Genomic DNA, 58,030 nt, shown 5'->3' on the forward strand with positions numbered 1-58,030 from the left:
AGAACCAAAGAGACACATCCAATACCGTAATTTGGGAATATGGCATTTTAAAACATTGTTGTTAAAATTCCCCATACATAAGGACAGAAATAATAATGCTAGGCTGTGTTTTGTTAGGATCAGTGATGTAATGCAGAGATGGCAAGGGGATACACTGGCAGGATAGTGGACGTTTTTTTTCCTGCATGAGATGACATTCTCACAATTCATCCAGCTCACAACACCTTAGTTGCATAGTTTCAGATCATGCCAGTCCTTAGGGTTTAAAGGAATATTTCAAATTAAAGGTATCGTCATTAGATTAGTGTTGGGGTTAGTCTGGGATATTATTATATATCATTTTATTAATCATTATATGTATATGAGCTTTATTTCAATTTGGGACCGAGCAAGCTCGATGGCAGCTGGCTCCGAGGACATTTAATTGTTTTTAGGACTATTGACCTGACAGATCACCAAGTTCCGGGCCAAGGACTGTTGATCTGAGTTCGCAATGAAGATCTGTGAAGGACTCTTAAATTGCTTTGACTTGGATTCCGGCAGATGGCGATAATCGAAGCAACATCCGAAAATACTCGCATAATGTTTCAAAATACTGCAGCTCGGTTCACCTTGTATGAAAATTATTATGCTTACTTGTACAAATTCTTACGCAGTTGTTTTTGGTTTCCAACCTGATATGCAATTGTTGTGTCAGTTTTTTTTTACCTTAATTGTGTTATTGGGTTAGCTTATGCAATTGTTTGAATCAGATAACCTTAAGTGTTTTGATTATGCGCGACCGTAATTGTGTTATTCGCTTATGCAATTGGATTGAATAGATAACCTTGTAATTGTTTTCATTCGATGTCTTAAATTGGCAGGAGATGAATTCGGTCCTTTAGAATGTCACGGTGGCGAGGACGAGCCAGGACGATTCTCACTTGCAAGTTTAACGCCAGAGATGTACCCGATGCCCACCTTGTTTTGTTTATATTATATTGAAGTATACCTATTAATAAACCTATCAATTAGAATAGATTAGAATTTTATTTCATCATGTATTTGGGAAATTTCCTCGGTTGCAGTAGCAAGACAGACACAGAAGACATTGTAGACCTAGATTAAAAAAATCCACAGTATGGAAGCTGAATGAAAATAATGAATAAATAAATGAACGACTAAAAAGAGGGCTGTTAGGTGGATGAGTGGTTAGTGCATTAGACTAACAGTTCTGTGATCAAGTGTTCAATCCCAGTTTCAGACATTCATGTGTGGAGTTTGGGTTATTGAACTGGTTTGGGACATTATTATTATTGGTGTGAATTGTCTCCGGGTACAGTGGTTTCCTCCCACATCCCAAAAACATTCCTGTTATGTTGGGAGGAAAACAGAATACCCCAAAAAACCCACGGAGGCAAAACACAGTGGTGTGCCGTGGGAAAACATCTGCCAAGAAGTCATCCTTCGGAATATTCCGAGAGAAAAAAATGTAATAATAAGAGATTAACATTTAAATATGTCAAATAACAAGTCCATATGGCAATATTACAAGATTCAAATCATAATATTACAAGATTAAAGTCACTCTGTTGCTTAATTTTATGTATAATTTAAGTTGTTTGGTTTTACGGATATTTTCATGTAACTACAAAACTGATTTTCACGTAAGAGATTGAAGTAATGTTGCGACAAAAAGTTATAAAATTACGAGAATAAAGCCTGTATATTACTACTTATTTTCACATCATGTGAACCGGAAGTTGTTCGGGGTCCTGGGACTTTTGGCGACGTAAGGTTGGTGTGAAAAAGTAGATATTGACTCTTGCGTGTGTTTCTTTGATTATTATTGATAAAACTTTGATGAGAAAGAGTTTACATAGCAAATATAGGTGACATTGTTTTAAATTAGAAAATTATCAGATGATGGTGTGACTTGAGATTTTTGCAAAGCAAAAAGTGTGCTGCAGCTCAAAAATAGTTGGCAAATTCTGCTATTAGGGTTAAAAAAAATAAAAATAAAAGGAGAGTGTGTATAAGATTTTACAAGTCAAATGTCAAATACCTTGACCACACATAACAGATGTTTGGGTCACATGGTTGCATCCAGCTGGCAGGATCAATGGCCGACAAAGCAGCTGGTCAGGCTGAGCTGCTCCAGTAATTAACCTGCAAATGTAGCTGGACTGAGCAGACCTCAGGTTTTTGGGTTTTTTTTATGTTTAGTTTTTTTGACTAGAGAAGGACACAGTTTATTAGGTCTGTTTAAGATATTTCTTTATTATTTTCCTTTCACAAATGAATGGATTTGTGTGTCCACACGTGGTTGAGTTCAAATGTGCAGTTCATTATTTTTGTGACAGTCAATTTTGAAAAGTTTAATCACGATAATCCCAACTGTAATGCACACAGACTACAGTTTGGATTATCGTGAGGTGAATCGAAACATGATTGATCCATTCATTCATTTTCAATAGTGCTTATCCTTTTCAGGGTCGCAGGGTACTGGAGCCGATCTGGCATTGGGGGAAAGGCAGACCATACCCCTGACTAGTGGGAATCGATCCCACACTGCCCATACCCAAGTCAGGGAAATGAACCACTGCACATTCAGTGAACTGAAAATCAATATTAGGGCAAAAGAAATTGTAGAAATGTGTTAAAACCACACAAAAGAAATCATTTAATTAAAAGTAACCAACATTTTGGATATTTTTATTGAAAGAACATAGTTACCTGCTTATGCACAACAGTGAAATTACCAACACCTTGTCTAACCCGCCTCTGCACAGATCATGACAACCTGTCGCAGCAGACTTGGCGAGGAACAAAAATAGAGCTCTTTCTGCATGTACGGGAAAGGTGAAAGAGCTGTGTTGCGGCATTTGTGCTTGTGTGTTTCACAAAGGATTTTTAGTTATTGTTTTGGAACACGTTTCTTGGATCTCCTCCAATTAAATAGCACCTGAGGTGAGGCATTTTTGCTGTTCGATAAAATAGTAATTTGATGCTTAATGAGCTGTTGCAGGATAAAAATGAAAGTTATCATGAATGATAGTCAACGCTCTCATTCATAAGTTAGTTGCCATAACAACATTGTGAGCAGTGGTTATTTTTGACTTGAATTCTGGATGTACAGCATTCTACGCTGGCAACAATTACATGGACACGTTTATTTGAATTATAAGCATCATAATGAAACCGCTTAACACACCCCATAGGAAATATTCTGACCCAATCGAACCCTTTGTAATCAGGATTTTATTCCAATTGAGAGGGATGGTTTATGATGATTTAAAAACACTTCCCAAAATTTTGGAACAATACATCTTTACAGCTCATGTCTATGACTTCAGTATATGCATTTCCATATTTTTGGGAGAATGGGGGAGCAAACCGCAGTACCAGGGGAAAATCCACGCAGAAAACATGCAAACTTCACACAAGTGGACCCACCTGGATTTGAAACCCAGGACGCCAGAGCTGTGAGGCCTGCGTGATAACCACACGAGCCATCGGGCCGCCTAAGATAAAATATGTAAATCAGAAATTCACAACTTTATATAACTCGGTCATTTATTATTTCATTTTCCGTTCCGCTTATCCTCACAAGGATTTCAGAGATTCTAGAGTCCATCCCAGTCAACTTTGGGCAGCAGGCAGGAGACCCCCTGAATTGGTGCCCAGCCAATTACAGGGCAAAAAGAGACAAACAACCATTCACATTCAAACTCATACGAATTAGTGTTTCAGCAGCCTATCATGCATGTTCTTAGGCGTGACCGGACGTTTGGTCGACGGACGTGTGGTCGACGGACGTGTGGTCGATGGACGTGTGGTCGACGGACGTTTGGTCGACGGATGTTTGGTCGACGGACGTGTGGTCGACGGACGTTTGGTCGACGGACGTTTGGTCGACCGGACGTTTCGTCGAACGGACGTTTGGTCGGCAGATTCGCTCGCTCTCAAAATTATAATCATGAGAGAGAGACAGAGAGTTTACTCTTGAAAGCGATCAACCAGGTAATCTCTCGCTCTCAAAATTATAATCAAAAGAGAGACATCCGTCGACCAAACGTCCGTCGACCAAACGTCCGGGTACCGTTTTTAGGATGTAGGAGGAAACCAGAGAATCGGTAGAAAACCGACACTTGGGAGAGCATGCAAACTCCACACAGGAAGGTCAATACCCCCCAGGGATTGAACCGTCGATCTCCGAACTGTGAGGTGGACGTGCTAACCACTTCTACACTAAGCTGCCTCATTTTATATAACTCACCCTGTCAAAAGAGAATGGGTTCTGAAGGGGAGCTCCGGCTAGATTGTGTTTAACTGTTGGTACATCCTCACTCAGAGTTTCTATTCTATTCTGAGTTTCAAACGAGACGCATCAGATAGGAGATGTCTGCCGTAGAGAGCAGGCGGCCCACAGCAGGTCTTCATGTTGGATATGTGGGTGTCGCAGTGTAATGTGCACACTCGCCTACCGACGATAAATCAACTTGACTCATTCTTCACACCGCCTTCTTCTCTTTCAGCATTGTTGAGCAAATGCTTTCTTGACTATCTGAGTCAGCCGATGAGTTTTATTTTTCAAGCCACATTTCCCTCATTTTCAGTGTGTGTGGTTAAGCATTTCAATGATGGCAGCCAATCCCTAATGTGCAAAGTGACTGCACCTGTGTCCACTCAGAGGAATGTGACGCGAAAACATCATGAGTCACCTCACCATCACTCCCGTTAAGAAAATGTCTCATTATCTGATAAGAAGCAGTATTTGTAAGGAGTGTAAAGCACCAAAGACGTGATATTGGCGTTACCTAATCTTTTATGAGCTGCTAATAAAGGTTGTATCCCAAGGAATCAAATAAACTCAAAAAAATATTAAAAAATTTAATTTTTCACATTAACCTAATGTCACCGAAACTTGATGTCTGCGGACCCTGAAAAACTTTTGGTTTGAGTGATGTAGAAATAAGTGAAGTAATGTTTTGAAATCCGATAATTTAATCACTATTGCTCCCAATATTAAGTACTTAAATCTCCTAATATTACATGAAAAGTGTGCCCACACAGACTTTACGTCACCAAAAGCTGATGCTCTTGAAACCGAACAACTTCCAGTTCACAAACGTAAAAACAAGAAAACGACTTAAATCTTGCAGCATTACCACTTTTTTACTTCCGATATTACTTAGATCTTCTAACATTACTCAAAGAGCAGTTTTGTGCTCACACTGACTCAGTGTCAACAAAGTTGAAGCTCGTGAAACCAAACAACTACCGGTTCACGTTACACAAAAATGAGCACCCAAATGACTTTAATCTCAAAATATTACCAATTGAATCTTATAACTGTAGAGCATATGATTTGATGTTTGTCATATTTTGATTTGAATCTTGTAATTGTTCGATCTTAATCTTGTAACATTAACATTTTTCTTTCGGAAGAATTACAATGTATGACTAAATTCCCGCGACACACCTGACGATCGCACAGTGGTTGGCAAACACTGCCTTAGATTGATAGAAGTTGGAGAGGAAAAGGAAGAGTTGACAAGAAATGAGAGTGGGGAAAAAGAGCAAGTGACATTCACTGACTGGCAGGGAGGAAGTTAAGTAGAAAAATTGATGGGAGAGACCCGGTGTCTTACTTGGAGACAAGGTCAAGAGGATGAAGGTCCGCTACTCCACAAATTATTACTCAGCGAGTCGTTGGCGTTAGCTGCTTATTTGCAGCCCAAGGGGCGAAGGAGATCGTTAGTGATTGTAGTGGATATATATGAGAGGGGAAATATATTGCTCTCGATGTTAGTGCCAGCACTATTAAGAGTGCTCGGGGGAGAAAGGGCCAGGGTCAGAGCTATCGTGTGACCGTGGTCGGAAACTATGAAGTGAAGGGTCACTTCACATACATAGCAATGCTGTTGTCCAATAAAAAATACATGATACTGAAATACTTCATATGGATTTTATCTTATAGCTGCATTGCCCATTTATGAATCTGAATGCTCACAAAGCTAGTTGGAGTTCATCTCAACGGTGATTGATGGAGGTTGACATCAGTGCTTTCAACTTCGGACATCAGACCGATTTGTGCATTCTTCTATGGGCCTCCCTTTTTGCACTGGGAATAGTAAGCACCTTCACAAAATTGATTATACTTTAGAAACTTGTGATTGGCCAGCGACCAGTGTTCATTTTACCCCACCTGTCGTGCAAGGTCAGCTGGGATAGGTGCCAGCTTAGCCGTGACCTCATTGAGGACAAGCGCTGGAGAATATGAAGGTTTTGATGGTGCTTGGAAGCAAAATAATCGCCCAGATTTCTTGATAGGATGGATACTTTCAATTCAGAGTCCAACCCAAACCCTGACGGATTAACTCTTCAAATCCTTTAAAATCACTGACCCTTCCCCATGTTAACGAAATCCATTTACTAACCCAATTATTTAAGGTCTTAATATAGTATATATCCCTGACCATATTGAGCATTAAGCCTTTCAGAGATCTCATTAAAGCAGCCTCTTATGCGTAAACAGATAGAACCCTATTTTGCAGACTATAAGTTGTAGTTTTTTATAGCTTGGCTGGATGTGCTACTTATACTCCAGTGCGCATAATGTGTGAAATTATTCACTCATTATTATATCAATTGACATGGTATTTTTACACAGATTGAAAATTTAAACATGGACGTGAATGGATTGTGGCTTATTCCCTCAGGGGTTGCCATTTAAAACCTGTAGAAATGCCTGTAACTTATAAAAAGGGCATTCTCAAAAATGGTAACATAAATAGATAGGTAATAAGTAAGTTAATAAATAAATACATGAATAAATATATAAAAATATTGTAAATATATATATATATATATATATATATATATATATATATACATTCCACTTGTTGCATATATTCCTATTATTTTATTATCATTTTGAATGCCTTTGAGATGACATGATTGTTCTTTGTTTTGGATTTTTTAAAATAAAATTCCAACATTTATCCCAGGAATTACGTTCCTCCCATATTCTTTTGCTTTGGGAGTTCACATTTCTCATTATGCTTTCATTGTGTACTGCTGTTTCATCACCGCAAATACCACCTTCCTACATTGCATGTGTTTATTGTAACAAGTTTTAGTTGTTGTTGAAGACTTACTTGTTCAATAGATTGCACTTGTTTCTGCATTATCATCTCAACAGCATGGACACTTTGACCTCAACACCTTGAAGACTGTATTAAAATATTCAATAAACAAAATGTACTTGGCACTGAGGGTAAATAAATTTCATGGTAAATGAAACATATGTTTAGTAGAAGCTATTTCAGATCACTATCTGCAGTGTTTATGTAATTTAGTGGCACAAGAGAAGTGCCAAATCATAATAAGGCATGTGTGCTATGACTCATTTGTGTTATACAGTAGCTGCTTATGAAACGCATGGTTTCCTTTCCAATGGGCCTTCTCTGCTAGAAGAAACGCAGGAATATACGCATTAGATTCAGTCAAGTTGGAATCAATTTAATCCTCAGTGTTAAGTTATCTGGATGAAATAGAATATCCACATAAATGTGAAAGCATCCATATAGCTGAGACTCAAGAGTCTTGGGATCAAACACGATGAAGTTATTCTTACTATGTTAGTAGTGTTAGGGTTGCTTGGTTTTATGCTTTTTTCCCCCTTGTGTCTTGTCTGAGTGATTGCACATTGTGTTCAGCTGTCGTTTCTCCGCCCCTGGTGTATTCCCTGCCTGCTCCCCCGTGTGTTTCCCAGGTGTTCCTAATTGTCTCGTCAACCAGTATCAGTCTATTTAAACCCCATTGAGTGTTATGTCGTTTGTCAGATCGTCTGCTTTCGTTAGTCCTCGCCACGTTTCCTCGTTACCTCAATCCACGTTTTCTCGTTACCTCAATCCACGTTCCATGTGCGCTTTCCTGTATCTCCCCTTGTTTTGGTTTTGTGATTTGATTTCTAAGTCTTTATTATTTTCTAAGATCCTGCCCAAGTTATTAAAGTTTTGGTTTGAGCATTACTTCCCTCGTCCTCGCCTGCTTCCCTGTGGTTGGGTCCTAATTCCTCGTTACCTCGCCACGACATCTTACCAAAGACGAAACAGGTAGGTTTTTTTCTAATGAAATAACTACCACAAAATTACTAGTCTTCCACTGATACCGTTACCAATGTCACACTGTCATTGGTATCAGTGTGTATTAAGAAATCATTTCCCACTGCTTCACAATAGTGTTCCCTCTACTTACAAAATTCATGACAGAAACACACAAAAATAAGAGCATGATAATGAATAATTATTTATCAATGTATGAAAATGAATAACAAGCATGCAAAAACATTTTGTATTCGTGCAGGTGCACAAATCTAAGGAAGAAGCTAATGTTAGGTACACATAAACCCACATGTAAACTCAACTTGGATCTTGTTTTTGCTTATTTGTGCAGTAATTTGTATATCAAGAGTTTTGTAACCTGAAAATGCTGTTTTAATATGCATTCGTAAATAGAGGTACCACCGTATGTAATTGTTGTCATCTATTTTCCAACTGCTTGTCGACCTTCCCAACATCCCAAGAAGAAGTTAATTGGTAGTAGACGTCCAATCTATTTGAAGTGAGAGGGGTGGCAGCGAATCATTCACTTTCAACCTACCCATTTCAAATGCATTGGACGTCTAGGGCTGTCAATGAGCAATGAATTTAAAAAAAATCTTTTGGTGAAGATGCTCCCTCCCAACACGGTTGGATGTAAATATCCAAATCATTTAAGGCAGAAGGGTAGCAGGAAATGAAAGTTCATTTATTTGGTGACTAACCTCCCACTTTAAATGCATTGGACATTCTGTATGGTCAATGCAGTTTGGAAAGTAATTTTGCATCAGAAAGAAAAATTGTATAAGCGACTTCTCAATGCATCTCTAGGTAATAAATCCTAAAGACTTTTAAAAAAAAAGTTTCAATTCAACATTCTGTTTGGTGTGCTGCATTCTAATGACGTCCAAAATATCTGAAACATTTATGGTCAGAACTCTTTGCTACAGTCAAAAGCAAACAAAAGAATCAGCTAATGGCAGTGCACACAAAGACATTCCCATTCAATGACAACTGAGTGTTTAATGAATCTACCAGCCAAGTCTTTGGAATGTTGAGCAAACTGTTGTACCTAAAGAAAACCTTCTCAGGAATGAGGAGAACATTAGCTCCACACAGTATTATAAAGCCACAAACTCGAAAACATGGGTAGTATTTTTCTTATTTTCTTAATAGAGTCCAGTTATGTACTCTGTATCTGGGTACAAACGGTTTTGCGTGTGTCGGTATTGTATCTCCAACAATCTTAGAGATGCATTAGTCAATGGAGCTGCCACTTACACATTTGCATCACCCTACCAAAATATACATCCATTCATTTTCTGAGCCGCTTTATCCTCATTAGGGTCGCGGGTGGTGCTGGTGCGTATCCCAGCTGATCCCGGGCCAGAGGCGGGGGACACCCATACCTAGGGGCAATTTAGAGTGTCCAATCAGCCTACATACCTGGAGGAAACCCACACAGTAGAACATGCAATCTCCACACAGGTGGACTGACCTGGATTTGAACCCCGGACGCCACTCATCCGCCGGGCCGCTCCCTACCAAAATAAAACACACATGTCCATGCACACAAAGCACAAGCACAGAAAAAAATTATCCTGAGACCAGACATCGGTAGAGCTGACTTCAGCACATTGGCAGTCGCTATTTTGACACGAGTGCTCTCATGCACTGTCACTGCCAGCCTGACTCAGCCCTGTGTTCTCTTTGCCGGACCTGAATACAGTTCACGATAGTATTGCATGTAGATTTCTATGCCCGAAATAAATGTTATTGTTTTGTTTTGTGTTATTTGCCCCTGGAAACCTATTTTACATAGTGATTGTGGTGTCAACAGAGAACACAAACACCACCCTCACTCCTTGCAAATAAGAAGTCTAATTGTCAAATCATTCCTGATTGGATTGGATTGGATAACTTTATTCATCCCGTATTCGGAAAATTTCATTGTGGCAGTAGCAAGAGGGTGATTAGACAGAACAACAAAGCAAAAGCACAAAGTACAAAGCAAATCAAAGAAAATGGGATCATTAAGAATCACCAAATCAAATCATTAAGACAGAAAAGCAGCAAAAACACAAAACGAGCAAGAGTGGACGAAGTTACCGCCGAACCTTCTTTTGTATTTTCACTTCATATTTGTGAGATATGAGCTGTTATTGACCACAATTACTGTTTGACTCTTTAATTTGAAATAATAATTGATATAATGTCTTCTTTTTGCCCTTTATGGCTGGCAGTGGAAATAATTCTTAAAACTAAGGATGTATTATTGATGTTATAAAGTATAGCTGTTAAAAACATTAGTTGTGACTGTAAACAAAGCAAAAATAACTCCATTATTAACTGCTCTATTAATACATTAGTGCAGTATTAACACCAACTTTTACTCTCTTATATAAATTTAACCAGCTCTTCAGAAACAAAGTGAGTCAGTAGTAGAGTAGTGCCTGAATATCACAATCTCATGATATTAAAAGTTAGTGTTATTCAAATGGTAGAACTTTTATATAAAGCTTTTCATCAAGTAACACATAATTACCTTGATGCAAAAGTCAACATTCAATTCCTTACGTAGGTCATCATCCTGATACAAATGTAGCCTCCCCATTGGGAGAGGCTATAACTTAATCTAAAGCCTTAGTTAAGCCGGCCTTCTCTGTCCGAGCCGATATAATCACTGCTAGTATTTAACCCACAGTTGGCCATGTGTACCCAACATCTCCTTCACTTTTCTGACCTTGCTGATCTGCCATCTTGTGTGTTCATCCTCTGGAGACACTGGTCTTGTTTCCCAGTCATCGCATAGGGTCAAATTGCATTGGAACCAAAATTCCAGTCTTTTTGAGGAAAACTTTTAAATTAGTCAAGAAACAATCCTAAACATATGAAGTATATTCTATGCATGGGCATAGAATCATCACTAAAAAACACCTTGATAACAAATTTTCAAAACTAGTACCAGCAAGATGCAAAGCATGGTAAATGCTCTCAAGTGATTTAGTTCCCTTTTCAAATAGAAAATGCTTTCACTCAAGTTGTTCCCAGATCGGTGATTCAGCAAATCAAAGGACAACCTGACTTAAAATACAATAAATGATCGTACATTTGTTGCTGCAATCCAGTATAAAACACCAAAAAATAATACACCGCATATTAAACAGCAAGATAAATGATTGCTTGTATTTCTTCAAAACTTGAACAAAATGGCTCAGCAGCTGTGTTTATCAAGACAAATGTGATGTCGCACACACCCTAAACTTTCCCTAAATTTTGAAAAAAAAAGTAGTCACTTTTGAAAATAAAAATTACGCTGCTGTCATGGAAGAAGGTAAAAGGAGGAAAGTTCAAATTGTTCCCATTTTGGCAACCACTTAAGGAGAGAAAATTGCAGAAGTGGTAGGTTGTGCTCCAAGCAAGCCTCTTCTCCTTCTACTATTTGAAACTAAAAAGGAATATAAAACTCTTTCCATTCATACAATAAAGATGATTCTGTCCAATCAGATGTAACATTGTAACTGGTATAAAAATATATTTTGCAGGTGTATAAATGTTAATGTAAACTGAACAAACCCGAGAAAATTTATAAAACCCTGGTCAGTGTAGAAAGCATCTTATTGTATTTTTTTTTATTCTCAAAACAGCATGAAATAAATTTTAGTATATGCAAAGGTGAATGGATACAATTAGACTGAAAGCTTTAGTAGTACTGAAGATAGACTTTTCTATGGAATACAAACGACAGTGCCACCAAAGTTGGAAATTTCCTCTAGACTAATTGTGAGTTTTAATGTTTAAAGAACATGTGTGCCACTTATAATTATATTTCAGTGTCCAGATGTCTGCTGTTTACTGTTACATACTTTATGCGAGAGCTGATAAAATATTAGATGTGCCATGTTTTTACCTTATGTTCACATTGTCTCCTGCTATGCAGGAGTTACTGCACACTAAACAGCCTTCTGTTAAACGTTGGAAACAAATGAGTTGGGGGATATTTAACAGACCAGTCTATATAACAGTCTTTGCGTGGTGGCAAAATGAGCATATTGACTTGTTTATGATATACACTGGTTTATTTAATGGATTTAATGGAACTCATCCTGGAATTGAAGATGGTACAAGGCCGCTTTGCTCTGCTGATCTCACTTGGACGACTTATTTATTCATTTCTTATTTATTAATTATTTATTTGTCTGTTTGTTGCTGTTATTTTTGCGCTACATGTTGAAAGCTTTAAATCTCGTTTTACTTGTAGAATGACAAAAACATTCAATTCAATTTAATTGAAGGTTTATCTTTCAATTGCTCATTTGCCTCTCCCAGTCAAAAATAGTAATTGGACGTCTTACACGACATGTGTCAAAGTGGCGGCCCGGGGGCCAAATCTGGCCCGCCGCATCATTTTGTGTGGCCCGGGGAAGTAAATCATAAGTGCTGACTTTCTGTTTTAGGATCAAATTAAAATGAAGAGTATAGATGTATATATTAAATTTCCTGATTTTCCCCCTTTTAAATCAATGATTGTAAATTTTTAATCAATTTTTTCTGTGTTTTAGTTCAAAAATAATTTTGTAAAATCTAAAAATATATTTTAAAAAAGCTAAAATAAACATTGTTTTAGATCTATAAAAAACTGAATATTCAGGACTTTTAATCCAGTTCTTTTAATCCATTTATATAAAAAAAAATCTAACTATTATATTTAAAATGGTCCGGCCCACGTGAAATCAAGTTGACGTTAAAGCGGCCCACGAACCAACCCGAGTCTGACACCCCTGTCTTACAGCATCAGTGGCAGCCAATGAGTTAATCAACAGTACCAGGTGGCATAGCAAATGTCCAAAGTTGAGACAGCTTTATGCCCATGCAAAACTCCTCGGTACAAAGAATTCCTTGTCACTTACTTCACAGCCACTTCACTGCAGAAGCATGCATTAACCTTGTCAGCTGCGTTTAGCATGATTGACACAAAGAAGAACCAGCTGTCTGACTCTTGGACATGACATAAAAATACAAAATGATTTCTATCTACTCAAACTTTGGAAGACCACACACTTGTCAAGATTAGAGTTTTTTGATGGTACTTGAGCAAGTAGTCCTCAACACTCTATGTTTAGACAAAACAAGGTTTTCAGGAGCAGAGCTTATACTTCATTGAACGCTATTATGATAATAATAATAATGTGCACATAACTAAAGGTGAGCAAAGCGTTCTTTAATAGCAAGGCCAAACTTATACTTTGTTGCAGGCAAATGTATAATAAAATGAGAATTAAAAACCTGACGCATACGTTACACACAAACAAACACTTCATTATAGAGCACACGTGTCAAAGTGGCGGCCCGGGGTCCAAATCTGGCCCACCCGCATCATTTTGTGTGGCCCGGGAAAGTAAATCATGAGTGCCGACTTTCTGTTTTAGATCAAATTAAAATGAAGAGTTAAATCAATAATTGTAATTTTTTAATCCATTTTTTCTGTGTTTTTAGTTCAAAGATAATTTTATAAAATCTAAATATATATAAAAAAAGCTAAAATAAACATTGTTTTAGATCTATAAAAAACTGAATATTCAGGGCTTTTAATCCAGTTCTTTTAATCAATTTGTTAAAAAAATTCTAAATATTATATCTAAAATGGTCCGGCCCATGTGAAATCAAGTTGACGTTAAAGCGGCCCGCGAACCAACCCGCGTCTGACACCCTTGTTATAAAGGATACACCAGCTACACTAATTACATTTCAGTCATATAGTAAAAGTGTTGGAAAGTTTTAATAGTGACATGCAGAGGAAGACCAACATGGTCTTACTGCATAGCGTGTCAACACAGTATAAAATATATAATATACTATATTATTTTTTTAAATGCAATTGGTGGGCAATAGTGGGCAATCGGAGGGCAATAGTGAGATTGGGGAAATCTGGCTGTGCCTGACCAGACATGAACCTGACCTCAAGTCAGCAGTGCCCATTTTTTATCAAATTGCTCTATATTTCATTAACTTTAGGTGAGTATAGTCATGACTGAAAGTTTTACAATCACTTATTCTTGCTTCTATAGTATTTAAGCCATTACATGCAGAAACACCTTGAACAGAGGCTAAAACTTCCAGAGGGTCACAAAATGCTACGGATCTCCATAAACTGCGTTTTATATACACGTATGTCTGTATATTTATGGATGTAAGGGTAAGTTGAGACACAAATAATGTTTGTGGAGTAATAAAGAAGATTAAAGAGGTACAGAAAGACAGAAATCATGAGGGAAAGAGTGATGCTCTTTGCGCATGATAAATTTCACCGAAATGCAATTATATACAGCGGCTCACTTGAGACTGATTTACTTTGATCAAATTCCACAGGAACATTAATCTTTATGAATAAATCATCATACTTTACAGCACAGACAAGCACTTTTGGCAGGTAGTGCCGAGTCCGGTGCCAAAACAAGTCATCATCAATGGTCCTACTGAAAGACAGGCGCCGTGGCCTGGAGTTGTCAGGGGTCAAAACAGGAAACAATGAGGAAAATCGAAACACTTTGCACTTGTAGGAATGCACCCTTGAAGCCACCTTGTGGTGTAGAGGTTCACTCACCTGACTTGAGTGACAAGGTGCGGGCTCAATTCCTGATGGTGACGGTATGACTGTGAGTGTGGTTTGTCTCTCTGTGTACCCTACGGCTGACTGGTGACCAGTCAAGGGTGTAGTCTGCCTTTCGACCGAAGTCAGCTGGGTTAGGCTCCAGCAACCCCTGGAACCCTTTCGAGGATGCGTGGTATGGAAGATGAATGAATGATGAATATAATGTTTGATTTGCCCCATATTGTCAGGAGTGGCTTGTTTGTCCCTCCTGGCTTGCCGTTGGGTTAGAGCAGCTGCAAATGATCCTTGATTACCTCCTGACATGTGTATTTAAGCATCACGGAAGTGGTTAGTCATTGTCGGATCGTCCGGCGTGACACTGCTTACATCGCCGTAAAGGTACAGTTCTAGTTATTTTGTAAAGCTTTTGAGTCATTAAAGTTACTGTCATGAGCTCAGTTCGTCTCGCTTCCTCCTGCTTCCCCGCTACTGGGTCCAAATCCCACCAATCGCACTACGACGTCTCGGCGCGATCGTAACACATATGCATGGTAATCATTAATTTCAAAGTCATGCTTAACTTCACGGACAAACACTCTGTAATGCCTATTGTAATAAATTAGTGACATTTTGGATAAGGTGCTTTTTTGCCAAGAAGCCTGTTTTTTTATTTTGGTATCAAGCAGTTAAAAAATATTATCTTCGGTTTACACTATACCGCACTTTCGTGACCGGACGTTTGGTCGCCGGACGTTTGGTCGTCGGACGTTTGGTCGCCCGGACCCAAATGTCCGGTGACCAAACGTCCGAGTACCAAGGTAAAACAACACGGTCTACGCGTCAATCAAAGCCAACAATGGCCCTGAGCAGTTTCACTGAGCGGACGTGTGTGTATGTGTATGTACATGAGTTGTCCCCTTAGGAAGGGACGTCAGTCAGGGTCTTAACAAGTTCTCCAACAAAACACAATAAAAGTACGGGAAATTTGGAGCTTTTCTTTAGCCTAATAATTAATAGAGCATTAAGTATGACAAAATAATAATTCGCTGTTTGTATTTAGGGAATTTGAGCAACAATTTTAAATGGTAATTAACAATAACCTTCTGGGCGACCAAACGTCCGGCGACCAAACGTCCGAGTACCCCGCACTTTATTGTACGTAGATTGTATGAGACATGATTTTTATGAATTTTCTGTTGAGTCAGACATCGTGGATCCAAAAATTGTCTACTTCTAGGAAAACCATGACTGGAATGGTGCCAATATGATTAATGTAGTTTATTTGATGAAGTGCCCTGAGCCATTGACAAAGTGATCAAAAGAGTGGAGGGGTGTGATTCAACAGCAGAGCTGTCTTTCATCTCTAATTTTATTAATGCATGAGACACATTCTCATCTATGTTATGTGGCACATTGTGTATACACTATTCCTTGCACAATCAGTTAATGTCTATCTGAAAGCTGTGTTTGGCTTATGTATCAAATCTGGATTGCAAGTTAGTGATGAATCTCAGTTTTGTGAAACAGTATATAGTGCAAGTAAACTCTCAGATGAGAGAAACATGTGTAAAACCTTACCATAATCCAAAAATGAAAAAAGCCAGGAACAACTCTCTAGTAAGGAAAGGCAGGATTTAATTCAGAAATATACCAAGTTTTAGGTTGTTTTTTTTACCCAAGTGTTAAATTTGTGGAGTGGTGCAGACAGATTCATCAATTAAATGTATAATAGCTTTGTAGCATTTAAATCTGTGAGTGTTCATGATTGCAAATAGAGAGCAGACGAGGCCATTTAAAGTGTTAGATTTTAATCTTGTTTTAATTATGTTTTAAATTTTTAAAAATCTGCTACATAAAATAGTTTTAATTGGGCAATTGACTGATTTGAGAGTAGTGTAACACTGTCCGTTGTTGGAAATGAAGCTTCACATTGTTGGTTTTATGGTCAATGATATTGATGCACAGGATTTAAAAAAAAAAGTGGCCTCAGGACTGAGCGCTTAGACTTAGAGCACCATTTGTCTGAGACACAGCGGTATATCTTTCTAGTTGCACTCACTGGGGTTCTTTCTGTTAAATAGCTGTCAATCCGGTAAATTTTCCAGTAACAGACCCATTTCATCTAAGATTTACTTCAGCAGTGTGTGGTCCACAGTAAAAAGCCTTGAAGTCAATTAAAAAGGGATGCACTGTGCAGTTATCAATCAACTTGATAATATCTCTAAGAGTTGCTGTGATTGTTCTGTCTTTTTATAATAAAATAAATTTCGATGAATCCTTTTAGAAATCAGAAAAATGATTCAAGGATTTTAGCTAGGACACACAATTTGGAGATGGGGCTATCGTTCATTAGGCTCCTTTTTTTCTGAACTCAAATCCATCTCACTCTTAGATAACACAAAAAGAAAGCTTAAGACAAATTGCATTTATATTCACCTTCAAATACTGCAAAAAAAGTTTCCAGCCAGGAACCACTGGTGGTACTTTGGAGAGTATTGCACCCATTCATTCATTTTCCAAACCACTTATTATCACAAGGTTCGCGGGAGGTGCTGGAGCCTATCCCAGCTAACTCTGGGCACCAGGCAGGGGACAGCCTAAATGAGTGGCCAGCCAATCCCAGGGCACATGGAGATGAACAACCATTCATGCTCACGCTCATACTTAGGATCAATTTAAAGTGTTCAACCAGCCTACACTGCATGTTTTGGGGATGTGGGAAAACATGCAGAGTACCCGGAGAAAACCCACGCATGCCCCAGGGGAACATGCATGTAAGGGCTGACCTTTGATGGAAGATTTTACTACAAATAACTTGCTTGTAATTTTGGGGGAAATGCTTGGACTAAATTTAAAGCATAGATTAATAATTTATCTCACTTCACAGATATTAACTGAGATTTTTTTTTTCATTTTTTTCATTGATTTCCTGTCGCTACCATTAGTACACGCCCAAGATTTCTACGCCTAATGCGTGTATTTGCATGTTAGTATGTGCACACATAACTGCTTAGTGAGGAAAACAAGAGTTGACAAAAGAAGGATGCTCTTGACCCATCCTCAGGACCTGAAGTCTTTAACGTAGCAGCTTTTATTATGTCTTTGTTTGTGCATCCTTGTATGCAAAATTTATATAATTAATTATGCTCTCAACCATCGTGTAAGCTAAATATTTTATGAATTGTGTTTATGCCAGATCATTTTAGAATGTGCTACTACTTATGGTGGGGTAATACTGAAGCCATGTACTTACCTTTTAATATTGCAGTTGGTAAAGTCATCTAATCTGTAGTTGCCTTGATATAGTAAATACCTAATATGATGGAAAAAGAATATGTTGGGAGTAATGTTACTGGATATACATGTAAAATTATTACAAAATTGGGTTAATGAATCTGTAAACTTTAGATGCAGAGACAGCTTTTGTTAGTTCACTTGTAATGTCACAACAACATTCTTTGCATTTAGATGCATTTTTTTCCCTTACTGATTTGATGAAAGCATCAATCATCATTCATCCGATGAGTGTCTAAGATCATTTGGCAAGGTATTTGTCAAGAAAGTCCGAACAAATTTGATGTAAGTGTTCTATTTATTTTTATTCATTTTAAATTTGTGAAGTGAGTCTGACCCAACACATTTTACTATTATCGTCCTCTTTATGAGTATTTAATGTTACGTAATAATGGGCCAAAAAAATGAGCAGGTGTTAAAAAAGAGAAAACCACTTTATACACTGCTGAGACATTTCTGCTTAAAAGTGGGAGTTCACCTCCCGCAGTCACATTTATTAGTGAGAATCTGGAAGCATTACACAATTATTTGCGGTTGCTTGGCAGGATGTTTGAGGTTTACATAATCTTGTCCTACTGAGCCATGTTTTGCACACATCATGTGCCATGGCAACCTAACTCATCAACTCCTGCTGGGCTTTCAAGCAGTCCAAACCTAGACAGCATGTTCTACAATGAGGAACTGCCGTAAACAGAGAAATTAACAACCTCATGTATACATATGTATATATGTGTATATGTGTATATATATGCGTATATTTCATGCAACACACTTATTTATTTACTTGTGTACAGTGGCGGTCTGTGGATTTCCTAGTGACTCCTTCAGCAAAAACTATTTTATGGCTATAAAACCTCTACTGCAGCTACAGCTGCGACACATAAATAATGATAATCAATAATAACCTCATACAATTGAAATATTATTTAGGAATATAGCCATATTTTACTCACCAAAAATCCCTTTTAACTGTACACAATATCCATCCTCCTTTCTTTCGTCCTTTTCTATCGCCATCGAAAATAATGCTGAAAGTCGAGCCTGTCCTGTCGTATTTCTGGCATACGTTTTTTTCCGATTTAGTGCTGAAAATGTTCGTTCCGGGTTGTGACAGGCTTGCTTGCTTTGGAGTTGTCCGACCTTTCTTAATGATGTCCAGCTTTTTTTTTCTTGAAAAGTCCGTCTTGAAAATGGCTTTGACAGTAAATCTGCAAACAAATCAATTTATTCTCCTCCTTCAGCCATTGCGGGTTGACAAAACTGCTATTTAATCAACACAACAATATATTTGCTTGTGCAGCTTGCTCCAGATACAGTTTGGTAGCTCTGGCTAGTCCACTCTATCACTAGCCAATCATAGTTGGTGAAAGCGGATGGTTAAATGCGTCATTATGAAAACACACATCTGGAAGCAGTGCAACCAGGGGGGAAAGCAATGAAAGGAAACTAACAGACAATTTGGAATTATTTAATAAGTGTTCATGGACAAAATATAATTAACATCAGTCTGTGATTCAGATATTTCTTAGGCCATCTGAGAAGGCCTAGAAGGCTTTAACGGCACATCACTGCTTGTGTATTACCTATTTATTTGTCTAAAATGTCTTCTGTGTCTGTGTTCTCACCCGCTTGCTACTGTGACAGTGACATTTCCCGAATACGGGATAAATAAAGTTAGCTAATCTAATGTAAAACAAAACATAAAAAGGAGTGTCAAGATACAGGAATCTATTTTGTATGTGTGTTTGTGTTACACTGGAGCTCAATCAAAACTTTTGAGAAAAAATAATAAACACTTGACCTTCAGAAAAGGTGTTTAAAACAAGACGTTAAAGAGAAAAAAAATCTAAATCCATTTATTTCGGTAACCACATCCTTGATACTACTACTGCAAACAAAATACTTACACAAAGCGATGAATTCAGTTAATGATTAGATAAAAATGATCTGAAGAAAAAAAGCAAAAGTGGTGTTTTGTTGTTACTTTTTTGTGAAGGGAAATCTGAGTACACATGGAGACAAAAAGTAAATGAAATTTCCAAAGTGCATCCCCACAGTTTAAGTGGCAGGACCACCAAAGCATGATTAGTGCGACAAACAGTGTTGCCAGATTGAGCGGGTTCCCACCCAATTGGCTATTTTCAAAGGTCAGTAAAAAAATGCATTGGGCTATTGGTGAAATTTGGGCTACTTTTGACAAACTCTTAAACAGAAGCTCCTGTAGAGTCTAAGTCAGCTGTTAGCTGAAGTTAATGTGTTTGCCCCATTAGAACGCTTCTAAAGCAATGCACTTTTGCGTTAAGAGTACATCCGATAAGACAATTTTCACTAAAGACAGTTCCGTTACAGCAACGTGATTACAGCAAAGTCATCTGCTGAGTGCTGTCGACACAGCAAACAGTTAGTAATCACATCACGAAGCAATAATGATGCTGCAAGTGCAGCTAACTTGTAGCTCTTCAGACTGTAAGCAGGTTTTGGCAGGGCTCCAAAGGATTGTTTGGAGACCAGTGCACTCCATGGGAGCCGATAAGAATCAATGAATCAAGATGAGTTGTTAACATTTGCCCTACGAAAAGTATCCGCAGACACACACGTTAAAAAAAGAGTCAAAAGAAAAATTAGGCTGTCAAATTGTGCTTTCCTTCTTTGGCAGAGACCCAGATGGCTCTGAAATCATTTGGGAGAGGTGAGAGAGTTTTACAAGTGCACGGAGTGACACTTTCATACACCCAAACACATACCCATCTACACTTTGCGATGCATAAGACTCAGCAAAGATAAACTGTGGATTAAAACAACATGAAAATGGATCTGATCTTGGTAGCAGTTATGTAACTCAGACAAGAACAGCTGGTATTTTTAGTCTGTCTGTAGTGTCTTGACTCTCTACATCTTTCCACATCAAGTTTCATCCAAAGTATAATCACAATGTATAATAAATTACAAACGTAGGCGCATAAAATAATAGACTAACTTTTTCACTGCCACCGATGGGAATACTGTCTAGTCATGTAGCTTTTGTCTTCCCTTCTGCTTTGAATTCAAAGGACTTTATCTCTACCAGATGTCCAATCAATTTGAAGTCGGAGGTTGGTAGTGAATAGTCATTCACAATACTACAATAATTATAATTTATTTGGAGAAATAGGGAAATGTTAAAACAGTTGATTACAATTATAAATAAGTATAATTATAAAGGAATTAGTCTAAATTGCTATGTCAGTAATGGAACTTTTATTCATTCATTCTACTGCTTTTTTGTCATAATGAGCTGATTTGGTGATTCTTAATGATCCCATTTACTTTGATTTGCTTTGTACTTTGTGCTTTTGCTTTGTTGTTCTGTGGCCTTTGCGACTGTACTGTCTAACTTAGAACTATGCCTTTTCTTGCTACTGTCACAATGAAATTTCCCAAATACGGGATGAATAAAGTTATCCAATCCAATCCAATCTTCCATACCACGCATCCTCGAAAGGGTTGCGGGGATTGCTGAAGCATAACCCAGCTGACTTTGAGTGAAAGGCAGACTAAACCCTTGACTGGTTGCCAGTCAGTTGTAGTGCACGCAGAGACACAAACGACCATACGCATTCACAATCATACTGCAACCAGCGGGAATTAAGCCCAAAAAGTACCCTAAGATGGCGCAAAATTAACTCAATGCCTGCTATTGACAATGGTAGATGTCCAATTCACTTAAACTGGCTGTACAGCTCTTCTTTCAGTGCCATTGTTGGGGATTGGTTCTTTCGCCCCTAACAGTCAAAATAGACTGGAACCAAAAAAATAGTCCAGCCTATATGACATCTAGTGGGCGTTAATGTGGCCCGCGAACCAAACTGTGTTTACCACCCCTGATGTAGAGCTCGGAACAGTCCTATTTTATTTAACGTGATAGATCAGGTGAACAGAGAGAGTGCAAAAGACTGCTTTTAATCGGTGTTGAAACTCAATGGATTGATAACAGTTAGCCTATTTGTTTCAAATTTGCAGGCTAGGTGATGTGATGAAAAAAGAAAGGGACAAAGGTCAAATAGATCAGAAATATGGTGACCCTTTGAATTTGGGTGCTTAGGCGGGAGTCGTGCTTAAAGGATTGGCTGTCAGAAATATGGTAAGACTTTGAATTTGGCTGCTTAGGCGGGAATCGTGCTTGAAGAATTGGCTGTAGCCTATTTTAGCTATTCAAAAAAAATACATGAGTTAAATTAAGAGGTGGGAATGAATCACCATCAAGTGGGATGTCATTCGTTTTAACATTAATCATTTAGGGATTAATGTACTGATATGGATTTGATAAAATTCAATTATTTAAACTCCATACTGACGCATTTGCCTGCTTCTTCGTGACTATCAGCCAGCAGTCACGCAAACTCTTTCTATTTCAATTCAAGTCTAAGTGAAACAGCAACTCCTCCATCTCGCCGTTGCAGTCAAAGAAATTCCTGAGTGGTGCATATGCTCCACTTTGCCATCCTACCACCCACGCAGACCTCTACCCCTAAAATACTCTTAAAAAAAAAAAAAAAAAAAAGGAAAGACAGCACAAGATTTTGAACACCTGTATATATATATATTTTTTTTTTTTTCTCCATCAACTAGTGAATAGAGTTTGTTTTGTTTTTGTTTGGGGGGTTTTTGAGTGAGGGAGGGGTAAACAATTAGGTGCCAAAAACCATATAACTCAAAATAATTGCCAATTTATTTTTTACCCAGGTTTATAAAATTGCTAGTAAACATAAAAGTGTCAATACACTTTTTTTTTTACTTTCTCTTCTTCAATTTACAAAGCAATTTCATGTATATTTGTATTCTAATAAGGTTAGACACAACAAGAAGAAGAAATCTGGGGTAAAATCTCAAACCTGTGAAAGCATGTAGATATGTAAGAAGTGACCATAAAATAACTTAAGTCACAATTTAAATGTGCCCATCATTCAGATGCAATAAAACAACTGCTGCTTAAAGTATGGTAAAGCTTCAAAGCCCACTCTTACACATGTAGCTGAGTTATTTTACTTGTAATAACAAAACACATTATCATTGCCACCAGTCATCACACGCATACAAAAGCAAGAAATCAACCACAAATGCACTAAAGCCATACTGATGCAGTTTATCCCCTATTTTGCATTCTTAATTTGTTTACTAGAATTGTCCTCAAGTCCGTCTCGGAGGTTTGTGGGTCACCATCTGGAACGATGCCGTTGCCTTGGCTGTCTTTCCCTCTCTATTTCAGTCTCTCTCTTCCCATCCGTGAGACTTAAGACCCATGCTGGAGCTAATAATTACTCTGGCGCATATGGGTGTTTCAGGCCAACTGGGAAACGTTGACTCAGGTGCAGACTCTTGCCATCTGCTTTGTAAAATGTTAAAATATGTTAACCTTATGGGCCAGTGATGATCACCTGCAAATGTATAACAGGATTTTCCACTGCACAATCTGCTTGCTCAGACACATTAACTCAACAATTGTTATTACTGTGATAGATGTCCAATCCACTTTATTTTTTTGCACTTAAGAGCTTTAACCTATCAGCGAGTGTGTATTTTTTGATCATTTAAAAAAATTGAAGTGTTATGAATTATTACTATTCCTGATGTGAGCATGAATGGTTTTTGGTGTTCTTGTACCCTGCGATTGGCTGACAATTAATCTGTACATATAATGCTACTGATATAAAAGAATGAATGAAAGTGATAAGTGAATTTCATCCGAACATTTGACAAAGTATTTAATGGCTAAAGTCATGTTTCAACTGTACATTTCCTCTTTTATTAACATAGAACTCTCAGTGAACAAATACTGGCACTAATATTGATATAATGCAAATTACTTGAAAATGCTTTTCAGTAGAGTTTAATATAATATAGCTGTGAAAGGCATATTTGAGGAACCTTCCTTTTATTTCACGCTCAATAAACATCTCCGAAAATGAAAAAAATCCATTATGGGGGACCAAATTATCCTACTAAAAACATCCTTTTAAGAATAAAAGCACTAGCTTTTTAACATGTGAGTGATGTTTGATTAAAGCATGCTCTCTTACACGCTCACATTCACATCTAGGGGCAACTTAGAGTGTTCAACCTGCCTACCATGCATGTTTTTGGGATGCGGGAGTAAACCAGAGTACCCAAAAAAACCCACCCAAGCCCAGGGAGAACATGCAAATTCCACACAGGAAGGTTAGAACCATCCAGGGCTTGAAATCATTGTAGGAATTATTTTTAAAATTGCTTTTTTCTTAAATATCCTGTATACCACGTGTCAAAGTGGCGGCCCGGGGACCAAATCTGGCCCGCCGCATCATTTTGTTTCGCCCGGGAAAGTAAATCATGAGTGCCAACTTTCTGTTTTAGGATAAATTAAAATGAAGAGTATAGATGTATATTAAACTTCCTGATTTTTCCCCCTTTTAAATAAATAATTGCAATTTTTTAATCATTTTTTTCTGTGTTTTTAGTTCAAAAATCATTTTGTAAAATCTAAAAATATATTTTAAAAAAGCTAAAATTAACATTGTTTTAGATCTATAAAAACGGATTATTCAGGGCTTTTAATCCAGTTCTTTTAATCCATTTATAAAAAAAATATCTAGATATTATATCTAAAATGATCCGGCCCACATGAAATCGAGTTGACGTTAACGCGGCCCGCGAACCAACCCAAGTCTGACACCCCTGGTGTATACGGTATACTAATACTTCTCAATATATTCATGTAGTTTGTATGAGAGAGATGGCTTAAAAGTAAAGTAGCCTTGGAAAAAATATCTGCTGTTCTTATTTGGTAATCATTGTACCACTTCACCTTTTCACCCCCTTCCATGTGCTCACAGTGCAGGTTCCCACCTGTGCACATAATCCACTGCACTTTCTGTCTGCCGACCTTGTCCTGATTCCACACAATCGCCTCATAGTTTCACCGGCAGGCTGAACTTTAATCACGCATTATCATTGTTTAAGCACGTAACCGAAGCGGTTTTATTAAGCAAAGGTCACATTTTTTGGGTTGATGTAATTTACAGACCATCTATTTGGAAAAACTGCTTCATCATATAACACAGTCTATTGCATTTTTAAAAGTATCACAACCATTCATCATCTCCCTGCGGGTGAACTGTGTTATTCTGAACTCTGCCATCTAACTTAGCATTAAAAACAAACTGTTGTCAGCAGGTTTTGATTTATGTTATTGTATTCACCATTTTTCATATTGTTTCTTCTTCTTTTTTTAATCTCACTAACTTTTCTTGAATCTCCCATGATTCCTGCAGCTGAAGCAAATTATCAGTTAAGTGATAAAGCTCATAAAAGGGTATTGGGTTACTCGTGCAGTACTGAGATTGTATTGATAAAGCCATTTAGTCCTTTGCAAGCACATAGTAAAACAAAACCTTTTAACTCATAGGCTACCATGACAGTGCTTGACGTCCAATCTATTTGAAGTGGGAGAGTTGGCAGCGGATGAAAAATCTTCCACTTCAAGTGATGTCATTGCAAGACAGCGACCTTGTGTAAGTAAACATCACTATCATTTAATGTTCATTATTTTAGATTTTTATCTCTTAAAAGTTTAATTTTAATATTGAGATTTTTCTCTCAGAACATTTCAATGTATGACTTTTAATTACCCGTGGCACAGTGGTTGGGAAACACTGCAGTAGGGTCCCCGCTAATGTAGGAGGACCCTATACAGAAAGGTGGAGACCCTAAATTGAGACACAGCTGATTTAAGGGGAAATAGAACATTTTTCTTCAATTCTTTTTAAAGATGTAGTTTTCAGGATATTGAGAGCAATTGTGATAATAAGCAGAATGCTGCTAATAAATAAAAAAAATACTGAATCTGTCACCAGTGACAGTGACACCAATATTGATTTTTTTTTTAAACAGCTGATGCGCAAATAGCATTGTTTGAAATTCACATTGTGAAATGTTACTTCAAATATTGCCCACACAGTTGATCTTGGTCTTTAATGTCTAAATATTGTCCCAGTTAGTGCACTTGCCGTTGACAGATGTCCAATTGTGGGACTTTTCATCTTTCTGTGTTAATGTCTTTGGTCTTTTTATTTTAGTGATTTGTGTTTTTCAAATTCTTCCTGACATTTTTAGGGAACAAAAAGTTTTAATGCATCCATAACTGAGTAAATGTATTTATAAGACATGAAAGATGCCAACTTGAGGAACCCAACCTTGAGGAACAGAGGTTAAAGTTATTTCAAATAGAGGTTAGATTCGTTTTTTGCGAATTATGAAAGGACTTTTCACAAGGCTGACTCAAAATTTCAAGCGAGGAAAGCCACATTCACATGTGAAAAAAGCATCAAAGCTCAAGGTTGTGTTGAAGTGCAACAACCCTTTAATAGCTGCATTTTCTGACTGTGTGCCTTGAATACATTTTTAGAAAAGGGGAACAAAAGGTAAATAAACCAGAAGGGTATTTGTTTTTGTTAACGCAATGTGACAATCAAGAATCATGTGATGTTTAAAAAAAAAATCTATATACATAATATGCTGTTTTATTTAGTTACACAGCCAATTTATTTGAAAGGGGATTGTGTGTCATTTGGAAAATGACTCCATTGCTTAAGTATTTAATTATTTACAAGGGCATCATAAAGCACATTAGATCGTTCTTAAAACGTCTGAAAAGACGGATAACATCGGAAATAGTTTCCATTACTTTTTATCTAATGACTGCAAAATGGAAATGGGTTTGATTATTTAAAGCAAACTTCACAAAGGGATAGAGGCAAGAGTGAGAGCGAGAAGATAAATAGACAAAAACATTAGAAATATAAATAAACTGCAACCCCTGGGAGTCCAGTACCACAGTGCTGCAGATGTGTATACACCTCAAATGACAGAAAGTATTCTGTTTTTCTTTATTATTTGTGATCAAGGTTTATTTAATTTTTCTTCAGTATTGCCCTTTCACGATCCCCTGTGTGGGTCTAACAGGAACTGAGTCATGGATGTTGACTTTGCCTCCCTCAGAGGTCAGACACCTTCTCTGCTTTTAACATTCATATTTTTCATCGTGCCCGTCTGCCAGAGGCTCTTTGAAAGACATTTGCATTCCGTGTACATTCTGGGAAAAACATATTCTGGAGAACTTGTGCAGTATTACAAACTGACCTTGTTGACAGTTTAAATACAGAAGTCAAAACAGAAGAAACATCCAAACATTGTAATTCCATGTGGTTCTGTATTTGCCTGGCTGACTTTGGTGTTCCCCGCGGACAAGTTCAGAGCAAACTTAAAAACAAGTGCTCCTGTGGTCTTGCTTCGTGCAAGGGTTGAAACCACTTCATCCTAAAAAAGTGGCGAGAGTACACATCACATCTGATGATGCCCTTTGAGCAAATTATTTATTGAGTTCTCCAATGCCTTCAATATTGTCTGGCATGCAGCTCTGAGAGGCAAATGAGACCACGGAAAGCATAGTCCAGCTTTTTAGCAAATTAAATCTTGTCTACCTTGTAGACTGGCTATATTGAGTGAGGTCAGGGAGGTCATTTGTGCTGAAATGATTGTGTACAGTAGAGGAAAGCCAACAGGACAAACATAATTATGTCGTTGCTCATTTTATCAAGGATTCCGATTGATGAAAAAAACGGAGAATAATCTTAAATGGCAACTAGTTGGCAACAGAACCACAAAAAGATGGAAATAGAGACAAAGGTACACCCATAACTTTGGTAAACATAAAGTAAAGGGGGGTTAACAAATTTTTGATAGGACTACAAAAAAGTTCTGTGATAAAAAACATCCTGAAAAGAATTTCTGTCGTAATGGTTTAAATCCATTCAGGCTAGCATTTTTTAAATGAGAAATCGCACCACTTATCCTCACAAAGGTATCGGGGGTCCTGGCCTATTCCAGCCAACTATGGACACCAGGCCTTTCTGAATTGGGTGGCCAGCTGGGCAGAAGGAGACGGTCAACCATTCACGCTCACACTCAAACCTAGGCAAAATTTATAGTAATGAACCAGCCTACCATGCATGTAAGGGAAACCTGAAGACCCCCACTTAGTAGGGATTGATACCACCCTGCCTGTGGTGAAGTAAGGCAAATGTACCAATACACCATCAGCAACTCGCACGTTATTTATTAGAGCAATAATAATAGAATTTTCAAGTTACTACGGTGACCATTTTCAGGGTTTTCTCTCATTAATAGAGGGGTACCAATACATCTCGACACTTGTAATGTATAGTATTGTCAAACTAATTACCGTTTTACTGTCATAAACAATAATGTTACCAACATTTACTCCTTTTTTCATCCTACATTTGCATTTATGCAGCTATAGCACACATTGACTTGACTACAAGCTATTTAGTGATACTATACATGTATTATAAAACGCTGTAGGCTCAACTTGTAACTGTTAACATTCCTATTTAATTCATTCGAGCAGTGAGTACCAACAAGTGCGTTGTGGCACAACTGTGAGAGTTCCAAAGGTGTAAAATTATCAATTTAAACTTAATTGTTCTGTGAATGAGTTATTTGCTGTACAAAATATGTATATTTGTTCCATTATGTAAGCAGCATATACAGTGGTGACAAAAGGAGCAATTTACTCCCCTGCTATATTGCTCTTAATTAGTTTGTTTGTTTTAGTAAACATGAGCTATAAAGATAGTACAATGTGATGAAAAAAAAATCTAAAAAAAATAATTTATTATTTGTCTTAAATAAAAAGCAAGGCGGCGTGAATGGTTGTTCGTCTCCTCCTGCCCCGTGATTGGCTGGCCACCAATTCAGGGTATCCCCCACCTCGTACCTGAAGTCAGATGGGATAGGCTCCATCACCCTCAATGACCCATGTAAGGATTAGCAGTTCAGAAAATGAATGAATTATTTATCACGTGACTGTAGCAATAATTATTGTATTTTATTTATTTCAGAACATCACATAAATGCAGTTTTAGCCTCAGTTTCTTTTTATTCCAAAAATAAATCGAGACATGACCTTATCCAAATTTTGATGCTGTTTTTTTTTCTGGGGTCTCTTTCTGTATACATGCAATGCGAATAAGATGAGGTTAATGAGAGTAACAATCAGGTCAAGACAAGTATTTACCATGTTACTCGAAATCCGTGTCAGAAACCCCAGAGTGCTTCTTATCTTTTTAAAATGTGCACCAGTTTTTCGTTGAATCTTTGACTGTGCTGCTGTCTTCGAGAAAAAGCAGGGATTTTCCATGCAAGTCTCATGCTTTAGCCCCTCCTCTACATGTGAGCAATGTCTGAGGGTGGCATAGAACACCTTATTCTGCGCATTGCAGCTTTCAGCACATGTGATGCACTGTGCCCACTGAATAAAAAAAAGATTTCTACTATAGAATTCCTACAATGTTCTTTAAAAAAACAATAAAATATCTACAAGGATACTGTGGCAAAATATTTACAGTACCAAGCAAAACAAATGAATGGAAAATAGTAAATATTTTACAACAAATCTATAAGGAACGACAGCAATGTACTGTTCCTTTCAAAAACATGCCTTGTCATCTTTTCTAACAATAATACTGCTGGATGCTCTCCCAGCTGTCTTCGGCCCAAAGGTGGGGGACACCCTGAATCGGTGGCCAGCCAATCGCAGGGTAGTTGTAATTCTTACTCTTTTAATTATAACTGGACTCTTGGATCTTAAGACATGCTGCCTTTGGGAAGAAAGACTACTGGTATTATTTGGCAGGAACAAGAGGATAAGCAAGGTTGAAAATAGAGAAGTGATCTAACCAAGTATACGTATATGTATATTTGAAGAACTTACGGTTCAATATAATTCAACACTATAAGAAACAAGTCAAATGAAAACTTTTATTCAGAAGGATTCATTTAAAAAGAGGACATTGTTTCAAATTGATGATGTAATTGGATGTGTGTGTAGATGTATTCTTCAAATTCAGTAGCATTAACCTACATCAGGGGTGGGCAAACTATTCCACAAAGGGCCACAGTGGGTGCAGGTTTTCATTCCAACCTATAAAGAGGTCACCTTTTCACCAATCTGGTGTCCTACAAGTGCAATCTGTGGATTGCAGTCAGGTGCTTCTTGTTTTCTGCAGAAATCTCATTGGTTCAACTGTCTGTGCTATATCGGTTGGAACAAAAACCTGCACCCACAGCGGCCCTCCAGGACCGGTTTGCCCATACCTGACCTACATGGACACTGCAAAGTGGTTACCACAGTACTCTGAAGGGCAGCATTTAAATAAATAATGAAAGGATACCAACCTTAAATAAAGGTAGTGCTCTTGAAGTCCATTATCTTCTTACAAGGAGTAGTACTATTAATCTCTAATAACATGTCCCTGCTAAATGTGAAGTTTAACTGTGAGTGCACCCTGAAGCTGGCACATGGAAATCCTGGAGATATGTGCAGTTGGACATTTTGGCCACCAATGTTCATTTATTTTACTTTTATTCCAACGCAAAAAAAGCACTACATCCTAGTCTATATTTCTTTTAGCCTATTATTTTGACCTATTTTCATTGTCTAAATTGTGAATGGAACTCTAAATATTTCATTTACGTCTGATCATATGAACCCTTTTGAGCAAGAATTGTATTTTTTTAGCCATTGATGTTGCTAGTTGCCCAATCCATTTTGATGAAATAAACGACAAAAATCATTGCTCTTTTGCCTCAAGGAACTTGTATTATATTTGACACACATATTATATTAACCCATAAACATGCACTGTTTGGAAACAAGATTCCTGGAAGTAGAAAACACATTATACACGTGTTTGTACTCTGAGACTGATGGCTCTCGCTACTGTTGAAAAAATAAAGCAGATTTCAACACTTAACATAGATAACCTTTTTAGAGATTAATCCCCTACTCATAAAAAATATTAATGTGTCACCAATGGTCTGAGCTGCCGTGTCTGTCTAGACCACGTGTGTCAAAGTGGCGGCCCGGGGGCCAAATCTGGCCCGCGGCATCATTTTTTGTGGCCCGGGAAAGTAAATCATGAGTGCCGACTTTCTGTTTTAGGGTCAAATTAAAATGAAGTTTATAGATTAAATTTCCTGATTTTCCCCTTTTAAATAAATAATTGTAATTTTTTAATCAATTTTTCCGTGTTTTTAGTTCAAAAATCATTTGGTAAAATCTAAAAATATATTTTTAAAAAGCTAAAATAAACATTGTTTTAGATCTATAAAAAACCGAATATTCAGGGCTTATAATCCAGTTCTATTAATCAATTTATTAAAAAACAAATCTAAATATTATATCTAAAATGGTCCGGCCCACATGAAGTCGAGTTGACGTTAAGATTGTGTATGCATCCTATTGACTGGACGGATGCTTATTTTCTACATTAATATAATGTAATATACACCGCATAATTAAAATGTACAGCATGATTGCATCCTTGTCCTATACTTTTGACTTCCTAAATAAATTTATGTGAGCATTTACACCGTTAGTGCCACTGAAGGGGAGAAATGTGTAATGTTTTCAGAAGCAAACTCTTAGAGTGTAATAGGGAATTAAGTATACCATTATGCTATTAGAGTAATTTGTGGAGCAGTTACATCTTGTCATTTCTGGCCTTTGAACTTTAATTTATGCAACCCCGTTTCCACCAAAAGTTTTTTGGGGCCCCAACCATTTTGTTTGTGCCAGAGGAGTGTATCAGCGTCACACAAGGGCCTTTATTCTTGTCTAAGGCTTTATCAAACTCACAAATTACATTTTTGTGCTTGTGCGTTTATTACTGGAATCCAATATGTCCTCGTATAAATCAGCAATTTAATACACCTCCAGCAATTATTTACATTTGGAAGTTATTGAAGACACACATCTTTTCTCATTTGTTGTTCAAGCTATTGACACTTATTAACCACTGTGAAGCGTGTTCAATAGTCCCGAACGAGGTCTCCAAGCGGTTGTTTTGTGATCAGACTCTGTAATAACAAATAGTCCTATAATTAAAAATTTGAGGCAAGTTGGCAATGACTTGCCATGATGAAATCTTTGCCAATCTTTTGAGATGGAATATTGTTTTCTTGGTGGCAGGAGCCTTTATTGGGCATTCATCAAACGACACAAGAGAGACTTGCAACACTAAAAAAGGAATAATAATTCTAAGACTGTCTTTTTTTTCTTAAATCAGCCTCCAGTCAATGGAGATGGAAAAGAAGAAAAAAGTGTTACTTCAAAATCATGATATTTTCACCAATGTGTGAATAATTGAATCACTGATAGTGTAGTGGTATATTCCCCCGACTTCAGTGCAGTTCCCTGTGACAAAACCTTTCAGGGTTTTTCATTAAATAACATGGAATGCTCTCCGGCACCCCCAAAAACCCTGACCAGTATTAGTGGTATTGAAAGTGGGTGAATTTTAAATTGGTTTGTATATTTGGTAAGCATGAAAACAAGCTTTGTGTGAAGAGTTGTCCGGGTTTGCATGTTCTCCCTGGGCCTGCGTGGGTTTTCTCCGGGTACTCCAGTTTCCTCCCACATTCCAAAGACATGCATGGTAGGCTGATTGGACAGTCTAAATTGCCCCTAGGTAAGAGTCTGAATGTGAATGGTTGTTTGCCTCCTTGTGCCCTGCAATTGGTTGGCCACCAATTCAGGATTTCCCCCCACCTCGTGCCCATCGTCAGCTGGGAAAGGCTTCGCCATGTGAGGTTAAGCAGTTCGGAATAATGAATGAATTAATGAGCAAACTTGTAATACAAATGTATGTTTGAACACATACACATTCATATTTATCTTATTTGTTATCTCAGTGGCACAGATATATCGCTGTGCATGTATATGTGACATGTTAAAATGTTAAGATAGGGAAAAAATTGCAACATCCCCAACATGCGATTGTTAACGGGGTGTAAATCAAACACTCAAAGTGTTTTTTCCCTATTCTGAACATTTTAACATGTCACATATACAAACAGATTCTTCAATCCCTTTCAGCTAATCCTCTCCATTTCCTGTGAATTGTTCAAACATACACTACTGTACAGTCCAACTTGCATATTTATTAAATGCTGTCGCATATTGGATCCATTAATAATTAGTCACTGCAAAGTCATTTGGGTCCTAATTACAGGTAAGGTACATTTCTTCAGTGATCCATCAAATTGACACATACATGTCGCATATGAAATCTAAACAGATGCAGAACATCGTCTGTCATATGTCAATTGGCCTTCTCTTCTTAATGAGATGAGACATTTAAAATGCACATTGTCATCGAGCTGCCTCGTAAATAAAAGTAAAATCTGAATAACAATCAATTATACCTGAATGGTGGTGCTTTCTATGGATATATATTTTAAATTATGAGAAAGTGATCTTAACTAGATATGTCAAATTTCATTACAGTATGTGACATGTTTGTGTTAGAAATCAGCTGTGTGAACAATCCTCATTTAGATGAGTATCAAAATGTAGATCCACAAAAGTCCTGGCTTTTTTGTTACGACCCATGTAATGGTTGCAACTCACAATTTCAGAGAACTTTCTATGTACAATTACTGTTTGTGAGTGATGCTGTTGGGTCATAAAGCAACCTAGATGAGTTTGGTGTGGTGCTGAGCACATAATCATCAGCTGGTCCCTGACTTTTACAGCCTGTCTGAACCTTTGGTACCTCGAGACACTGGTGTTTTATGGTGCCTCTTCTGACATGCAAGGCGGCCAAAACATGATGTTGGTGGGAAAAGCAGTAAAGATTTTGGATTGGATAACTTTTATTCATCCCGTTTTCGGGAAATTTCGTTGTCACAGTAGCACGAGGCTGAGGATGCAGAAATAGGAAAGGCATTTTAGACATAAATGGATAGATAATAAGTAAGTTAATAAATACATTAATAAATATATAAATAAATAAGTGTGTTTCTGAAATATATATATATATATATATATATATATACACACACAAACATATATATATATATACATACATACACATACGTATATAAGCACATATATACATACACATACGTATATAAGCACATATATACATACACATACATATATAAGCACATATATACATACACATACATATATATAAGCACATATATACATAGACATACATATATATAAGCACATATATACATACACATACATATATAAGCACATATATACATACACATACATATATAAGCACATATATACATACACATACATATATAAGCACATATATACATACATACACATACATATATAAGCACATATATACATACATACACACATATATAAGCACATATATACATACATACACATAGGTGTACATGCATGCACACGGTAGGTCTTTACACTCAGCCATTTTTTTTGTTGAAGAGCCTGACAGCTGATAGGAGGAAGGATCTGCGGAAGCGCTCCTTCCTGCAATGAGGGTGCCGCAGTCTATTGCTAAAAGAGCTTCGGAGGGACTCCACAGACTCATGCAAGGGGGGGGAGGTGCTGTTCATGATTTTTTTTGTCATTAGTAATAACAAAATGGTCATTAACATTGGAGAAATCACAAAATTTTTGATTTGGAATTATATGCCAGGAGGAAGGATGGGATTGTGTGGATTCTTTACTGTCCCTATAAATCCAAGAAAAATTTCATGACTTTTAACTTGTGAGTTGGTTGAGTGCATTTGAATCTACAACTTTCGATTTCAGAGAAAAAAAGTTTGGACACTCAGACTGTATGGGGTTGTTGTTACACAGAGAAATTTGAGGCTTCCAATATTCCATTAATGACTGTTTACTGTTTGCTGGAAATTCAGATAGTCTGACCTAGATATAGTGCACACTGATTAAATGTTTTGCCTGAGTTTTTGCTCTAATTCCTGCTCAATTTAGAGCAGTAGCACCAGTTCTAACTCTCTTATTATTTTCATAAAGTGATGAGCGAATGGAGGGCAGCCTCATAACCCAAAATATTACTACATCATGTTCCCGTTGGCAGGTTACAATTTGAAGGATTAGAGGATCATCAGAAATTAAAACGCAGCAGCTGTCTGGACTTTTACATGCCATTAGGCAGAAAATATCCTGTAACTGTGTCAGGCCACCAGAGGCACGCCATTGTCATCATTTTAAAATTCTTCAGTTCATTAGTCCCTTTTTCCCTTAATTTCAGATAGTTACCTGTTGATTTTAGGGCTTTTTAAGGTCAATTCCTGTTGATATAAAGGCATTTCTTTCCATTGGAAATAAATGGGGCCATTGAAAATATAAATGGGGTTTTTGGCCAAATTTTGGGTGATACCGGTAATATGGCATGAGATATTTAAATTTAAAAAATTCAATGTTGTTGTCACTGAAAATTGTTTTTTTGTCGAAAAACCCAGGGTTTTGCTGCTACCTTAAACGTTAGTAGCAGAAGAAATTAGCTTATAAAATGTCACGTTAGGCATTAATTTTCCCTTCCAATGAGGAAAAACAAAAAAATCAGAAGAGGCTTTAAACACTGAACTTGTATCACTTTAACCCTTCCTGGGAGAATGGTCACTACAGTGGACAGTTATTCAAAACTTGGTTATTAACTTAAATATTAGCAATTGTTATTACATTATTTTGTGTTGGATTTGTTCCTCATCATTGTATTTTTTTGTTATTTGCCTTGATCCAAGTGACACCTCAGTACATTTTTTATTGCACTTTGCATGTCATTGATAATGACAGACGTCAAATCCATTTAAAACAGGAAAACTCGTGAATGCCCAGGCTTCAGTGTCATTGGTGATGCTAGTTCATTCATTTGCCCTCTCCCAGTGAAAAAAGATTGGACGTCTAGCACCGTGCAAATTGGCAGACAATGAGAACAATGAGTGCCCTATACGGGTGGAAACATTAATTCATAATTCTTGCATGAAAGGGTTAAAAATCCTTATTTACTTTCATAAAATGCATTTTGAATACGGGAAGACCGGTGGATGAGTGGTAGGTATGAGTGTGAGCGTGAATGGTTGTCCGTCTACCTGTGCCGTGCAATCGGCTGGCCAACAATTCAGGGTGTCAGCTGGGATAGGCTCCAGCACCCCCCGTGACCCTTGTTAGTATAAGCAGTTCAGAAAATGAATGAATGAATACCTCATTGGAAATCAAATACTTCAATCTTGTGTGACAAGTACTTTTATTTCCCTAACATTATAGGCAATGTAAAACTTTGGTGCCGTATCTATGCCTGATCCTCGGTACTCGGACGTTTGGTCGCCGGACTTTTAGTCGCCTGACTTTTGGTTGCCGGACGTTTGGTCGCCCGGAAGTTTATTGATAATTACCATTTAAAATTGTTGCTCAAATTCCCCAAATACAAACTCCTAATTATTATGTAGTCATACTTAATGCCCTATTAATTATTAGGCTAAAGAAAAGCTCCAAATTTCCCACACTTTTATTGTGTTTTGTTGGAGAACTTGTTAAGACCCTGACTGACGTCCCTTCCTAAGAGGACAACTCATGTACATACAAACTTTTGGTCGCCGGACGTTTGGTCGCCGGTTGTTTGGGCCCGGGCGACCAAACGTCGGCGACCAAACGTCCGCGACCAAACGTCCGCGACCAAACGTCCGCGACCAAACGTCCGGCGACAAAAAGTCCGGCGACCAAACGTCCGGTCACGCTGATCCTCCCATGTCAATTGAAGTACCACGATGTAATTTTGAGCTGCAACCTTTATCGGGATGACCACAGTGCTTTCTCATAAACAACTCATAAATCACACATGACGCCTGTCACATAGCGTAGAGGGGATGTTGAGGTCAGGTGACACGAGCCCATGGATTACTGCTGCGGCAGGTCCAGTTTTCATCAAATAACATTCAAGATAATAATCCCATCGAGAATAGTGTGCGTGTGGGAGACAATGTGTCATCATATGATTTTGGAAAGAGAGCTCAATAAAAAAACTATACTACACACCCCTCTTTGATAAGTAAGCTTCTTCCAAAAACAATTTTCAAGATTAAACTAACCTACATGTTATGTAAGGATTGCATTTTGGTTACATTTATTTTGTCATCCCATAATGAAACAGAAAGAAAGAATGATTAGCCTCAGGCACAAGTGTGACTAAAAACTCAGAGGGATTGGTTTTGGAGCAGCACGTGCGCTGCGGGATGACGTTTTGTTTTTAATCCATTGAGGAAAAAGATCCCGGGATTGGAAATGAACAAATCACAGCGCAGGCAGAGGGGAGCACATGTGTCGGGCAGCTGTGACTCTCTGGTGTAACATCTGGAGGCACCAGAGGACATGGCTGTGCGATACTCGGTCCCACGCCGTGGCACATCGTTGAATGAAAAATAATTTATAACCAACACAGAGTTTAGCCATGTAAATCTGACATCATGTACAGTAAGTAGCATATAGTAGCAAATAGAATGTTGATCTATTCAATTGTTAATTATAAAAAAGCACGTAATTTGGAGGGTTAAGACTGTTATTCAATGTTTGTTTAATAAAATATTTTTAGACACAAATAACTAATAAGAGGTTCAGGTTTATTACCACCAGTGTGGACAACTCAACCTGCCGAGCCTGCCGATGAAATTATACTTAACTTGAAGCTGGTAAATGTCAGCCCTGCTGAATTTATTGCTGAGGGGGCTACCATGCAAGTAGATTATTATTTCCCATATAGATTCTAATTAAATATGTGCATACAGTAGTGGTGTGACAGTAGTATATTGATTGGTCGTATATCATGACACTTTGTATCCCACTAATTATACTCCTGTCCAGAATCGATATATCGCTTTAAAAAGATGTCAGTGTTTGATAAAGGAACCAAAAGAACCAAAATTTTCCACCAGAATAGTGTCCACTCCCACTTTTAATATTTTGAATGTCTGTCACTATCAATGGCAGACCATGAGTTAAGAAATACACTCATTTGTTGGAAATAATATTTACAGAAATGTTTCACTGAATTATTCTCCTAGTCTGTGAGGAAGACAAAGTTTTTTGACAGATTGTCCACGATGGAGGAAAGAAAATTTGTGTATTCCATTTAGAAATTATGTATTTATCCTAGCATACGATAGAGCACCAAATGAAGGATGCGTAAAAAGAATATATATTTTTTCCACTAACTACCGGATAAATATTTACACCACTTCCACGACAAGTAACCTTCCTATTATTGCTTTTTATACAATATGTATATTGTAGCACTGGTGTCTACTTATTGGATTGTGGCTCTCTGTACACCAGATAATGAATAGCAACCATTAACTTTTCATCTGCTTTTATATTTCATCATTTGTGCAATTTATTCGACTTTTTTAATTTCCCTGCTTTTTGTCAGTCGTCTGTTTTGAGAATTGCCAGACAACAACTCAAACATTATGGATGGATACTTTGTCTCAATCTTAACATACATGAACAACTTCCCTCAGCGTGTATCAATGTAAAAACCACAAGGTCAAAAAACCCTTAGTAATTTAAATATCTTCTCAATGATTATGCCTTTAGCTGCAAAAACATGACACATACTGCCACACTTCTAGTTGGTGGTTTCTTTGGAAACCGTTCAGAAATCTCATGGTCATCCTCTATCCAGGAACAGCTGATGCTTTGAACTCAGCTCTTCAGGGAGCCTCACCATGCACATAGAACCCGGAGGCCAACGCCTCACTACAATGAATTCATGAATAATCACAATTTGAAGGGTCTCCGGCAGACAAAATGCAATCAGATCAGCTTTGTATCCTTGACCTTCAACAGCATGGGAGAAAAATCAGACAAAGGCGAGACAAAGGAACAGTACAGAACATTGCATTACTCAATATTATAATTTAAAACAGAAGAAATTCCATAGGATTTTGCGCAAAGTGAAGTGAAATTGTCTGCATTCTTTAAAGATTTACCAAAAGTTTAAAGAAACATTTACATTAAATTTCTAAACACCTTTCAATCTGTTATGAAATTATATTCTGACCATTGACTGATGAGATTTTATAACAAAAAAATGAAGTACAGTAATACCTTGAGATACGATCTTAATGCGTTCCGGGACCGAGCTTGTATGTCAATTTACTCGTATCTCAAATCAATGTTTCCCATAGAAATAAATTAAATACAAATTAATTCGTTCCCACCCTCTGAAAAAACACCAAAAAACAGGATATTACAATGAGAAAACATTTTTATTGGTTCTAATTCACCATCTATACTCACAAAGTAACATATAACTATCTAGTGATTATGATGTTCAATACTAAATTTTGACATTATTCAGTACAACGCGAAGTGCATGGAGGAGAAAGAGAGAGAGAGAGAGACGACAACACGCTCGTAACATAACATAAACATAAATTTAATTTAAATGAAGGATTCTGGTGGTGTTGAAGGCTCCTCTTTTTCAGATGCTCACTTTGCTTTTAAATTCATGTAAATTGCGCAGGCTTTTTTGCATATTATCGACTCGCTCACGCTATCTCCCGCTAACTGTTTATCTTTTATCCATATTAAAAGAAGGCTCTCCGTCTGATGGTGTAATGTTTCATTCGCCTGACATCGGTGCGCGCAGTTGCGGGCTCGATTCCCTTTGGTGGTGGTGCGATTATGAGTCCGAATGGTCGTTCGTCTCTCTATGTGTCTTGCGACTGACTCGCGACCAGTCTAGGGTGTAGTCTGCCTTTCGCCCAAAATCAGCTGATGGGAACTGGACCAATACATTGTGTAGTTTAATTGAGTGTTAGTGTTCTGGTTTTCACACATTCATTGATCTTCTGTTCCATGCATCCTCGTAAGGGTTGCTGGAGCCCATCCCAGTTGATTTCGGGCGAAAGGCAGACTACACCCTAGACTGGTCGCGAGTCAGTCGCAGGGGTACCCGGACGTTTCGTCGACGGACTATTGGTCGACGAAACGTCCGTTTGACGAAGTGTCCGTCGACCAAACGTCCATTCGACGAAACGTCCGGGGACGAAGTGTCCATCGACCAAGTGTCCATCGACCAAGTGTCCATCGACCAAGTGTCCGTCGACGAAACGTCCGGTCACGCCCATTATATACTGTAGTTTTAGTCATCACTGAAATGTATGACAGCAACAACAACAACAGAAAAAGAAATACTACTCCTCAATTTTGAAGCCTATCATCAAAAGTTTCCAACTAAATTTATACTAATGTAGAGCCACAGATGTTCTTTTGAAACTTAACTTTTCACATTCTTCACTAACATATTTGCTGTACGTTACCAAGGCCTGGCCTTTAAGACAGTTTTGCTTAAACTAATTCTATGCAATAAATTAGTTTTCGATTGTACAACTGGGTTGGTATGTGGCAAGCAATTAATCTGAACATTGAATGTGGATACAATGAATCAGCCAAGAATAAGAAAAAAAAGACATCCTGTGCACAGAATGTACGAAAATATATTGAATTTATGTCTTTAAAGTAGCAAGTGCAAAAACACGACTCCTAATTGAGCTGTAAGTACTTTTTGCTGTAGCATTGATTTGGTTCCAAGGAACAGAGTTTGTGGGAAGCAGAAAGCTAACAGTAAATTAAACGAACACGGCCTTTATACACAATCTATTGGGCCATTTAACTCCACCAAGGTGAAAAGACACTTTAATTAAAACATTTCAAGTTGAAGGTCAGTAGAAATATGAAAATGCATCGATTATATCAAAAATCCTGTTAGTGGGCTCAATGTTGTCTGATTTCTAGATAGTGGAAGTATAGTATTGTTACTTTTCAGGGCCGGAACGGGGGGCGTTTTCCCCCGGTGCCTAGGCTTTTCGGGGGTCCAGGGGGGACATGGGAGGGGCTAAAAAGCAGGGTGTACATTGTGCTTTATCAGTGGGCCTCACTTTGCAATGAATGTTCATTAGCTCACAATGGATTGGCTGTCTACTGCTGAAAAAGGCCTTGAGCAAGTTAAATGAGTGGAATAAAAGTTTAATTTATGCATGGAAGTTTATAATCATGTGAGATGAACTTTCTATATTTTGTATGTTAAAAGATTTGGTGTTCAAGGTCTAAGTCCACTTATTCACTTAAATTTTATTATGTGCTTCTATGGTTGTTGTTTTTTTAATTGGTAGAATTAGTTCCCCATCTGTCTGGCTTTTATTATCCCTATAAGTTTATATTCCAGAGAGCTCTGGCAAACCCTAAAACTAACTGAGATTTCAAACGTTTATAACAAGTATCATTTTCCTACTTTAGTGAAACCCTTTTCAGAAGCACAGTCCAATCAAGTTTAGACGATCGTTATTGATGAAAGTAGTTTTCTGGGACATTTGGAGTATTAGAAAAGTAGACATTCTTGCAAAGGACTGGTTGATGTTAAGAAAAAATAGGAGGATAGATAGCATTTTGAAATGTTCTTGTCATTTGGTTCCTCCTGTTGCATAACCTATGAAGTTTTATGTAGCACACTTTTGTCTTTCTGAGTGGTCACGTGTTTTGTCACTTGGGTCCCACCTGCACATTTTTTCGAACGCTACTTTCCCCAAGCACTTTCATTTTAGAATTCGGATCAGCTCCTTAGAAGCCACTGTTTCGTATCTCTGCTGTGTCTTCCACTTGATCCTCCTAACTCCTCTCCATAGAAAACATCTAAAATACAATACGCTGCAGTGCTGTTAAAATGTAAATTTATTCCAAAGAATTTGATCTGCAAGTGTCTACTGTTTTAAAATAACGCATATACTAATGGTTTATATTTTTGGTTTTTATTTGTGATTTAAATGACAAAGAGGCAGACTTGTAGCATTGTTTCAATTGTCCTATGTTCCAGCTTGAAGATCTCTAGATTCAGATGTTGAGATTCCAGATATGCTAACTAGGAGCAATTTAGACTGTTGAACCAGCACTACATGCATGTCTTTGGGATGTGGGAGGAAACTGGAGTACCTGGAAAAAACCCACATAAGCCCAGGGAGAACATCCAAATTCCACACAGTGAGGACCAACCTGGGATCAAACCCTTGACCCGAGAACTGCGAGGCCGATACGACAACCACATGTCCACCAGGCCACCACACTCTATTTAATTCACCCAAAAAGTTGTTCATGAAACAAGTGTCCATAAAATTACAAAAAATAAACAGTCAATGATTTTAGAAAAAAATAGGGTTATAGAATCCTCTCTAGCAAGGCAAATACAATTAAAATAACAAAAAAAGCAGATTTCTTTTTCCTGTCCTGATAAAAATCACAAGACACATGCCAAATTTACAAATGAATGCCTGCATTTTCTCAACTGAATCAGAAATTCTAAATATGAATGTTGTTAGAAAAATATTTCAAATTAAATAGTTAACTCTGAGAATCAAGATCCAATACAATACACATTTTTTGGGCCACTTATCTACTGTAGGTTGATTCAATTTTTAAACACATAGTATGGGTTGAGGTATAAGCTACAAATTGCACTGCATAAAGGTAGCTCCAGTGGTGAATTATTCATGATAAGTGATCTCTGTCTTAAGAACAGAGATGAGGCTCTTCTAGAGGTTCTTTGTGTTGTAAAAGTTTCTGCAAAATCACAACTTTCTTTAGCAGTGACAGTAAAATGTCAAAAAATTCAAGAGATTGATAACAAAACAAAATGGAGGAACTATAAGAATTCTGATACATATATCTTGTTCAAACATCTTTATAATCTCAATTTAAGTGGATCTGTGTGGAGTTTGCATGTTTGCACGATTCAGGGTGTCCCCTGCCTCTGACCCGAAGTCAGCTGGGATAGGCTCCAGTAGCCCCCGCCACCATAGAGAGAATAAAGTGGTTCAGAAAATGAATAAAGGTGATCAAACCGTGATGATTATTTATTATTCTTGCATACTATGCAACTCTAGCGGACCAGCACGGCTTAAGGTGTCTAGATGCTTCTTGGGGATCAACCCAACCCATCTTGCATTTTAGTCCAAGGCTATTAAGTGTTTTGAAGCCCACCATTAAGACTTTATAGTCCATCCTTGGACTCATCGGAAGCGAGTGCTGTGATTTCATAACAGATGTAATATGGTCCATTTTCCTTTGTAATTGTGACGACTCTGGCAGCAGTATTCTGGATTGGCTCCAACATACATATTGATTTTTATGTTAAGAACCCAAAACCCAGCATAACTGTAACTTTCAAAGAAACTAAGGCAAGGTTCACCTCTTATCATTGACCTTTCCTTTTTTGCCCAAAAATTATTACCTCTGTCTTTCCTACATTTAGCTGGTACGGTCTAGTCTAAAACATTCTAGTACTATTATTTAATGCTATAGCAAAGATCAAATATTTAGTATTTGCTGTTACTCACTTACATCAAAAAGGTAACAAAAAAAATCTGCTGAAACACATTTATGTTTATCACACTTAGGTATCCAACAACAACATGACTTTGCTGCTATCTCTGCATTGCTTTGCATACTGTATGCTTGAACATTTTCCCTGGAGTCATTTTATATACAAGTGTACTGCATTTGGTACCACATTGCTGATATGAATAATGTGTGCTTAGCTATTGCCATAATTAAATCCTATAATTGAAACCGCTGGGATTATGGTTTTGTTCTTCACTCTAATCATCGTTTGCTGCTATACATCACCTGCATGACAAAGATTATCATCGAGCAGGCTTTATTCTGCTGAGTGTGGTGTTGCTCTGTTAGTCATTTAAGAGTGACGTCTCAGGGGGTTCATGCCAAAGTCTTAATTTGTCCCTATTTGCAGTCTCTTGGCTGGGAGGTAACACCTTCCAGCTTTCGCTTTATTAACTGCCATTGACGGAAATAGACTTCCAATCCGTTTAGACTCAAAGGTGCAAACGGCGATGGTTTGACTGCAGTCAAATTAGATCGGCATTCATCGCCGTCATTTGGAGTGAAACTTGATCAATCGATGCCACTTGTCCCAATTGAAACGTGACCGGACGTTTCATCGAAAGACGTTTGGTCCCCGGACGTTTGGTCCCCGGACGTTTGGTCGACCGGACGTTTGGCCGACCGGACGTTTGGTCGACCGGACGTTTGGTCGACCGGACGTTTGGTCGACCGGACGTTTGGTCGACCGGACGTTTGGTCGACCGGACGTTTGGTCGACCGGACGTTTGGTAGAACGGACATTTGGTCGACCGGACGTTTGGTAGAACAGACGTTTGGTAGAACGGACGTTTGGTAGAACGGACGTCTGGTCGCCGGGTTCGCTCGCTGTCAAATTATGACAGAGAGTTTACTGTTGATATTTTGATATTAGATATTTAGATATTAAACTATCTCTCTCTCTCTTTCTCTCTCATGATTATAATTTTGAGAGCTGGTTTCAACAGTAACAACCCAGCGACCAAACGTCCGTTCTACCAAATGTTCATTCTACCAAACGTCCGTTCTACCAAACGTCCGGTCGACCAAACGTCCGGTCGACCAAACGTCCGGTCGACCAAACGTCCGGTCGACCAAACGTCCGGGGACCAAACGTCTTTCGACGAAACGTCCGAGTACCCAGTTGAAATGAATTGGATATAGATTCTATTATTTTCAATGGCAGTGAATGAGTTAATATGATCTTTCACCCACTACTCAGACACAAGTATTATTACGTAGATACATGAATAAACATGTATCAATTTACCCCTTTTTAAGTTTTGCATAATACAGATACTTTCACATTTATTGTGCAGAAATCACAATGCAATGCAAGTTCATCTTCACGCAACACTAATTGTTTAGTTTAAACGACCTAAAAGATGCTTGCTGTAATATAATAGATATGCAAATTAGGAATTTCTTAGAACTATGACATCGGAGAAAATAACGTTTAAACACAAAAAAACAATTGACACGTGGTGACATTTTGGGATGAATTCTATGGAAATAGTCACAAACCAGATGAAATTAAAGTCCTATAGCAAAATTGACAAATTTACAGCCAGATGAGTAGAACAAAATACACAACATTCTTCTTTTCATATATTGTTTTCTGTTTGGGCAAAATCAGTATATAAGCGACTATAGTAAATGTGACCTACATGTAAACATTTCCATTGCAATAGCCCAATAATGTTTTAAAATACTTGAATTTGATTGCTTTTCTAACTTTCTTGAAATCTTGGCTTTTATTGTTCTCAACTTTTAAACAGCAGAAAAATGACATTTTGTTGTTTTTCACATTTTTGCACTTGTGCAAAAAAAATCCAATTCCGTTAAATACTTAGTGCAGATGTGATCACAACTTTTATCCATCTAGCATACTATTATTCAAAGTGTAGGTGTACTGTATGAACAAGTTTCACCCATTTCTTTTTTATCTGACACAGCTTTGAAGCCTCAGTCATCAAAAACCTCAGTCAATGCTGCCTTTGTATTTTGCAGGTGTGTTTTCTGATGATACACAGTGACGTACATTCGGTTGTTGTTGTCAGGTCTGAGTAGTTTGAGTGACAAAAACAAGAACCGTTTTAAGTGTCTTTCTCAATATAATGCCTGTTATGCAAAAAAATCAAATTTAAAACTGATAAGACTCCTACAATATTGTGCCTTATCATCTATAACCAACAATTAAATTGAGAGTTTTATCACTGAAAGCATTAATTCTAATTAGTTAAAATGCCTATGGACTTTTAAAGCCTACAGTACTTTGTCATTGATGATGAAATTGCAAAAGGAATCAGTAACCTCAAACGGATCTTGCTGCTGTGTTAATTTAAATAAATAAACATTAGTGAAATAGGCCTGTAACAAAAATAACATGAATTATAAGTGAAATTATTACCATGGTATTTTAAGTAGTTTTTACCCCCTGAATATCAAAACAAAAGCCAATACTCACAAGATATGACTTGGCTTTTACAGAGAACTGAGGTTGTACTTTATTTGACAGTAAAATAAAGTTTTAAAAGACTTCATGATAGCAGTTATCATTATCACACACCCAAATTTCAACACATCTGTTAATGAAACAACAAAGTGTGTTTTACATACATCCACATTGTGAGTTAAGAATATATGTATATATAACACTGCCAGAGATCAATGAATTTTGTCTTATTGGAGGATCATGTGCTTTTTTTGGCTTAATCCTGTAACTCAATATTAAATTCTCTTGCTTGCTTTATCTTTTGTGCATCGGTTAAACTTGTCTAACTTATCGGACATTACTTTGTTCGGTTTAAGTTTTACAGCAGGCTTGGTGCTGTAGTACTATTTAGTTATTTTCCAGTTCAAATTCAGTGGTTTACCAAAATACACACTTTGAAATAGACTGAAAAGAAGAAACATCAACTTTGCATATTTTATGGGGAAAGGCCCATTTGAAAATGACTGTTGGCTGTGCTTGGTTTTCCCTATATTTTAAAGTGGGACAAGAACGGGATCTCTGTGGTTTTAGCTTTATATCTCTCACATGCTCTGTGTTGAGCCTGCCTTACTTTACTGTTGGCACTAAATCCCTCAAGTCCACTTACCATCGTAATCTGTCTGCTCAGGGTGGCAGTCAAGTCCTGCAGTTCCCGTGTTCTTTTCCACTTCTCACCAATGTTTGATTATATATATGTATCTATATCTCTCTCTCTCTATATATATATATATATATATATATATATATATATATATATATATATATATATATATATATATATATATATATATATATATATATATATATGTTTATCAATATTGGTTTCCTCTAGTTTCCTTTTCTCTTTTCTCTATTATAGCTTCTAGTCCAACCTGTACAGTATGTGTATATAGACTTATTGTTAATTGCTTAAACATTTGATGCAGTGTGTGTCTGTGTGTGTGTTGGTGGTGAACTAAGAGGCAATTGCCAGTCTCATCAGTAAATGTCAGGTGCCCTTATGTTGTGAGGATCGACAGAAAAATTTGCATTTCATGATTTCACCTGGAAAAAAATTCAGCCAAGTCAAAAATTCCTGTAATTTCTTTTTCTTTTTGCCAGGACCATTTTTCCATGAAAAATTTAATGACTCATCTTTAGGATTTGTCTCCCCCCTGCCGCAATACAAGATTTTACCAATACAGTATTATCTTAAAATCCATAGATTTCCAAGAAAACCCAAAGAATCGCCTTTCACGTGGAATCCAATAAAAATTGTTAAATCGGACCCCATGCTTCTTTCTTTGCCTCCTTTTTTCCTCGGGACACCAGCATTATTGATATCCATCCCCTGTTGAGTTGCAGATGTGGCTGTGGCTACATACACATCAGCGGGGGACAAGCGGAGGTTTGTGCTCTGAGACAGACATCCGCAACTGCTCACTCTCATGTTCTGCATTACGGAACAATGAGCATGTCCTTTTGCTTTGTGGTCTTACTTTAAATCCTACTGCGCCACTGGGGCGTGGAGCTTTGTCATGACTCTCTACACAGTTATCCAGAGAGAAAGTGCCTGCAGAGATTGACAACGCTCTTGTCATATTCATTCATTATTGATTCAACTGACATGAGTGTGTGGAGTGTCAAAGAGGTTATAAAAAGTAAGAAAATGCTATGTTCAGACGTGGCAAGACACAAGAATACCATCTGCTTAAAGCATTTTCAACTTAGTGACTAGTTAATGAAAATTGCTTGAAATATTAGGTGAAGTCCAAGCCCAAGTATGAGGTTGCCTGGTTGCCTCAATAATTTACTAATGGCAACTTACTTCCTGCCTCCTCTGAGTGTTTGCTGTTCCTGCGATTTGCAAAATCCACTGGGGGTTACTGCAGTTCTTTTTGTATACGACGTCTGCCTGGATTCATATGCTCTATCAAGAAGTACAAGCTAAAGACTAACTTCACACTTAGTGGAAATTGGTTGAATAAACACCCCATGGGCGAGTGGTTAGTGTGTCGGCCCAAAAGTTCTGGGATCGAGTGTTCAAGCCTAGTTTTGGACCTCCCTGTGGAGAGTTTGCATGGTCTCCCCGGGCTTGCACCGGTTTTCTTTGGGTACTGTGATTTCTCCCCACATCACCAAAACATGCATGGTAGGCTGATTGAACTCTCAAAATTGCCCCTCAGTATGAGTGAGAGCGTAAATGTTTTCCCCCAATGTGCCCTGCGATTGGCTGGCCACCAATTCGGTACTCGGACGTTTCGTCGAAAGACGTTTGGTCCCCGGACGTTTGGTCGACCGGACGTTTGTTCGACCGGACGTTTGGTCGACCGGACGTTTGGTCGACCGGACGTTTGGTCGACCGGACGTTTGGTCGACCGGACGTTTGGTCGACCGGACGTTTGGTCGACCGGACGTTTGGTCGACCGGACGTTTGGTCGACCGGACGTTTGGTCGACCGGACGTTTGGTCGACCGGACGTTTGGTAGAACGGACGTTTGGTAGAACGGACGTTTGGTAGAACGGACGTTTGGTAGAACGGACGTTTGGTCGCCGGGTTGTTACTGTTGAAACCAGCTCTCAAAATTATAATCATGAGAGAGAGAGAGAGAGTGAGTTTAATATCTAAATATCTAATATCAAAATATCAACAGTAAACTCTGTCATAATTTGACCGCGAGCGAACCCGGCGACCAAACGTCCATTCTACCAAACGTCTTTTCTACCAAACGTCCGTTCTACCAAACGTCCGTTCTACCAAACGTCCGGTCGACCAAACGTCCGGTCGACCAAACGTCCGGTCGACCAAACGTCCGGTCGACCAAAAGTCCGGGGACCAAACGTCTTTCGACGAAACGTCCGGTCACGCACCAATTCAGGCTGTCCCCTGCCTGGTGCCTATCGTTGGCTGGGATAGGCTCCAGCACCCCCCGCAACCCTTGTGAGTATAAACGGTACAGAACATGAATGAATGAATGAAAGTTGAATACGTTGAATACGTTTCGGACCTTCCTGTGTGGAGCATGTTCTCCCCAGGTTTGTGTGGGATTTCTCCAGGTAATCCGGATTCCTCCCACGTCGCTAAAACATGCAGGGTAGGGTTTTTTTTTTTTTCTCCTTTTTGCCATATGTGAGCCATTTGGTCACATTTGTCAGATTTGGAATCATCGGCTTACACGTGGCATCCGATCCACATACAATACATGTCTCTTCAGCTGACTATCATCCTTTTGGAGTATACCGAGGATTGCTGACAACATAGAGCTTTGGACAAGAAACATCAATCTCAAAGTCCCATTGGACCAAATTTGACAATGTCAATGTTATTGCCACGGTCACCATCAATCACTTTATTCAATGTTACATAGCTCCTACAAAAATGATAAGAAATACGCTTTTAACAAAAGCAGTTCAAAGTCGACATGATACAGCTATTCAGACTACATCGAAACCAGCTGAATACAGCAGTCAGCAGGAAATATAGGCATGCTGCGACCTAAAGTGTCTCTGCTGCATGCAGCATGACCCAGCAATAGCAGAAGAAAAAAAGAAATTCCCAATCACGTGCAAGTTGCTGACCTATGTATTTTTATTTGAATGTATTTGATTTTTTTTTAAATCTAAAACTGCATGTAAATGAATTTCATATTTGAGCACATTTCTGGAATTACTGCTAACTCCAAAATGTGTTTTATGTACACAGTATGTTTTGGCTTTTCTGTATACTATTGGATACTGTGGTTATTTGTTATGTATTTCCTAAATCTCTTTTTATGTGTCTTCATTAAAAAATTTAATAAAGTCTTACCTATTCTCCTCCTCCAGTGTGATGTAGCATGGATTGAATTTTGTGTTAGGCTTTAGCACCTCTCAGTGGAAATCTATGCATCTTGCAAAACCTTAAGGGGATCTATTTTATCGGTAGAATCTAATAATAAATTTGCTTTTGTAAGTTATCTCACAGCTCTGGAGTCCTGGGTTCAAATCCAGGTCACGTCCATCTGTGTGGAGTTTGCATGTTCTCCCCGGGCCTGTGTGGGTTTCCTCCAGGTACTCCGGTTTGATTGGACACTCTAAATTGCCCATAGGCGTGAGCGTGAATGGTTGTTTGTCTCCTTGGCTGGCCACCGATTAAGGGTGTCCTACCGCCTCTGGCTCGGAGACAGCTGGGAATGGCTCCAGCACCCCTCATGACCCTAATAAAGCGGTTCAGAAAATGAGATGAGATAAGAAGTTATCTCATCTTTCTTTTTTCTCATCCTTCTAACAACAATTAATTACAAGACACTATCGAACTGTTGAGAAACGGGTATAGCAAAGTTATCATTCAGATTTTTTTTTTGTAAATTATGTATGCTCCGAAAGCACTATGTTCAATTACAGGGAAAAGATTACAGAATAACGCTTTTTCTTACTTGCTAAATTATTTAAAAGGATCTTTTCTTGCATGGTGTTTATCTAGTCTAGACACCATATAATAAGAAAAGAGCTACAAGTTAGGTTTGACAAGAAAAGCTCAACACTGTATAAACACAACTCACAGTCTGGAATACTTGTTGCCGGGGTGAATTATCAGGACAAATACAACCTTGCCAAGTTAATTTACCATGAATTGACCTCCTCTAATGTTTTAATTCAATTCAAGAATGAAATGTAATGAGCATTGCCTTTGAATCTGCGCAAGGCCAAAAGAGAAGTTACAATGCTTCCTGAAGGTAACTTGAGAGCCACACACTTAAGACTCCTATTATAAGCAGGTACCCTCTATCCAATCACAAGTGATGCTGTCACATGATCAATGCTTCTGTTACTTAATAAAGGTCTTGACAGTAAACAGAGGAGGAGATGAATGATAGCTTAGTCTTCTGTCTCCTTTTTATTATTGCACGTATGCTAGTCATGTCTTCAACGTGAAACCCTACTCAGTCACCTCCTCCATCAGGCGTGCCACTCTGGAATTGCCATTGGCTGCTGAGATAAAATTAGCATATTGACCCCTGTGTAATGTACCCTGGGAATATTTTGTTTTGACTTTGCCTTATTGGGCAAAATATGTGTACACTACAAAAACGAGGTCATCGTTCGGACCAGGCTGTTAACACTTATTCACCATGTTACCTCAAAAGTAGGCTACTGCTTATAAGCCACTGTCATAAAATTTGAGAACATGCGTAACTGTAGCTTGAAGTCATGTTTGGTGCCTTATAGAGTACAGGATTGAATGATTATTTTCTATAGCCAAATAAAGAAAACATTAAAACCACTAGAAAATGTGTCTAACCACAAATCACGTTATCATTACTGTTATTATTATTATTGTTGTTGTTGTTATAATAATAATTATCATTATTATTATTATTACTGTGATTATTATTATTATTACATTTATTATTAATATTATTGCATTTTTTATTATTACATATATTATTATTATTACATTTATTATTATTATTGCATTTATTATTATTACTATTACATTTATTATTATCATTGCATTTATTATTATTACATTTATTATTACATTTATTTATTTCTGATTTAGGTCCGCCTCACAGTTCTAAGATCGAGGGTTCAATCCCTGGTGGGTTCCGACCTTCCTGTGGGGAGTCTTCATGTTCTCCCCGGGCCTATGTGAGTTTTCTCTGCATACATCAACACATCCCCAAAAGATGTATGGTAAACGGATTAAACATTCTAAATTGTCCCCTAGATGTGAGTGTGAATGGTTGTTTGACTCTGTGTGTCCTGCGTTTGGCTGGCCACCAATTCTGTGTGTCCCCCACCTACACAAGTTGACCAGCTCATCCACCTCCAAAACTCAGGATAATCAGTACAAAAAATTAATGAATAAATGGCCCCTAAATATTGGTTATTTGCGCGTGTGGGAGAAGCTGGGCATTTTCCTTGTTTCCTCTAGTGCATAGGTGGAATACAGTAGTTACTTATTTTGTGGCATATAAATAATAAACCACATTCGTCAAAGTGCCGGCCCGGGGGCCAAATCTGGCCCGCCGCATCATTTTGTGTGGCCCGAGAAAGTAAAACATGAGTGCCTACTTTCTGTTTTAGGATCAAATTCAAATGATTATAGATATACATTTCCTGATTTTCCCCTTTTTAAAATCAATCATTGCAATATTTTCAATCCATTTTTTTTCTTTTGTGTTTTTAGTTCAAAAAGCATTTTGTAAAATCTAAAATTAAATATACAAATATTTTCCGTTTTCCACTTAAAAAAATATTTTGTTTCCATTTGAAATAAAAAAGATTAAAAGATATTTTTCATTACTAAGAAAAAAAGCTCAAATAAACATTGCGTTTAGATCTATAAAAATTGACTATTTAGGACTTTTGATCCAGTTATTTTAATCCAATTTTAAAAAATAAAAAAAACATCTAGAAATTAGATCTAAAATTGTCCGGCCCACATGAAATGGCATTGACGTTAATGCGGCCCGTGAACCAACCCGAGTTTGACACCCCTGCTCCAGTGCAATAGGTTTGCCAACTTCTATACACAAATTCCAATTAAAATCATTGGCAAATAAAGGCAGTCAGTATTGACACTCCTAACTCTGGGACTGAACAAAAGAAATCAGAGGCAGCTATGTTATAAATTGGCCAAGGTATCTTAACAACTCTTTAATCCCACCCATGACAACATCCTAAAGACCTAGGGTTATGTAGGCCACAGTATCGACATTTGATTTACAAGTATACTGTATGTTGATCCCAGGCCTTATGTTTAGGTACATTATTTTATGCAAATAAATGTGCAAAAGATTTATACATTGTAAAGTCACCTATCATATTGCATAAAAGTATGATATTGCATTGCTCTGCATTCCCCCCAAAAAGTTCTATTTTGTGCGTACAGTGTGACTGTTCACCAGTATCCATATTTAATTATGTAAGATCTCTGGAATGAATTCATGACAACCTTGTGCCTCTGTGGACAGATTGTTAAAGGTGACTGTGGAGTGAACGGTGTTATAATTGACATTTGCAGCATGAAACACACACCCTATTGTGCAACCAAGCATCAAGACACATTAGGAATATGCACAAGTTTTAGCCCCTGGCCTCTTTTTCCTCGGATGCCTGCTTCAACCTTAGTAACCTTATCCCCGTTCAAGCAGTGAGCCAAAGCCTCGATGCTATACTTCCATTCAGAAGCGTGCTAATTCTCAGGCTTCCCGCTGTGAACAGCTGCCGTAACCGTCCTGCCTTTACCCATTTGCAGGAAACCTTTATTCAAATAGGTTATCTTCATAGGTGACGACATTACAAACCAATATGAAACGTTTTCAAAGGACTTTGGGAAACATGGGAAATTTTGTTTTGTTGTTTGTAGTTCATGTTGGTGTTCTATCTTGCTCTCTATTACAAACAAAATCCTCATTTGCACCTGCACTGTTTAGCTTGCCATATTCAGCAGTCAAACACCTTGCATGCTGTCCCTGTTTCTATTCACATCCAAACAGCTTATAACAGTCATTGTCATTGTGTGTCAAATGCAACTCATATACTATATATTGTGATACAGATTGTTTTGCTTCTAAATTTAGCATGGGCAGTACCAATACAGCAAATGACTTGTGACAGGTAACATTTTCATTTTTCATACTATATTTGTGCAGACTATAATTTTTGAAGGATCATTTTACAGATTCTAATTTTTTTTAAGGATCATTTTGATATGTGGCCTGGAACTGAAATATAGTTACAGATCATTTTGGTCTATCCATCTATCTCAACTCAAAACATTCATTCATTCAAACTGGATTTGAACCCAGGATCCCAGAGCTGTGAGGCCGACGCACTAACCACTTAACCACAGGGCCACTCAACTCAAAGCATTGATACATTCCTCACTTGAGCTACTAATGTATATAATTGACAGAAATAGTGCTTAGTGATAGTGCCTCGGCATCACAGTGGGGGACCTGGACTCAAATCCAGGTCGGTCCACCTGTGTGGGGTTTGCATGTTCTCTCCGGGCCTGCGTGGGTTTTCTCCGGGTACTCTGGTTTCCTCCCACATTCCAAACACATGCATGGTAGGCTGATTGGACACTCTAAATTGCCCGTCGGTATGTGTGTGAGTGTGAATGGTTGTTTGACTCCTTGTGCCCTGCGATTGACTGGCCACCAATTCAGGGTGTCCCCCGCCACTGGCCCGAAGTCAGCTGGGATAGGCTCCAGCACCCCCCGTGACCCTAGTGAGGATAAAGCGGTTCAGAAAATGAGATGTATTGAGATGAGTGCTTAGTGACAATTTACAAAAGGATATCAGCCAATAATAGCTTTGTGTGTATATACTTGGTATTAGAGAATCATTTTTAATGTCATTATCTGTGCATGAAATAAAAAATAAAGACATACCCCTTAAATTTTGGTATTAGAAATGAGTCCAGCTGCCATGTGGCCCTCACATACCACAACCCTCATAGTCCTAATGTTTCCCGTGCCTCAATACACTTAGGTTACGTGCTCTTACTGGTGTCATCATACTGATCTCATTCACACATAGTTTCCATGGGAATCGGACCCAGTGCAATAGCAATAGCTTAATTACGAATCTATTTGTTGATTTATACGTCATACCACTTTGACTTTTGAATCATTCATTCATTTTCTGAACCACCTCTTCTCACAAGGGTCGCAGTGGGTGCTGGAGCCTATTCCAGCTAACTACGGGCCCCAGGCAAGGGGCCCGTAGTTAGCTGAATTGGTGGTCAGCCAATCGCAGGACACAAGGAGACGGGCAACCATTCACGCTCACATCCATACTTAAGAGCAATTTAGAGTGTTCAACCAGCCTACCATGCATGTTTTGGGGATATGGGAGTAAACCGGAATACCCGGAGAAAACCCCCACAAGTCTGCAGAGAACATGCAAACTCCACACAGTGAGGACCAACCTGGGATTGAACTCACGACCCCAGAACTGTGAGGCCGAGACACTGTGCCTATTTATTTTATTTTTTTAAGTGTTTTTTTTAACATTTATTTACGTGAATATGATAATGACTTGTCAAGTTTTCCAATATAACACTGATTCACTTTTCTCTTACCAGTAATCAAATTTCAAGTCAGTGACACCGATTTGATATATTGTGCAAATTACTCAAAATTACTGGATACTATAAGTCTATAAATAAATGATTGGTAAAATATGTATGGTTTTCTCTGCTTATTCATTGGCGATAACAATGCAGATTATTGTCTTATTTATTGAATAACTTAAGTAATGGGTCAACATAAGTCATGTTGGAATACAGTAGTTACTTATTTTGTGGCATATAAATAATAAACCAGATGTGTCAAAGTGGCGGCCCGGGGGCAAATCTGGCCCGCCGCATCATTTTGTGTGGCCCGGGAAAGTAAATCATGAGTGCCGACTTTCTGTTTTAGGATCAAATTAAAATGAAGAGTATAGATGTATATTAAATTTCCTGATTTTCCCCCTTTTAAATCAATAATTGTAATTTTTCAATCCATTTTTTCTGTGTTTTTAGTTCAAAATTAATTTTGTAAAATCTAAAAATATATTTAAAAAAGCTAAAATAAACATTGTTTTAGACCTATAAAAAAATGAATATTCAGGGATTTTAATGCAGTTCTTTTAATCCATTTATATAAAAAAATCTAAATATTATATCTAAAATGGTCCGGCCCACATAAAATCGAGTTGACATTAATGCGGCCCACGAACCAACCCGAGTCTGACACCCCTGTAATAAACTGTATAAAATGTTTTATTTCTGCAAGCATGACAGATCACTTCTTGTAATATAGTATACATTTATTTGAACAGCTTCTAAAAAATGACAGAAACAGCTGTCTGAGAACATTGGTTCCTCAGGAAAGAATTGTTAAGACAACAGGGTTAGATCATCATGAGAAATCATGGTTTGATTTGTATATTAAGAACTGGTGACAGCCTGACTAGGGGACATGACCATGATGCAATGTTGTGTAATTTTATTTTTCCGAGCCTTGTTGCTACATGATGACACTTGATGTTGCAAACCATAACCTGTTACTCAGATTCTTTTTTTTTGTTGCTGGGTACATTGACCTGCCTCGATCTGTGTTGTAATAGCTGTTAACAATTTAATTATGCTTTATTGATAAAATACTAATGTGCCACATTGACATGACACTAAAAATAATGCACCGGTAACTGGTAACCGAATCATAATCTCATGAAGGAGAGTGGATATCACTGGCATGGAATACTGAGAAATGGCCTATGCTACTTAAATCCACGGCCTTGACACTATATTTTTTGTTTTAATATGTCAAACAGTAAATAGTTAATTACTTAAAATTCACATTGTCTGATTGCCACACACATAGAGTATTGATGTTAAAATGATGCCATTTTTACCAAGCCAGCAATGTATATGATGGTGTTACGTTCATCAGAATGTCAACTGTGACTTCTCGGTAATTTGCACCCCAAACAACAGGTGGGCGGGAGGGCACCCTGAGCCTATGTATAGAAAACCAGTGGGACGTGTGAGACCTCTCTCTGGCATACACCCAGGAGAAGGCTTGTCACTGCGCTGTAGCAAACAAACAATTTCCACCACCCAAGGCTTCTTCTTGCGCTCAAGGTGCTGTTTTAGTTAAGTCGTGGGACGGAGGATCGTCATAGCTCAGGGACGCCCTTGCATTTCCACGATACTATTTAAGAGAGATGCTGAAACCTGATAGGAGCTCCTGCTAAACTGACACACATTGTAACTTCCGTCTATTGATACAGTTGCCCTAATTTAAAGTTCAGTGTTATCGTGTACTCTCTCAGGTAATCATTTAAAAACTTTGTGTGTCAACGAAATACTGTAGTGTTCAAAATAATATCAGTGTGACTAACCAGATTCATCCACATCCAAATAGTCTGCCGTTGACTTTGCAAAGGGAAAAATTATTTGTACAAACTTTTTTTGTTTCTAGGATTTACCATTCCTATAAAGTACTTTGTTGCGTGACCGGACGTTTCGTCGAAAGACGTTTGGTCCCTGGACGTTTGGTCCCCGGACGTTTGGTTGACCGGACTTTGGTAGAACGGACGTTTGGTCACCGAGTTCGCTCGCTGTCAAATTATGACAAAGAGTTCACTGTTGATATTTTGATATTAGATATTTAGATATAAAACTCACTCTCTCTCATGATTATAATTTTGAGAGCTGGTTTCAACAGTAACAATCCGGCGACCAAACGTCCGTTCTACCAAACGTCCGTTCTACCAAACGTCCGGTCGACCAAACGTCCGGTCGACCAAACGTCCAGGGACCAAACGTCTTTTGACGAAACGTCCGAGTACCACTTTGTTGTATGACCAGTTTAATGACTGGTTACCGCGTCGGCTTCACAGTTCTGGGGTCCTGGGTTCAAATCTAGGTCGGTCATCGTGTGTGGAGTTGGCGTGTTTTCCCCAGGCCTGCATGGGTTTTCTCCGGGTACTCCGGTTTTCTCCCACATTCCAAAGACATGCATGGTAAGCTAGTTGGACACTCTAAATTGCCCTCAGGTACGGAGGTTAGTGTGAATGGTTGTCCGTCTCCCCTGCGAGGGATTGGCCACCCGCCTCCGGCCCGAAGTTAGCTGGGATAGGCTCCAGCACCCCGTGCGACCCTAGTGAGGATAAAGCGGTTCAGAAAATGAGATGAGATGAGATAGTCACAATTTACAAAAGGCCCTCCATGACACGAACAGTGTTTGTTTGGATACAAAACTTTGCATATTACTTGTGTGTTTTGGGTCATTATTTTGTTTAAACACCCATTTCAAGGGCTTCAGACCTTTTCAAGTATTTTGACAATTGCAAACCAATCCATGATTCCCTGTATGCACCATGTATCACTATCATGTATGAATTCCAATTTTGGGGGTCGTCTCACAAACTGTCTGCGCCCCCTGCATCCAAAAGTATATTTTTTTCTCTCATCGTAAAACAAAATGTTCTTTATTTTCTCTTTAGGCCAGGTGATACATGCTTTTTTTAACAAAGATACTTTGCATGGAACTCTTATAAATAGATGTGCTTCACACAGATGTCTGCTCTTCCTGGAACAAATCATTGGCTGCGATCCATTTTGATAGTCGTTGTCCATTTTCTGACACGTCTCTGGTTTTGTGTTCCATTTTAAGGCATTATAGATCATTTTAGCTGAACAGCCTATAATCTTTTGCTCTCTTTTTTAATCAAAGTTTGCTGTTATTCTGACAAATGTGTTGAACAACCCATTTTATTCAAGATTTTAA

The 58,030-nt window shown here is 38.0% G+C and overlaps 1 long non-coding RNA gene across 1 annotated transcript; it reads left to right on the forward strand.

The window, feature by feature from the left end:
- The first annotated feature begins 7,844 nt into the window (after positions 1–7,844).
- LOC144088916 (uncharacterized) lies at positions 7,845–51,387 on the forward strand. The gene is made up of 3 exons (XR_013304957.1): positions 7,845–8,102; positions 25,394–25,499; positions 51,298–51,387. It is a non-coding gene; the product is annotated as an uncharacterized LOC144088916 (long non-coding RNA).
- The last annotated feature ends 6,643 nt before the right edge of the window (positions 51,388–58,030 follow it).

This window comes from Stigmatopora argus, chromosome 14 (assembly GCF_051989625.1).
Source record: "Stigmatopora argus isolate UIUO_Sarg chromosome 14, RoL_Sarg_1.0, whole genome shotgun sequence".
NCBI classification, from domain to species: Eukaryota; Metazoa; Chordata; class Actinopteri; order Syngnathiformes; family Syngnathidae; genus Stigmatopora; species Stigmatopora argus.